Genomic DNA, 72089 nt, shown 5'->3' with positions numbered 1-72089 from the left:
AAGTGAAAAACCAATAGAGTCATCAATAGAATCTTCTATGTAACAACCTGATTCACAAAGAATACATATGTGCAACTTATGGCATTAGAAAAACTTGCAGAACATGAAAGACTGTAAAATGACAACACTCTGATAAAAAAATTGATGGTTCTAGACCAAACTTCTTATACATACATGTCATTGAAATTCTTCGATGTTTAGAACTGATGGAGTTACAAGACTTTGATAGTCAGAGTTTTTTCTTGACACCTTCAACTAAACAATGTGTTCTAAAGCCTCAACTTCGCTTTGCTATCCTATAATATGTTGGAAATTACAAACCCTTTAACCGAACTCATGTTATAATTTGCTATTGTTAGACAGGTATATGAGTGGTTGTTTTACTACACTTCAACCCAAATTGTTTCACTGAAGGCCTTCGTGGAGGTAATGCACTCTTATTTTGAGACGTGGTTCTTCTAGCATGTTTTCCTCCATTGGGGGACTTACGATGTGTCGACTCGTTCTGCAAATAGATGAAACAGAAGATTATGACCAAATAAAAATACTGAATGAGCTGAACAAGGTGATTGTTCACAACTGAATAAGAACATGGAATAAGGAGGAGAATAACCTTCTGTTTAGGGCTACTAAATGTTTCGTTGTCTACATAATAGCCTGGAGAAGACATAGATTTGAAGCAAAAGCTTTGTCTGAATTTGTTAAGTTCTGCTTTCGCTTTTTCCTGCAAGATCAACACTAGAATAAGCACCATCTGATGCAAAATAGGTGTACAAACTAACACAACGGCAAATCAACTCTTTATTATATTAAAACTCCTATTGTCTGCTATAAAAATTGACCCATTGCCTGCTATAAAAATTGACCCATTGCCTAAACCAAACCATCCCATATCCTGATCTGCTACTTGTTGTTCAGGTTTGTAAAGCTCTGATTCTGATATGCTGCTTGTTGTTCAGATTTGTAAGGCTCTGATTCTGATTTGTTGATTGTTATTCAGTTATGTAAGGCTATGATTCTGATATGCTTCTTGTTTTTTAGTTCAGTTCCGGTTAGCAGATTTGTTTTGTTCATGCAGGGGGGAGGGGGGGTTAGGTTTCTGCCCCTCATGTGCAGTTGTGTTAGCTGCTCATTTGTGTTTCTTCCCGTGTAGTTTTGTTGTGTGGTTTACAACTCTTGTTTTGCAGAATTGATCATATTATTTTATTTTAATTACAAGCATTAATTGTTCTATTATATTGACTATTATTTTTCCTTTTACAGGATGGTAATAGAAGGAGAATGGTAGATAAAAGGATGGCAGGAAGGGCATAGATTGAAGTTCTTTTGGATTGATTTTGAACAAATAAATTAAATACTAGATAGGTTTTAGATGGCTTGAACTATTAGTTCTTTTTAGAGATTCATTGGTTTTCTTAATTGATGTATTTATATTATAACAACGATTTTTGTTATTAGAATGATTGATATGGATATTTTATTTTAATCATAAGTAAAAATTAATTTGAAATAAATGTTTCTATTTGTAGTAGTTGGATATTTTGGTGTAATATTTTCATTTTAATGAGCTACTAAATAAACACGTATGAAACTGTTGCTATGAGCTCGTTAAAGTGTTATAATATTTGTATCAGAAACGTTGCTATAGACTCACATAAAAGTGTTGCAATAGTTGTATCAAGAAATGTTTCTATAGACTCATGTAAAAGTGTCGCAATAGCTGCATCAAGAAATGTTACTATAGACTACAAAAGTGTTGGACTCTTAGAGCAATAAGCGTTGCCATAGGTTGTTGATAGTACTGCTTTATATTAGATAATAAAAGTGTTAGCCTAGACACTAAAACTGTTGCTTGAAATCCTAAATAATTGTTACTAAAACTTAATAACTGTTGCCTAAGAAAACTGTTGCTAATGCTAACTATGACAGCAGTTTTATAAAGTTGTTGCCATAGAGTTATAGCAGCGCCACCTATTGACAACGCCATATAAATTGTTGCTATAGGTCTATGGCAACACTTAATTAATGGATCTTTGCCAACACATTTAGGCCGTTGCTATAGCCCTATTTTGTAGTAGTGTTCCCACTTTCTCACTTATTCTTTTCCATTTTTCCATTATTAAGGCCTTGTTCGGCAAAATTAGCGGTAGCGGGTAGCAGTTGAGTAGCGGGTAGCGGTTAGAGTAGCGGGTAGCGGTGAATAGTAGCGGGTAACGATTAGCTGTAAAAGTAGCGGCAACTGATATGTGTGTTCGGTAAAAGTAGCGGTTGATATTCTAAAATAAAATAAAAGGTAGAATATTGTTTAAAACTTTATTGTAAATTTGTCAAAAGCTACCCGCTACCTTAAAAGCTACTAATTTTAACGTTTGACAAAAGGTACCCAAACGCTACCTCTACCGCTACCTAAACCGCTACCTTGCCAAACACTTACAAATATTACAAGTGGCGACTTGAATAGGTCAAAACGCTACGCGCTACCCCAAACGCTACTGCCGAACACACCCTAAAGGTGGAGATGAGTTGAGCCGAACTGAACATTAACAGAACCCGCCTTTAATTCTGGTTCAAGCTCGGTTCGTGCTCCAATTTTAAGCTTGAGCTCGACTCGATTTCTAGATTCAAAATTTGTGTTCTCAAGTTCGACTAAAGTTGCTCGATAACCGTTCAAGTTGAGCTATTATCAAAGTATAGTAAGCTTGCCACATACTCCATGTAAGATCAACAATTTGAAACTATAAATAAAAACGTAGTTTTGTACGTGTAGATGCAGAATTATTTTAATTAACTTTGCAACCGATAAGAAGAAAAAGTTAGGTTATTATGGTATGAATTACTCCGTCTTTTAGTTAATTTACTTGCGTACCCTCTCTAAGCTGTTCCTTAAATTACGTGTCGATTTAGTGAATTGCAACTAATAACTAAAAGAGGAATTATATAGCAGATCGTAATCCGTAAGGGAAATAGCAATATAATAAACTTGAATGACGTTTGTTTCCCATCCACATCATCATCTTACCTTGATTGAAATCAACATGTTACCACCATTAGATAAACCTATACAAAGGTTTGCATGAGACTTAGCATCATTCCTCTAACTTAAAAAAAAAAAAAAAAACTGAAATTAAAATGTTTTACACACATGCCAAACACAAACCACTTGTTTTACCCTAACCTTTGATTTTATAACTTTTTCCAACAATAATGACCTCTAAAAAGTCAACACAAAACTGCAAAAACCTAAAATTGTTATTCTACATTACAAATTTTAGGGGTGAGAGCCTGAGAGGGAACGGGTACACGTCAAAATCTAAGGAACCTGTATCGGAACCGATCAGAACCGGGTCCCGAATTTCGGAACCGATCTCGGAATTCAAACCGGGTCCAAATTTTTTGGAACCAGTACCAGAACTGGTAGAACCGGTTCCGGTACCGGGTACCAGTTAGCCTTAACTTTTAATTAATGCTTGCTTAATTAACAATTAGGTTAAAGATGAATTTTATACTTATATTTTTTTCTAATAAACTATCAGCTTGACAATTTTTAAGTTGTTTTTTTCTAGAATTTGTAACCCCAAAATAACAATTAACTAGATTTTAGCCCGTGCGATGCACAACTTCTATTAAATTGTTAAGTGAAAATAAAACTCCTATATACACTAACTACTATATTTTTTATATTATATTAGATTAGTTTTTTATTTTGGATTAAATTTCATTTTAGATTTATTATTTAATTATTAGAGTGTTTGACTTCGGATGAAGTTGTATATGCGTAATATTAGTAATTAGTTAATAAAAATATATACGTGGCACCTAATTATTTATCTATAATTAGTAATTATAATAAAAATAATATCTACATGTCACCTAATTAATTATCTACGTGACACAAATATTTTTAATTATAAAATACATTAAAAATCTTATTTTTCATTGCCCAAAATCTAACGATTTCTTACGTGGCGCTGTAATAGCTGAGCTAGTATTAGATTTTTTTTTTTTTTAAAAAGTTTATAACGTGCAAATCAAAAAGTGGAATACTATATATGTGTTATCACTTCTTTTTTTTAATTTTTTAAAGTTTATAACGTAAAAAAGTAGACTCAATTTGTGCAAAGTGGAACACTAATTTTCTTATCATAACTATAAAAGAAATGAAATTTTATCATAACTATAAAAGAAGTGGAACACCATAATTAAAAGAATTGATATTTTATCATAACTATAAAAAAAGTGAAACACAATAAATAAATTATCTACGTGGCACGTAATATCTACGTGGCACCTAATTATTACGTGGTGCTCTAATATTGGATTAGTGTTTGATTTTCGGATTGAATTTGTTTTAGATTAGTGTTTAATTTTGGATGAATTTTATGTTTTAGATTAGTGTTTTTATTTTGGATGAATTTTATTTTAGATTTATTTTTTAATTATTAGAGTGTTTGATTTTGTATGGAGTTGTATATATTAATAATTAATTAATAAAAAAAACCTACGTGGCACCTAATTAATTATCTACTTGGCACTCGATTTTTTTAATTCAAAAACAAATTAAAAATCTTATTTTTCATTGGTCGAAACCAATAGTAATCCTAGGTGGCGCTCTAATATTTCAGAAAATATGCCTCCTTTATATGTATAATTATATTATTATACTAGTATAATACCCGTGCGATGCACGATTTATAATCAAAATATATTTTTCTATGAAATTTGGTAGACAATTATCATCAAAATAGAGTTTATAGATATTTTGCAAATAAAAAATAATTAATGATGGATAAATTTACCCATTCAGTGTCTTACTTATTAAAACAATTAAAGCAAATAAGGGTATGATAGATAAATTTATTTTTATTCCCATACACCAAACATAAAGTTATCTCGTCTACCCTTCACTTTTTTAGTAATACCCACTTAATACTGGCACGGTCGCCCCATCAACCCCAATTCCCGGTCACTTAACACCTACCTATACCATTTACTTTAAAGATTTTTCATGAAATGCCCCTGAGATTTGCTTTAATGCACCAAATACCCCTAAACTTTTCAGAATGCACCAAATACCCCTGAGCTTTAATATAAATACACAAAATTCCCACAAGGCTAACGGACGTTAAGTCCCCGTTAGCATATGTTTACCTTTTTACCTTGAATAAACCGTTTTCTCTATTTATCCTAACATTAACCCTTAATTACATTAATTAACCCTTAATCACATTAATTAACCCTTAATTAATTAATTAAACTCTTAAAAAATTAAATATTATTATATAAAAAAAACACCCTTGCATCTTCCACCCCTGGTTCTTCTTTCTCCTTCCCGCATTACCACCAATTCACCATAGCAACCACCCACAAAAAACACAAGACACCATTGCTCTCCTGCTGCTTGTCCGCCGACCTCGCTCCAACGTAACCACCATCTCCATCTCCTCTCTCATCTTGCACATTCCCTTCTATTTCTCTCCCCCACTGTCATGGAACCACCATTGAAGATAGTTCAAGCTTTTTCTCTCCTCCATGCATCAACCATCAAAATTACCCAATTAATATTCACAATTCTCCAATAGAATTCCTCAACTCTCCAATTAAATTCCCTAATTTTTATAAGAATTAAATAAACTCAATTCTAGAAAAATCGGGACCTAAAATACAAGATTGTTAGATTTGAGGGTGCGGTGTTGGTTGGTTGCGGCGGCTGCGGGTTCGGATGGCTGCGGGTTTGCGGGTTTCGACGGCTGCAGATTTTAGAAGGGGTTAGCTGGGGGTTTGCGGATTCACGATGATCTGGGCGGGTCCTCTCGAACACGCTGGTGTCGGTGGCGGTGTTGGGTGGTGGTGAGGAAGAGGAGGAGTTAGCGGGGTGGTGTGGAATGATGGTGAGGAAGAGAAGGGTTGTCATGGTGCTTCCAACTCAGAGAAGAGAAAGACGGGGAAGAAGGAAGGGGAGAGAAAGAAAAAAGCAAATGAAATCAAAATAAGAAATCAAAAGGAAAAGAGAAAAAATAAAAATTAAATTAAATTAAAGTTAAAGTTAACAGATAAGTTAACAGGGTTAATGGAAAATAGTCATTTTGGGCATTTTGTGTATTTATACTAAACCTCGGGGGTATTTGGTGCACTCTGAAAAGTTTAGGGGTATATGGTGCATTAAGACAAACCTCAGGGGCATTTCATGAAAAATCCGTTTACTTTATTCAATTAGAGGTGACTTTGAGGCGGGTTTGGACATGCACATCCGCACCCACCTACAATTCTCATCTTCATCCCCTCCATCCACGATAGAAACGATACCCACCATTCCCAATCCCCGTCTCGAGAGGTACATAACAAAATCTATCCCCTCTTCATCACCTCCCCTCCCGTGTGTCCACACCCATTACAAATTCCCCAACCCTAGACTTAAACTTTTTTTTTTGGTAGGAGTTTTGAATTTTAAAACTCTATTATAGAGCCTCTGAAAATTCGTTTGTCTAATTAGTATTATTGTTTTTTTTTTTTGGCAATAGCTAAAGTTCCCTATACTATGTTACTCGAAAAGGAAAACCCGTTTCTACGACAGTTGTTGGCAATGATGTAATTAGTGTTATTGAGTAAAAAAACAAAAAATTGTAATATGTATGTTAATAGTAATTTTGTATATATATTCATAATCAATCAGATGAAGGATTAACGACTTGGATATGTCACCTACGACGAATACATTTTTTAACCCTATCACCAAGTAAACTTTCCTCCATCAAGCCCACTTGGTGCGGGTGCATGGGGGATCTCCCAAAAAAAATCGTCCCACTGACAATGTGACATTTCTACATTCGATAAATGATCCACTTTTCCTTTCAATAAAATTTTAAATATATTGACGTAAGTTTATTACGAATTATTAAAATTGATTTTATTAGCTATAATCTTAATTAAATATTAAAAGTTACCTACATAATTAGGATTATGTGAGTTTTCTCAAATCCAATCAATTCAAATTCGCCCCATCACCAAGGTGGGTACATATTATCCTTATACCCATCCACCAAAAATCTCTATTTGTTAGTCAACATTAGTCAATCATCTACGTTTACCTTTGTCGTCAGCCCAATCTAAAATCCAAACTCGCTCAATCATCAAGTGCGATTCACCATTTACATATATAAATTTTATTTTGCACGAAATTTAATAGTGATTGCAGTCATTCACATTAATATATAAAAAATAATTTGTTGTTGCAAACATATTAATAATAAGAAAACTTAATCATGATCTTGATATTATGACTTTGGATATAGTCAACATGCTCTTAAAACTTCAATAATATGATTATATGAGCAAATGAATTAATATTCGTGCTCCATATAAAAATATTACGACAATGAGAATGTGGCATAAGTTATTTTTGATATTTAAGATTAAGCATAGCTTTCATACTAAAAACGTACTACTCCGTTTCAAAATGATCTTTACGGTTACTATTTGCACAAATATTAAGAGAAAATAAGAAAAGTTTGTAAAAAGGTGGGTGTATATAATAAAATATGGAGTATGGTAGATGGGTAAAAAGGTGGGTGGATGTAAGAATAAAAATGAATCAAGTAAGAGAAAGTGAGTGGAAAGTCGTACTCTTATTGTAGGGTAAGAGAGGTAAGATAGTAATTTTTCATGTCCAGAAATAGAATAAAACAAAGAAAAAATAACATTATGAATCAGAATAAAACGGAAATTGTAAACATCGTTTTGAAAAGAAGGTAGTATATGGCTATGGTGCTCATTTTGTTAGTTAACAATGGGGCCTGTAAAACGTTTGAGACAACCTTGTTAAATATATTAAATCAATAGTTAACGTTTGTTATGTATATCCGTATTCATTATATGACACAATCTCTTAAAAAGTGGATAGTATTATAAGGATTTAATTGATACTGCAAGTTCAACCATTATAAGACTTTCTATATCGGTTATCGGAAATTGTATGCAAAGATTTTTAATTGCATTACACATATCCGCATCCAGTATATGACAGAATTTCTAAACGAAACTTGATAGTACGTACTTACAATTACTCATTATTTATGTTACAAGAGAGGCAAATCAGATATCGACATTTGTCATCACTACATCAATTTTCTTCTCTTCTAGTATATTGTAGAGTACATAATTTTAAATTAAGAAATTTGTTGACATGAGTAAATAAATACTTTGTTGTATAAATCGATTATTACCATAAGTAATTAGAAAGTTTTAGATAAAATATATACAAATACGAAATTTTTTTTTTTTTTGTAAAATAGATACTCCGTAATATTAATTGTTTTTTAATCATAGGTTAGTTACTACTCTCTCGTTATCTTTTTGTTCTTCATGTCTGAAATCTTTTTGGGAGACAAAAAGTCAAACCAAGACGAACAAATAGAGACGAAAGGAGTATATTATAAGAGAGGAAAATCAGAGCGGCATTTGTCAACTCCACATCGATTTGCCTCTCTTTTAGTATAGTACTCCGTATACAGATGTTTGTTAAAAATCGACAAAAATATAAGTAAATCGGTTTTCTTGTTTACTACTGATGTGGGCCCAAATATCTCCACCTTAAGGCCCAAAGAAGCCACAATGACCAATCGAGCCAGCCCAGATGGTTCATTGGCCCAAGCCTAGGAAGTAGGCTCAGGCCTTGGTACTCAAACGAGATAAAGGGCAAAACCTTATTTTGCAAAGCCCACTTTCTCCTGCCCAATTTGCGAAAGGCTCATCATTGCTGGCCAAATGACACGTGTCCTAAATCCCCAAAGGGCACGTGTCCCCTAGCGAGGGTTGAGGGATCAATTCCCAAGAAACCCTAGCCCTATAAAAGGCTCAGATCCCAAGGTAAGAGCATTCAATTCATGCTCACCAACTTAAAACTATCTTTGCTCTTCCTTCTCTCTACAAATTACTTCTCTGTCTAGCTTATACTTACTTAAGCATCGGGAGGGAATATTTCTACGGGAATATTCTTCTTTTTCAGGTTGCCAGAAGTTCGTGCCAGCTCATACTTGATACCTCCTAGGAACGCGTGACACGTCATCATCGTAAAAGATCCCACAACATTTGGCGCCGTCTGTGGGGAGGTACAGTGTCATGGCCGAACTGCAATCTGAGGGCGAAGAGCACAATGACGGATCAGGGGAACAAGCAAGGTTTCCTACCAATGGAAGGCAACTCTCTGTTAAAAATAAGACCAGCAATCATTGTGACGCAGCAACCAGCCGGCCTGCCTCTGCGAGGTCCCAGCAGTACTTGTTAAACAATCTTCATCAGAATATTGCGGATGAATGGCAAGAGGGGTTTCAGCACGTCCTCCAAGAAGAAATCACTAGATCCTTCAGCAAAGCCAACCCTGAGCAGGATGACGGCAGAGTAGTGGAACCATTATCAGATGACCTTGATCCACCCCGGAAGGGACAACGCTCGGAGAAGGAAAGTCATCATGTAAGAGAGGAACGTCCAGGAAGGCGGATGAGTCTAGCTTCACGGCAGATGGCTTGTGAATCCCAGGGTTATCACTCCCCCAGGATTTCTAGAAGGCGGCATGAGAACGTCATCCTGGAAAAAAGTGGTCGAGGCACTAAATTAAAAATGAAACGAAGGAAGTCGTCGGCAAAAAGCTCCTTTATATTCAACACGGCTCTTGAAGACATTCTCTTGACTGAGGGGCGGCATCTCGGAATAGAACAACGGTCCCCCCGACGACCAGCTACCTCGAAACAACAGGCCCTATTCTGTGCTTTTCACAAAGAAGAGGGGCACGACACTCAAAACTGTCGGATGTTGAGAAAGATACTAAATGACTACGCGGCTAAAGGGCACTTACGTCAGTACGTCCGTCCGACAGACACAAGCGAAGAATCGAGTCTCCCCACCAATAGCAACAGTTTTTCATGAAGGAAATAATGCCCTTGGTCCAAGTATGCATTTAATGTTAAGTCTAATAAATGCGGTTCAGTATTAATTAACAAGTTAATAATTCAGTGAGATCAAGTGAGCTGAATGCCTAGCTAGAGGCCGCTTCAGTTCAAGTGGAATTAATTATATTAATCCACAGCTTACTCTTGACTGAACCCGTAGGGTCACACAAATAGTACGTAAATGGATCAAGTATTTAATGGAATTAAATACTCCACCTATGGATATTCGGAATCGACGGATCTTGGTTTCAGTGGGAGCTGAGATCGTCAAAGGCAAGAAATGAATACTCCGGAAACGATGATATTGCCGGAAACGGAAATATGGATCGTATCGGAAATATAAATATTATCCAAGTCGTAGATGTTGCCGAAAACGGAAACATGGTACGTATCGGAAAATATTATTGGAAATGGAAATATTGCCGGAATCGGAAATATTGCCGGAAACGGAAATATTGTCAGAATCGGAAATATTATCGAAATCGGAAAATAATTCCGGAAACGGAAACATTAAATATTTGTTCGAAACGGAAATTAATTCCGGAATCGGAAATATTAAATATTGTTCGTATCGGAAATGAATTCCGGAATCGGGAATTTAATTGGAAGCGCGTCGTACGAATTAGCATCGGACGAGACTTGCTAGACGAAGGCCCAGCACGAAGCCAGGCCTACGCCCAGCAAGCCGAGCGCCCAAACACACGCTGCCTAGCCACGCCAGGCCCAACGCAAGGCCAGGCCCAGCAATGGCCTTGGCGCGCGCTCGCGGGCTGATGCTCGTGGGCTGCGAGCAGCGCCAGCTCGTGTGGGTCGCAAGGCCTGCGCGGGTTTGTGCAATGCTCGTTCTCGTGCAACGTTTGTGTTTCAATACAAATCCTAAAGCTAATGGAATTTGTTCTATGATTAAATCCTAATCCTAATAAAGATAGAATTTGTTTAATAGAGTTTTAATAAGATTCTAATTAAATAAATTAGTATCCTAATAGGATTCCAAGTCCTTTTCCATAACTCTATAAATAGGTGCCTAGGGTCACATATTTAAATCGAGAATTGAAGTATTCAAAGGTAAGATTTTCAAGAAAAATCAGTCACTCTCTTGCCCCATAATAGCCGAATTTCATACTACCTTAAGGGTGATTCTAGTTGGTCAAGCTTAAGGTTGATACGGACGTGCTGTGGACTATCTACGGAGGGACGACACTTGGAGTCCTAAAAGACTTGTTCTTGTTCGGTTCGGGCGCAGCTAGGGAGGGAACGCTACAAAGTGTATGCATCTGAATTATGCTAAATGATTATGTGTAAATAATATGTTTCCTGGCTTTATGGTTTTTCCGCATGATTTATGTTTATTCATATGTATCATAACCTAACAGTGGTATCACGAGCCTCTTATTATTTCCATAATCTAAATTGCATGAACATGGTTAAATTTTACAAATTTGCAAGGAATTAAAGGGGTGATTAGTTTTCGTAATTAATTGCAAATTGCGTTTATTTAATTATGTGTATGCAGTTTTTCGGCAGAATATTCGTTACTCAACCAAATCGAGTGATTTTTGTGTCAATTTCGCATGTAAAAGGCATTCTAAAATTTTGACAAAAATACTCTTTTTCGGCCGAACCCAGAATTCCCAAATTCGAAGCCTAACTATGACTTTTCGGAGGTTTAAGTTTTTCGAACGCAAAAGTTTATAAATTTAAGATGTTAAATTAAGTATATTTGCGATTCTTGTTGATAAATCTTGAGTTTTTGATTGACCTACAGTATATGTTTAACAATTATAAATGCCTAGACTTATTAATTATACAACCTAATTTGTAATTATGATTAATTTGTTGAAATTCGAATAATTTAGAATTGGTTTGTTTTTCATAATTAATTAATAATTAGGTATCCATGATTAAAATCCACCATAAAAAATTTTAATTTATGTTCAATTTTAAATTTTTATGACCTAGATTTGAATCCATGTTAATCGGAAATTAATTGATTAATAAAATTTCGATTTTTCGCCCTAAAATTATGAAATTAATATGATTTATTAATTTGTCATTAATTTTGAATTAAAAATTTCAAATTTTTATAAAGCACGCACATAAATCTTGCACGCACAAAGCAATGGACGCTACGTGTTACCCTTAAGGGGTGTTGTATAGTGCGGGCACGCGACGACGAGCAAGGGAGCTCGTCGCCCGTGCGGTACAATGCAGCGAGCAAGGGACATGGCGCACGAGCACAAGGCAGCACGCTGCCCTTGTGTCGAGTGCCGTGTGTAGCGTGGGCGAAGGGGCAAGGGCGAAGGCATTGGCGCAAAGCCAGGCGAGCAGTCGCGTGTGGGCAGCGAGCATGCTGCAGCGCCCAGCGAAGCATCCAGACGCGTCGAAGTGAGAGGGCTGCGCGTAGCGTGGCCTGGGCTTGCTGCGTTGCGTGTGGCCTGCTCGCGTATGCCATACGATTAGTCGTGTGGGGCGATGCGTCCTCGTAGCTCGATGGGGCTTGGGCGCAAGCCCAAGTGCCTCGTCTTGAGACGATTGATACGTTTTGATATTAATTTAGGAATTTCAGTTCGGAAATAATTTTAATTAATTTTAAAATTAATAATTTAAATTATTTTCTCGGATTTTAATTTTGAATATTATAATTATTATAAATTTTATTTATACTAATTATTTTACTAAAATTAAACCTTTAATTAATTTAAATTCATTTAATTCAACTGAAATATAAAATAAATAAAATGGATTCAATTATAAATTTATATGAGCTTTAAATTTTAATTAAATTTTTATGTTTCCGGTTAGACTAGAAATATATTTTTATGTTTAAAATTAGTAAAGCATATGAATTTATTGGTTTAAGTGGGAGCAATTTTAGTCATAAAATCTTGATTAGGTCTACAAATCCTTTAAGGTTAAACAACTTGATTAGAATTAATAAGGACTGAATAATTGGTAGATTATTGGTGCCCTTGATTAATTGCTGCAAATATTTATGTGATGCATACAATATTTTTTACTAACCAATTATGTGGGCCATTCATGATAATGAATGGGTGAATGGTATATATTCTATATGTACTGTTTTGCAGGTTATGAAGTGACTAGTATGGCCCAAATAGGATAGAAAATATGGTATGCGTACCATTAATTTGAATGTAATTGGTCTAAATCACCAAATTTGTTTTTCAATTCAAATATGGTCTGCGTACCATCAAATAGTTGTAATTAGTTTAATTATAGCTTATCCTATTTGAAGAAAATGGCGCCTCCCACGGTGAAATTCAAGACGGAGTTTCCAATTCATTTTCAAGACGGACTTTGAAGTTGAAGCTTCAAGATGAAGTCGGGTCATACTAGATCACAATTATCTTATGCATGCTTTAAGTTTTTTATTGCTTTTAAATATGTCTTAAATATGCATGAGTGTAACACCCCGACAATTCTCTCTTTTCTAAAATAACCTTTTAATATAAAATATAGAGAATTATCAAGGCATTATCGCCCGTGTGAAAACGTAACGGCTTATTCAGAATTTTGCAGCGGAAAACATAAAACTAATTTGAGGTTTATAAGTAATTGATTACAGGTTTAATCCCAAAAACCAATAAACGAAAATAAGGAAATACGAATAGTACGACAAGTTTCAAATCCAAGTTAACAAATTGAATCACTTAACTAAACAAATAGAACTACAAGCTCTCTAATCCCGATCCCAATGATGCATCATCTTCAAACCTGTAGATGGGCAACGCTTATTGATCCTTAGAGACTGCTCACCAAAGATGGGTCATCACAGGATCAATAAGGCATAGCCATGATCAACACACACAAACAAAGCACGTAATCAGCAAAGCTGAGTACTACATACTAAAACAACAACAATCCTAGCATGATACTATCAAACCAACAACCCTAACATGATACTCCTAAGTATAAGTAAGGACAGACAAAACATAATAAATTGACGATTATACTTGACTAGACTAAGCTAGGCTTAATAACCATAACATTATTTTAGTTGAAATAGACAATGGACCGAGTTGACCATCCAGAAGTCTTCACTAAGGAAGACGAGGTACGGGCGCGACTCCGTGACCTCAGTGACCTGCGATATCGAGGAACGTTTAAATAAAAATAGGACACGGTGATCAATCCGGTCCCAGAAAAGGCCATGGGCTACCACCATGAACCCCAACTCCTGTTTGTCCGTCACTTCAGACGTGCACAGTCTAAAGCTATTGCTATTCAGTTTCACTTTACATGATTTACAAATTGGGATTCCGTTATGACTCGACCATTACATAAGCCAGACAATTCACATTTGTTCACAACTGTTTTTATCTTGGAATTAAGTAAGTGATCATAAAAGCATCAATCAAGACTCATTCCAACTTAACCCAACCTTTCCTTTAACCATGAGCAACCCTGTATATGGGCATAAAGTTTCAACCTACTAAACAAGGTCCTCCGCCCTTATAAAGTAGTGAAAAGATAGAAAGGGAACAACAACCAATTGATCCAACCCAATCATATAGAATAATCTAGTGTTCCCAACCAACATGTTTGTATCAAACATCCATACTAACATGTCACAGTTCTTATAGTGCAAAATAAGTTCAATAAGTTTGTCCAACAGTATTAAACATGCACATTCAATATAACCCAGTTCGTCCATAATATCAACATCACCAAGTTCCACAATAATATTAACATAACCAAGTTCAACAACAAGATTCAACATGGTTTCAACAATTAGCACACATTCCAGGCACACAGGTATGTACGTACCTTGTGTAAACAAACTGATAGGCCACCTTAACACTTTCAAAAGTCGCCTAAAGAGAATTCTCCGCCTAAAACAACCAACGAGTAATACCAATCAATTTCTAATCATTGGTAACCATAATAAAGCATTCTAAATGCATCCTAAACATATTTAGAACTTTTCTCCAATAACAAAACTTGAATATTTGATTTCCTAGCATAACAATTATTGAATTAAAGATTGAAATTCGTTGAAAACTCTTTGCAAATATCATACTTAAATTTTCAGCAATATAAATTCGTTTACAAACTTCCCAAAACCAACTTATCATGCTTAGAACATAAAAATAATAGTTTCAATAATTCATACTCATTCTACCATGATTTAAAACCATTAAAACATTAAAATTCATGCCTTAAATAATTCAAATTCTTGTTTCAATCGAATTATGTAATCTGAAATTTGATGATTTAATTATGCAAACAAGTAAGTCTTAAATTCGTAATTAAATCATAAAATCATAAACTTAACTCAAGAAAAATATAAATTGAATTAATAAAACGTAATTAACTAATTAAATTAGCTTAGGGTTTAAAAGGAATTAACCAAAAGAAGAGGAAGAGTGGGCGGCCGGCGGTCCGGGGACGGCGGCGCGGCAGCGGCTGGGTTGATGGTTGTCGTCGACGCGGCTGGGTCGTGCGATGGCTGTGCAACAGCAGGAACACAATTGAGGAGAGCAAGAAATACAGAGAAAAAGAACGAACGAAGGAAGGACAAGAGAGGCGGTTACCGGGAAATATAATGCGATAGACCGGCGGCGCGAGTAGGTGGCGGCTAGGAACAGGCGACAGGGCTGGTTGTTGCGTGCACTGGTGGTGCTTCGCAAGAAAAACAAAGAGTTAGTGAGTGAGGAGAGAAAGACGACGAAAGAGAGAAAGAAACACGAGGGGGAGAGAAAGAGAGTTACCGGCGGTGATGGTTGTCCGGTGGCTGGGCAGAAGCGGCGGACGAAGGGAGGAGAGAAAACTGCAGGGAGGATGCTGTACGTGGAGTTGAAGGAGGGAGAGGAGGCTTGATTTTTCTTTTTACGTGAATTTGTTTTGGGTGAGGGTTTGAGTTCTTTTGGGTTTTAATGGTTGGGCTTTTCAAGTGGGCTAGGAGTAGAATTAAGAATTTAGGATTTGCTTTCTAGTTCCAATAGAACGTGATTCCAAAATCCTAATTCGTTTTAACGTAAAAGTCAAAATCAATTTGATTTCATAAATCATTTAAAATATTCAAAATGTAATAACATAATTATATTTTAATTACATATTCATTTCTAAAATTCGTAAATTACATTTAAATATATTAAATATACGTTAAAATATATAAATAGAATATAATAAAATTACGGGGGATTACAATCTACCCCTCTTAAAAGAAGTTTCGTCCCGAAACTTGGCACGAAAATTCACATATTTTTCCAAACTTTTCAACTTATTCTAATTGTAGAAGTACTTTGTGCCACTCTTGTGCACTCTTTTGCCAACTAAGAGTTACTTGCAATACCCAAGAACACAATTTTCTTATGCGGAGAATCTATTTACTTGCATCAACATGTAAAGGTTGCTAAAATAAGCATGAAATGCATAAAATATCATAAAAATAGGTAAAAAGCGCGAATTTCTATCGCATTCTACCCCCCTTAAAGAAAACGAGTTACGCCCTCGTAACTCACCTCAGAAAATAACTCCGGATACTTGATCTTCATTTCAGCTTCGGCTTCCCACGTGGCCTCTTCGTACTCGTGGTTCGACCAAAGCACTTTCACTATGCTGACGTCCTTATTGCGTGTACTACGCACTTTTCTATCAAGGATTTTCACAGGCCTTTCTTCGTATGTGAGGCTACTATCAATCTGAATTCTCTCAGGCTCTAAGATATGACGCTCATCAGGGATATAGCGCTTTAGTTGGGAAATGTGAAACACGTCGTGCATCTTTTCGAACTCCATTGGCAAGGCTAACTTGTATGCTACTTTCCCTATTCGTTGCAGAATTTCATATGGGCCTACATACTTGGCACTTAGCTTGCCCTTCTTCCCAAATCTCATCACACCCTTGGTTGGTGATACTTTCAAGAACACTTTATCACCTACTGCAAATTCATCATCTCTTCTTTTCAAATCAGCATAACTCTTTTGCCTATCCTGGGCAGCTTGAATTCTAGCCTGAATTATTTTCACATTCTTGACAGTTTCTTCAATGAATTCCGTTCCCAAGACTATATTTTCACTGAAATCATTCCAGCAGGTGGGACTTCTACATTTTCTCCCATATAGTGCCTCAAAAGGTGCCATCTTAATGCTTGCGTGGTAGCTATTGTTGTATGAAAATTCGATCAAGTCTAGATGGTCTTCCCAACTACCCTTAAAGTCAATTGCACAAGCCCTCAACATATCTTCCATAGTTTGGTTAGTTCTCTCAGTCTGACCATCGGTTGCAGGGTGGAAAGCAGTGCTCATTTTCAAAGTTGTCCCAAGGTTCAACTGGACTTTTTGCCAAAATTTCGAGAGGAATCTTGAGTCACGGTCTGAGATAATATCGGTTGGGACCCCATGCAACCTCACTACATGCTTAATGTATGTCCTTGCAAGCTGTTTCTTTTTCCAAGTCTCTTTAATCGGAATAAACACGGCTGATTTTGTTAGACGATCCACAATCACCCAAATGGTATCATTTCCGTTCTTTGATCTAGGCAAGGCAGTAACAAAATCCATAGAAATGGAATCCCACTTCCATCCAGGCACTTCTAAAGGTTGAACTTTCCCCATGGGTCTTTTGTGGTCTATTTTGACTTTCTGACAGGTTAGGCATCTAGACACAAACTCAGCAACTTCCCGTTTCATATTAGGCCACCAATAGATTTGTTTCAGGTCTTTGTACAACTTGTCACCCCCAGGGTGCACAGAATATGGAGTATTATGCCCCTCGTCCATAAGACGTCTCTTGAGTTCTTCACACTTTTGTGGTACGCACCATCTCCCTTTGAACCTCAAACTACCATCTTCATGAATCTTGAAATCCACTTCTTTCCCTTGACCCATCTTTTCTTTGATTCTCTCTAGGCACTCATCCCCAGCTTGACTTTCTCTAATCTCCTCGAATATAGGCAACCCCAATGATAATGCGCTCAGTTTTGCTTTGGTTTCCCCAGGGTTTACTATTTCCAGGCTAAGTCTCTGCATGTCTCGACACAACTCTTCAGGCACTACCAAGACATTCATACTATGGCTAGATTTTCTACTCAATGCATCGGCGACTACGTTTGCTTTCCCCTCATGGTACTGGATGTTCAAATCATAGTCCTTGATCAACTCTAACCATCTTCTTTGTCTCATGTTGAGATCTTTCTGGGTGAAAATGTATTTTAGGCTTTTGTGGTCTGTGAAGATCTTACATGTTGCCCCATAGAGGTAATGTCTCCAAATTTTCAAAGCGAAAACAATCGCAGCTAGCTCTAGATCGTGGGTAGGGTAATTAGCCTCATATGGTTTTAATTGACGCGACGCATACGCAATCACCTTCCCATTTTGCTGTAATACACACCCCAACCCATTCTTCGACGCATCACTATATACCTCAAACCCTTCATTCCCATCAGGCAAGGTTAAAACAGGTGCTGAGGTTAAACGTTCTTTGAGAATTTGGAAGGCTTCCTCACATTTTTCGCTCCACTCAAATTTTGATTCTTTCTTCATCAAGTTGGTCATGGGTCTTGCTATCTTTGAGAAATCTCTCACAAATCTTCTATAATACCCAGCTAGACCTAAGAAACTCCGAATATCAGACACATTCTTCGGGGTAGGCCACTCACTCACGGCTTGAATCTTGGCAGGATCCACAGAGACTCCTTCCTTTGACACATAATGTCCCAAAAATGCTACCTTTTCCAGGCGGAATTCACACTTAGAGAACTTTGCATACAACTGGTTCTTCCTAAGCGTCTCCAAGATAACCCTCAAATGATCATCGTGTTCCTTTTCATTCCTCGAATAGATCAGAATATCATCAATGAATACCACCACAAACTTATCTAGGAACTCATGGAAAATCCTATTCATCAGATCCATAAATATGGCGGGTGCATTGGTTAACCCAAAAGGCATTACTGTAAACTCATAATGGCCATAACGAGTCCTAAATGCAGTCTTAGGAATGTCTTTTTCAGCTACCCTCAATTGGTGATATCCCGAACGCAAATCAATCTTTGAGAATACACTTGCCCCGCTCAACTGGTCAAACAGGTCATCTATCCTAGGCAAAGGATATTTGTTTTTGATTGTTACGTTGTTCAACTCCCTATAATCAATACATAGCCGCATACTCCCATCTTTCTTTTTGACGAACAATACTGGAGCTCCCCACGGTGATGCACTAGGCCTAATGTACCCCTTGTCGAACAAGTCCTGCAATTGTGTCTTTAACTCACTCATTTCTGGGGGTGCCATCCTATAAGGTGCTTTGGATATAGGTGCGGTTCCGGGATTTAACTCTATGGTAAATTCAAGGGTTCTAGCCGGTGGCATACCCGGAATCTCATCCGGAAATACATCTACAAATTCTCTTACGATTGGGACATCCTCTATCTTTACCCCGACTTTCTTACTTACATCTTGGACGCTACAGAAAAATAGTTCACACCCTTTATTTACCAGTTTCCTCACTTGTAATGCGGAGATCACCCCAAAGTTCCCAGACTTCCCAAAACGTCTATATGATATTGATTTCCCAGTAGGGTTCTTTAGGCTTACTTTCTGAATCTCGCAATCTATCCTGGCCTTGTATAAGCTTAGCCAATCCATCCCCAGAATCACATCTAGGTCCCCCAAACTAAATTCTATCAAATTAGATGGAAAAGTGCAATCTTTTATCTTCAAAGGCAAGTTCTTAAATAATTTCGTACACCTTATTGTTGCACCATTAGGCATACTAACAGGTAAATCAATTGCCTCAAAATCTACTAACTTCAAATTTTTAACAATAGAGGTCGAAATAAAAGAATATGTTGCCCCTGAATCAAACAATGTTTTAACAGGTAAGGAGTTGATAGAGAAAGTACCCGAAACTACGTCTGCAGAACGTTCAGCTTCATTTCTACTCATTACGAACAGCTTTCCGGGAGCCTTGATGTTATTGTTGTTTCCATTGGCAGGTTTGTTTTGGTTTCCCTGGTTGTTTGGTGCCCCAGCATGCTTCGAACTTTGGTTTCCCGAATGGTCAAAACCTGGTTTCCCTTGGTTACTACTCCCACTACCATTCTGCTCTCTCTTCTGCTTTGTGAAGCACTCAAACTCCCTATGTCCCTTCTTATGACAATAGTTGCAAATTACCAATTCCCCCTTACAATCCTTCCCAGGGTGGTTGTTGTTGCACCTCTTGCAGTGGTACACTCTGTCAGTTTGGTTTCTGTTGTTATAGTTATTCCCCTGGTTGTTTCTTCCCTGGAATTTACCATTACCATTACCATTACCATTACCATTTCCATTTCTATTCCTTTTGAAGTTCCCCTGACTTCCCCCAGCATTAAACTCTTTCCTTTTATCCCCAACAACAATATTCTTTTTGTCTCTCCTGGTCTGAAGGCCATAGATATGAGAAGCTCTCCCATAAACAATGTCTAAGGACGTAAAGGTTTCCCCGCCTAATCCCAGTTGGATCTCATCGGTTAACCCTTGCTCAAACCTCTGAGCTTTTAGTTCCTCAGTAGCTACCACCTCAGGTGCAAACCTCGACAAGGCTATAAACTTACTGTAGTATTCAGCAATGGTCATATTCCCCATCCTAAGGTTGATAAATTCCTGGGCTTTCTGCTTCCTCATAAAAGGAGGATAAAACTTCCCCCTCAAAGCAACAATAAAAGAATCCCAATTGAATCCCTCAGCAGCGCTTAGTCTAGTCCCATTTTCCCTCCACCAAAGGTCGGCCTCATCTTTCAGGTAGAGGACAGCTTGGCCTACTTTCATATGCTCAGGACAGTTTACCGCCCCAAATAGTTTCTCAAATTCCCTGATCCAGTTTTCAAGGAAGGTGGGGTCTGCCTGCCCCTTAAAGTATGGTGGCTTAACTTTCGCAAGCCTTTCAAACATGTCCCCTGCAGAATCGGGACGCTCAGTTCTTTCCTGGGTTAGTTTTTCCGCCAAGAGGCGAATAGCAGCAGCTAGGTCACTATTATTGGCCATCCTAGAGCGCGACCTGAAATTTATATGCTCTAATTCAGGTTCAAAACTTTACTTACATTATCCTCTAGCAATGCAATATCACATTAACATTCAAAATGCACACGAAATGAACAATCATGCAAAACATTCAACTGAGAGACAAGGAATGACTTCAATCATCACGAATAATAAGTTAGAATAAAAAAGAAAACATTCCCCTTGCGTGCCCGTAAAACTCTGATCTTTTAGATAGTCAATCATCTAGCTTTTATTACTCAGAAGAATGTCAATAACAATCCTAAATATTAACACACACCTGTTCTCAAAATAAAGTAAAAAGGTTCTACGATATAAACATAAACTATGGTTGGGCGGATTGACCAACATTTTTCTCACACACAACTAAATATGTAAGCAAAGCTAAAGGGAAACATCATCAGACTTGTCCTTTGACTCGCTATAACCTTCTAGGGTGAATAGCTCATATTTAAGTTCATCATCGTCATCCATATCAAAATAATAAGCTTCTTTTCTTGGCCTAGAGGATCTTCGTAGACCTTGAAATTGATGATTAGCTTCCTCTGGCTCAGGCTCAGGTTCAGGTTCATGTTCGGGCTCAAACTCAAACTCAGGTTCAACCTCTAATCCATGTTCGAACTCAAACTCAAATTCTTGTTCGAACTCAAACCCAAATTCATGCTCAAACTCAGGCTCCGAATCGCTTTCAGGTCTCAAAACAGCTTGATAAATATCGACCCTAGTTTGCCCTCTAGCACGATCAAATTCACGAAGGGCTTCATCATCACTATCAGGTTCTCCTGCTCTTAAAACTCGACGCAGAACAAGTTCACGGCTGGTGTAACTGTTAATGTCAGACTCGTAATCCATCTCATTTTCATCATCGCTTAGAATAATAGGGTTAGAGTTGCTCCCTATTCTATTTCCTTGTATGCCAGACATGATTAGTGATCTATAACAATTAAACATAGTTTCTATGTTAGTAATTAGTACTCTCACTTACCGTATGATCCCACAATACACAATAAGTAAGAATATATATCAATCGCAATGCATAGGAAAGACACAACAGTTAGCAGGTAGAGAAATTACAATCATGTTGACATAATGCATGCACAATGCTTCTATTCTATATGCCCTTTCCTATACTACCCAACTCTCAAAATAATCATAGTATATGAAACATTGAAGCATAAAAGGATAAACAAGAATGATTTATACGAATTAGATTGATTAAAAGAATAATTATTAAACGATAAATAATTAATTTTTTTTTTTTTTTTTTTTTTTTTTTTTTTTTTTTTTTTTTTTTTTTCACGGTACTGTAGCAGCAGCAGCAGTAAAATTTTTTTTTTTTTTTTTTTTTTTTTTTTTTTTTTTTTTTTTTTTTTTTTTTTTTTTTTGAAATATTAATTTAAATTTCAAAAGAATCGAAATACATTTATTCGCATAAAAACGTATTTCAAAGCACGATTCAAGAGTCAATATTAAAATAAATTCAAACATTTCTAGCTAATAACTTTAAATTTATTCACTAATGTGAAATTACTTTTACATAACTAATTAGTTGGTTAGGCGCCTAAGATATAAAAGGTAGACACGAAATGTCAGTGAAACCTTTAGCTCAAAAATACCACTTTGTAACACCCCGACAATTCTCTCTTTTCTAAAATAACCTTTTAATATAAAATATAGAGAATTATCAAGGCATTATCGCCCGTGTGAAAACGTAACGGCTTATTCAGAATTTTGCAGCGGAAAACATAAAACTAATTTGAGGTTTATAAGTAATTGATTACAGGTTTAATCCCAAAAACCAATAAACGAAAATAAGGAAATACGAATAGTACGACAAGTTTCAAATCCAAGTTAACAAATTGAATCACTTAACTAAACAAATAGAACTACAAGCTCTCTAATCCCGATCCCAATGATGCATCATCTTCAAACCTGTAGATGGGCAACGCTTATTGATCCTTAGAGACTGCTCACCAAAGATGGGTCATCACAGGATCAATAAGGCATAGCCATGATCAACACACACAAACAAAGCACGTAATCAGCAAAGCTGAGTACTACATACTAAAACAACAACAATCCTAGCATGATACTATCAAACCAACAACCCTAACATGATACTCCTAAGTATAAGTAAGGACAGACAAAACATAATAAATTGACGATTATACTTGACTAGACTAAGCTAGGCTTAATAACCATAACATTATTTTAGTTGAAATAGACAATGGACCGAGTTGACCATCCAGAAGTCTTCACTAAGGAAGACGAGGTACGGGCGCGACTCCGTGACCTCAGTGACCTGCGATATCGAGGAACGTTTAAATAAAAATAGGACACGGTGATCAATCCGGTCCCAGAAAAGGCCATGGGCTACCACCATGAACCCCAACTCCTGTTTGTCCGTCACTTCAGACGTGCACAGTCTAAAGCTATTGCTATTCAGTTTCACTTTACATGATTTACAAATTGGGATTCCGTTATGACTCGACCATTACATAAGCCAGACAATTCACATTTGTTCACAACTGTTTTTATCTTGGAATTAAGTAAGTGATCATAAAAGCATCAATCAAGACTCATTCCAACTTAACCCAACCTTTCCTTTAACCATGAGCAACCCTGTATATGGGCATAAAGTTTCAACCTACTAAACAAGGTCCTCCGCCCTTATAAAGTAGTGAAAAGATAGAAAGGGAACAACAACCAATTGATCCAACCCAATCATATAGAATAATCTAGTGTTCCCAACCAACATGTTTGTATCAAACATCCATACTAACATGTCACAGTTCTTATAGTGCAAAATAAGTTCAATAAGTTTGTCCAACAGTATTAAACATGCACATTCAATATAACCCAGTTCGTCCATAATATCAACATCACCAAGTTCCACAATAATATTAACATAACCAAGTTCAACAACAAGATTCAACATGGTTTCAACAATTAGCACACATTCCAGGCACACAGGTATGTACGTACCTTGTGTAAACAAACTGATAGGCCACCTTAACACTTTCAAAAGTCGCCTAAAGAGAATTCTCCGCCTAAAACAACCAACGAGTAATACCAATCAATTTCTAATCATTGGTAACCATAATAAAGCATTCTAAATGCATCCTAAACATATTTAGAACTTTTCTCCAATAACAAAACTTGAATATTTGATTTCCTAGCATAACAATTATTGAATTAAAGATTGAAATTCGTTGAAAACTCTTTGCAAATATCATACTTAAATTTTCAGCAATATAAATTCGTTTACAAACTTCCCAAAACCAACTTATCATGCTTAGAACATAAAAATAATAGTTTCAATAATTCATACTCATTCTACCATGATTTAAAACCATTAAAACATTAAAATTCATGCCTTAAATAATTCAAATTCTTGTTTCAATCGAATTATGTAATCTGAAATTTGATGATTTAATTATGCAAACAAGTAAGTCTTAAATTCGTAATTAAATCATAAAATCATAAACTTAACTCAAGAAAAATATAAATTGAATTAATAAAACGTAATTAACTAATTAAATTAGCTTAGGGTTTAAAAGGAATTAACCAAAAGAAGAGGAAGAGTGGGCGGCCGGCGGTCCGGGGACGGCGGCGCGGCAGCGGCTGGGTTGATGGTTGTCGTCGACGCGGCTGGGTCGTGCGATGGCTGTGCAACAGCAGGAACACAATTGAGGAGAGCAAGAAATACAGAGAAAAAGAACGAACGAAGGAAGGACAAGAGAGGCGGTTACCGGGAAATATAATGCGATAGACCGGCGGCGCGAGTAGGTGGCGGCTAGGAACAGGCGACAGGGCTGGTTGTTGCGTGCACTGGTGGTGCTTCGCAAGAAAAACAAAGAGTTAGTGAGTGAGGAGAGAAAGACGACGAAAGAGAGAAAGAAACACGAGGGGGAGAGAAAGAGAGTTACCGGCGGTGATGGTTGTCCGGTGGCTGGGCAGAAGCGGCGGACGAAGGGAGGAGAGAAAACTGCAGGGAGGATGCTGTACGTGGAGTTGAAGGAGGGAGAGGAGGCTTGATTTTTCTTTTTACGTGAATTTGTTTTGGGTGAGGGTTTGAGTTCTTTTGGGTTTTAATGGTTGGGCTTTTCAAGTGGGCTAGGAGTAGAATTAAGAATTTAGGATTTGCTTTCTAGTTCCAATAGAACGTGATTCCAAAATCCTAATTCGTTTTAACGTAAAAGTCAAAATCAATTTGATTTCATAAATCATTTAAAATATTCAAAATGTAATAACATAATTATATTTTAATTACATATTCATTTCTAAAATTCGTAAATTACATTTAAATATATTAAATATACGTTAAAATATATAAATAGAATATAATAAAATTACGGGGGATTACAATGAGATTGTGGCTTGATTATGTTGCATGATTAAGGATTTTAGTTCACTTAAAATCTAACCAACCTAGTAAGAGCCTTAAGTTCCAAACCTTATAAAAAAATGAGTTAAAAGGTGTCATGCCAAAATAACACTTACTTGGATAACCTTTACATCAATCTAGTAATAGATTACGCTCAGCGAGGTGTTACTTATTGATCCTAAAGGGGTAAGGTACACAAATAATTGTGAGTACATGTTAGTTTTGGTGAAACTCAACGATATAAGTAAGGAGTCCTTTTATTTCGTGGCAAAATCGATAGGTTTACCTAATAAGTTCTTAGACGTACCTATCAACCAAGAGTAGTTTCTAGACTATTAGAAAAAGGATTTTGCTTACCTAAAAGATTTTAGAATTGAGTCTAAATACATAATGTGCTTAATTCTTCAATGGGTTTTAGGATCTTGGAATCATTTTATTCACACCTGCCGGAACACATACCTTGAATAAAATGCTTAATGAACATTAAATTATGCATGTATGCTAGAATTTAAGTTTATTAAGAGAAACTGTGAATGATTATTTATTCTTTTTCAATTGTAGTTTTAATTATGGAAAACAACAATTCATTCAACATTCGATCAATTCTCGAAAAGGAGAAGTTGAACGGGAAAAACTTCCTTGACTGGCAAAGGAACTTGCAAATAGTTCTTATGCAGGAAGAAAAGGAGTATGTCCTGGAAGAGGCGATGCCCGAAGCCGCAGGCGAAGGGGTCACTCAGGCAGCCCTCAATCGTTGGATTGATGCCAACAAGGATGTGAAATGTCTAATGCTTGCAACCATGAGTGCAGTTCTATAGAAAACGTTCATCAACTCAGATGCTTTCACGATCATCAGTGAGTTAAAGAACATGTTCCAAGATCTGGCTCAGGTCGAAATATTCGAGACTCCTAGGCAAATTCTTGAGACCAAACTTAAGAAAGTCGAGCCCGTAAGTCCACATGTTCTCAAAATGATTGGACTCATTAAGAATATGAGTCGGCTGGATCAGCAGTTCTCTCAGGAAATGGATGTAGACACCATCCTCCATTCTCCTCATAACGGGTATGATCAGTTCAAGCTGAACTACAGTATGAATAGTCTGGACAAAACGCTCACTAAGCTTCACGGTATGCTGAAGACCGCTGAAAAGACGCTCAAAAGTGATAAGAAAGATGTGCTTATGGTGCGTGGGGGCAAGTTCAAGAAATCTGGAAAGAAGAGGAATGCTAAGAAAGGTGGCAAGAAGGCCAGCCCAACTAAGCAAACTGGCGCCAAGTCTGAAAAGAGGAAGGTCAGTCAACCCACTTCTAAATCCGAATGCTTCTATTGCAAGAAGAAGGGGCATTGGAAGAGAGATTGCTTGAAGCTAAAGGAAGATCAGAAGAACGGAACAGTCGTTCCATCTTCAGGTATTTTCGTTATAGATTGTATACTTGCTAATTCAACTTCTTGGGTATTAGATACAGGTTGTGGCTCACACTTATGTTCCAATCCACAAGGACTAAGAAGAAGTAGAAGGTTAAGCAAGGGTGAAGTCGACCTACGAGTGGGAAATGGAGCACGGATTGCTGCATTAGCTGTAGGAACTTATTATTTTTCGTTGCCCTCTGGGCTAGTATTGGAACTGGAAGAGTGTTTCCATGTTTCAAGTCTTACTAAAAACATCATTTCTGTTTCTTGCTTAGATGCTAAGGGATTTTCCTTTTTAATAAAAGACTATAGTTGTTCGTTTTATTTTAAAGAGATGTTTTATGGATATGCTAGATTAGTCAATGGACTTTATTTATTAGATCACGACAAACAAGTTTATAACATAAATACCAAAAAGGCCAAAAAGGATGATTCAGATCTCACCTATCTGTGGCATTGTCGATTAGGCCATATTAACCTGAAACGCATAGAAAGACTTCAAAAGGAAGGAACTCTAGAACCATTTAACTTAGAGGATTATGGTAAGTTCGAATCATGTTTACTTGGCAAAATGACAAAGCAACCTTTCTCTAAAGTTGGAGAAAGAGCAACTGAACTATTGGGTTTAATCCATACAGATGTATGTGGACCAATGAGTACAAATGCTAGGGGTGGTTTCAGCTACTTTATCACTTTTACTGATGACTTCAGTAGATATGGTTATGTCTACCTAATAAAGCATAAGTCTGAATCCTTTGACAAATTCAAGAAATTTCAGAGTGAAGTAGAGAATCAATTAGGCAAGAAGATTAAGGCACTGCGGTCTGATAGAGGCGGTGAATATCTGAGCTATGAATTTGATGACCATCTGAAAGAATGTGGAATTCTATCGGAATTGACTCCTCCTGGAACACCTGAATGGAATGGTGTGTCGGAACGGAGGAACAGAACCTTGCTAGACATGGTTAGATCAATGATGGGTCAGGCCGAACTTCCAATAGAATTTTGGGGACATGCACTAAATACAGATGCACTCACTATATATAGAGCTCCGTCTAAAGCTGTTGAAAAGACTCCATATGAGTTATGGTTTGGAAAGCCTCCAAATGTGTCTTTTCTTAAGATTTGGGGATGTGAAGTATACGTCAAACGATTAATTTCAGACAAACTTCATCCAAAATCTGACAAATGTATCCTTGTGGGCTATCCAAAGGAAACAAAGGGGTATTACTTCTACAATACAACTGAGAACAAGGTGTTTGTTGCTCGAGATGGTATCTTTTTGGAAAAGAATCACATTTCCAAAATGACAAGTGGGAGAAAAGTAGACCTCGAAGAGATTCGAGTCGAACAACAAACTCTAGAGAATGCTCGAGATGACATTCAGGATGAAACTCAGAGATCTTTAGAAGTATCTGGTGAGAATCATGGACAATCTAGAGATGTAACCCCGCGTAGATCGCAGAGATATAGATCTCAACCGGAAAGGTACTTAGGTATTTTGACGAACGAGAGCTATGATGTTCTATTACTTGAAAGTGATGAACCTGCGACTTACAAACAAGCTATGACGAGCCCTAGCTCCAAGCAATGGCAAGAAGCCATGCAATCTGAATTAGACTCCATGTCAGAAAACCAAGTATGGGATTTGGTCGATTTGTCAGATGGCTACCAAGCCATTGGAAGCAAATGGGTTTTCAAACTGAAAAAGGACAAGGATGGAAAACTTGAAGTTCTCAAAGCTAGATTGGTTGCAAAATGTTACAGGCAAGTCCACGGTGTGGATTACGATGAAACCTTTTCACCAGTTGCAATGCTAAAGTCTATTCGGATAATGTTAGCAATCGCTGCATATTACGATTACGAAATATGGCAGATGGATGTCAAAACCTCTTTCTTAAACGGCGTTTTAACAGAAATTGTGTTTATGACACAGCCTGAGGGTTTTGAGGATCCAAAGAATGCTAAAAAGGTATGCAAGCTAAAGAAATCAATCTACGGATTGAAGCAGGCATCCAGGAGCTGGAATATACGTTTTGATGAAGCAGTCAGTGACTTTGGTTTCATCAAGAACGCAGACGAATCTTGTGTATACAAGAAGGTCAGTGGGAGCAAAATTGCTTTTCTAATACTATATGTCGACGACATATTACTTATCGGAAATGACATTCCTATGTTGAACTCTGTCAAGATTTGGCTTGGAAAATGTTTTTCGATGAAGGATCTAGGAGAAGCACAGTACATATTGGGCATCAAGATTTACAGAGATAGATCTAAAAGGATGATTGGACTTAGTCAAAGCACTTATATCAATAAGGTGCTTGAGAGGTTCAAGATGGCAGACTCCAAGCGAGGCTACCTACCCATGTCTCATGGAATGACTCTAAGCAAGACTCAGTGCCCAAAAACACTTGATGAGCGTAGACGAATGAGTGGGATTCCATATGCATCATTAATTGGTTCAATAATGTATGTTATGATATGTACACGCCCAGATGTTGCGTACGCACTCAGTGCTACGAGCAGATACCATTCAGACCCAGGAGAGGCACATTGGACTGCTGCCAAGAATATTCTGAAGTACCTGAAAAGGCACAAAGATGGCTTCTTGGTTTATGGTGGAGATGATGAATTAATTGTTAAAGACTATACGGACGCAAGTTTCCAAACCGACAAATATGATTTCAGATCACAGTCTGGGTTTGTCTTCTGCCTCAACGGAGGTGCAGTAAGCTGGAAAAGTGCTAAGCAAAGCACCATTGCGGATTCTACAACTGAAGCGGAGTACATTGTTGCACATGAAGCAGCAAAGAAAGCTATATGGCTAAGGAAGTTCATAGGTGAACTTGGTGTAGTCCCCTCCATTAAAGGACCAATAGCCCTATATTGTGATAATAACGGAGCTATTGCACAGGCAAAGGAGCCTAGACACCACCAAAGAGTCAAGCATGTACTTCGTAGATTTCACCTTCTACGAGAGTTCGTTGAAAGAAAGGAAGTCGAGATAAGCAAGATTGGAACTGATGACAACATATCAGATCCATTGACTAAACCTCTGCTGCAGACGAAGCACAACTCGCACACTGCAGCTATGGGAATCAAGCATATTGGAGAATGGCTTTGATGTCCTTGTTTGATGTTTTAAAGTTTTAGATTTTAATACTTTGTAAAACATTATTGGTTAATCATTCACAATAAATGAATATAATTCATTTTTCCATTTAATTTGTGGTTTATTAAATGACGAGTCCCTTCAATTTGAAGAAATATTCAAGATAGACTGTCAGGACCAGTCCTGTGACTAAGAAATGTCTATCAAGTGAACTTGAATGTCAAAAGTTGAAAATGGTCCCTAGTCGGAGTTTTCTATAAAATTGGACGCATAGAAAACGTTAGACGACTAGAATGCAAGATGACTAGTAGTTCTGTTTCTTGAACTATGTGGACATGGAAATGTCATAATCATTTGCATAAATACTTACTTTGGGAAGACTAGTATCGGACAGACCTATGAAACTTTACTGTAAGAGATGAAAATCTGTCATAAGTAAATTTCATTAAAATTATTAGACACTGTAAAATGCATGGCCGTGCTCAGATGAATCATAGGTTATGATTATCTGTTTATTTGATCAGTTGAACTCTGAAACCGAGAAACACCTCTGGACGTAATAAGGATGACAACTCTTACCTTATGTTCAAGAGCAAGCATCGAGCGACAAAGGAATTAGGAAATGCACACTTGTCCCTAAGGACAAGTGGGAGACTGAAGGAAATAATGCCCTTGGTCCAAGTATGCATTTAATGTTAAGTCTAATAAATGCGGTTCAGTATTAATTAACAAGTTAATAATTCAGTGAGATCAAGTGAGCTGAATGCTTAGCTAGAAGCCGCTTCAGTTCAAGTGGAATTAATTATATTAATCCACATCTTACTCTTGACTGAACCCGTAGGGTCACACAAATAGTACTTAAACGGATCAAGTATTTAATGGAATTAAATACTCCATCTATGGATATTCGGAATCGACGGATCTTGGTTTCAGTGAGCTGAGATCGTCAAAGGCAAGAAATGAATACTCCGGAAACGATGATATTGCCGGAAACGGAAATATGGATCGTATCGAAAATATAAATATTATCCAAGTCGTAGATGTTGCCGGAAACGGAAACATGGTACGTATCGGAAAATATTATTGGAAATGGAAATATTGCCGGAATCGGAAATATTGCCGGAAGCGGAAATATTGTCAGAATCGGAAATATTATCGAAATCGGAAAATAATTCCGGAAACGGAAATATTAAATATTTGTTCGAAACGGAAATTAATTCCGGAATCGGAAATATTAAATATTGTTCGTATCGGAAATGAATTCCGGAATCGGGAATTTAATCGGAAGCGCGTCGTACGAATTAGCATCAGACGAGACTTGCTAGACGAAGGCCCAGCACGAAGCCAGGCCTACACCCAGCAAGCCGAGCGCCCAAACACACGCTGCCAAGCCACGCCAGGCCCAGCGCAAGGCCAGGCCCAGCAATGGCCTTGGCGTGCGCGCGCGGGCAGTTGCTCGTGGGCTGCGAGCAGCGCCAGCTCGTGTGGGCCGCAAGGCCTGCGCGGGTTCGTGCGATGCTCGTGCAACGTTTGTGTTTCAATACAAATCCTAAAGCTAATTGAATTTGTTCTATGATTAAATCCTAATCCTAATAAAGATAGAATTTGTTTAATAGAGTTTTAATAAGATTCTAATTAAATAAATTAGTATCCTAATAGGATTCCAAGTCCTTTTCCATAACTATATAAATAGGTGCCTAGGGTCACATATTTAAATCGAGAATTGAAGTATTCAAAGGTAAGATTTTCAAGAAAAATCAGTCACTCTCTTGCCCCATAATAGCCGAATTTCATACTACCTTAAGGGAGATTCTAGTTGGTCAAGCTTAAGGCGGATTCGGACGTGCTGTGGACTATCTACGGAGGGACGACACTTGGAGTCCTAAAAAACTTATTCTTGTTCGGTTCGGGCGCAGCTAGGGAGGGCACGCTACAAAGTGTATGCATCTGAATTATGCTAAATGATTATGTGTAAATAATATGTTTCCTGGCTTTATGGTTTTTCCGCATGATTTATGTTTATTCATATGTATCATAACCTAACATTTCAGAAAAAGGATTCGTGGCGGTGATATCCGGAGAGATAGCGGCAGGAGAACCATGTAAAGAGGGACGGCAATCAGGTTCATCATATCCCTGTCCCGTGCAAATGAATTTACCTCCTGTGGAAATTTCTAAAGATGATTACCGAAAGGCGGCAGCACCATATGATGATGACCCATTGGTTCTAGAGATTAAGGTGGCTAATCTTAGAGTGAAAAGAGTGCTGGTAGACACGGGGAGCTCGTCCGACATAATCAGTCTGCATTGCCTGCAAAAGTTGAAGCACGATGCCGGAGCAATAGAGAAAGTATTCAAACCCTTAGTAGGATTTGGAGGAAGCGTCGTCCGCCCAATTGGCTCCATCTTGCTCCCAGTCTCCATTGGCTACCCTCCAGTGACCAAGGAAGGTGTCATTCGACTTACGATTGTAGCAAGCCTCACCGCATTCAATATCATACTCGGCCGTCCAGCACTCAATGACCTAAAAGCTGTGATTGTTCCCCATCTACTACTAGTTAAGTTCGTAGGAAGGAATGGACGCATCGGATCTCTCTATGGAAACCAACAGCTGGCCAGAGATTGTTACTTATCAATGTTTGAACCACCAGCATGGGGAGCCTCTCCAAAGAAAAACGAACAGTTGAAACCACTGACAAGCCAGCGTAAACTCCGAGAAACACCTACGGCACATAGTGCGGACAGACGCCCTAAGCCTGTAGGAGCACACTATGATATAGTTCTAGACCTAGCGGACCCATCCCGAACAGTCCCCATTGGAGTCCCTCTTGTCGACCCCATGGCAGCGGCACTAGTACAACTACTTCGAGAGTACAAAGAAATATTTTCCTTCACGGTAGAGGAAATGCCAGGCATTGATCCGGCGGTAGCCGTGCACAAGCTGAATGTAGATAGCACTATGAAACCAGTGCGACAGAAGAAAAGGAATCATGGGGAAGCAAGAAATTTAGCCGTTGTCGCTGAAGTACAGAAGTTAATGGACGCAGGCTTCATACGTCCATGTCAGTACCCAGACTGGGTAGCCAATGTGGTCCTGGTACCTAAGCCCAATGGGACGTGGAGGATGTGTGTCGACTATACTGATTTAAATAAAGCCTGCCCCAAAGACAGTTTCCCACTACCAAAGATAGATCGACTCGTCGACTCAACGGCAGGGCACGCCATGATGAGCTTCATGGACGCTTACTCCGGATTTCATCAGATCCCTTTGTGGCCCGAGGACCAGGAGAAGACCTCATTTGTCACAGAGCAAGGTTTGTACTGCTACAAAGCCATGTCGTTCGGTCTAAAAAATGCTCCAGCCACCTTTCAACGACTGGTGAACACGGTTTTTGCAAAGCAACAAGGGAGGAATATAGAAGCCTATATTGATGATATGATTGTAAAAAGCAAGCAAAAGATGGATCACCTCGGCGATTTGCGGGAGACCTCTGAGACCCTTCGGGCTTACCAAATGAGACTCAATCCTAAGAAATGCATTTTCGGAGTCTCTTCCGGCAAATTCCTTGGATTTTTGATTGATGAGAGTGGTATTGAGGCCAATCCTGACAAGGTGCAGGCCGTCATCACTATGACGTCGCCAAAGACGGTTAAAGATGTGCAACGCTTGACTGGTTGTCTTGCCGCCTTGGGTCGATTTTTGTCTAGAGTTGGAGATAAGTGTCATTACTTTTTCAGTACCATCAAAAAGGGTACCCAGTTTTAATGGACGCCACAGGCAGAAGCCGCCTTCCTACGTTTGAAAGAGCATCTACACACTCTGCCACGGCTAGTCAGCCCTCTCTCAGGGAAGGTTCTGTGCCTCTACCTTGCCATCTCAGACTACGCTCTAAGCGCCGTCCTACTTACAGAGAGGGATGGGATGCAACTACCTGTCTATTTCGTCAGCCAAATCTTGCAGAATGCAGAACTTAAATATCCAATTGTTGAAAAATTCTCTTCGCTCTGTTCTTGGCTAGCAAAAAGCTTCACCCTTACTTCCTGGCCCATCGGCTGATAGTGTACACGGATCAACCTCTGAAATGGCCATTTACCAACCTGGAAGCGTCCGGAAGAATGCTCAACTGGGCAATCGAGCTTAATGCATTTGATATTTCGTATGAGCCGCAGAAGGCTATAAAGGGACATGCTTTTGCTGACTTTATTGCCGGAATGACCAGGCCACTTTACTCGAAAAACGAAAAGACTCAGTGGGTGGTCCACGTGGATGGTTCTGCCACCCAAAATGGGTGTGGAGCCGGCATTATCTGTGTATAACCAGAAGGGGATGTATATGAATATGCAATGCGTTTTAACTTTCAGACGTCAAACAATGAAGCTAAATATGAAGCCTTGATATGCGGAATCCAAATGAGCAGAGCAGCAGGGGCGGCAGAGGTCCTGGTTTTATCCGAGTCACAGCTAATTGTTAGTCAAGTAAAGGGAGAATATGAAGCCAAGGACGACGCCATGATAAAATATTTGGAAAAGGTCCACCAAGAAGCTCAGCAGCGGACTAGCTTTGAAATACAACACATACCCCGGTCTGAAAACAGAAAAGCAGACGCCTTATCCAAGTTGGCAAGCTCAGCATCTTGCGACACGCCACGTCATGTATTTTGGGAGGTAAAACAGTCCAAGAGCATTGACGTCTTGAGAACAGACGTCTTGGACCGAACGGCCACCTGGATGGATGATATTGTCAATTTCAAAATGAATGGAGTGCTCCCTGATGATCCCAAGCAGGCAGAAAGGTTACAAAAGAAATGCACCTGGTTCGAAATATGGAACGGGACTCTATACAAAAAGGCTTTCTCACGGCCTCTTTTTCGCTGCGTAACCCCAGAGAAGGGGCATCAAGTATTGGAAGATCTCCATCAGGGATTATGCAGCTCGCACATAGGGGGGAGGGCCTTGGCAGAAAAAGCTCTAAGAACTGGACACTATTGGCCCACTCTCAAAGAAGACGCTCTAGACTTGGTCAAGCGGTGTGATAAATGTCAACGGTTTGCTCATCTAATTCGACGGCCAGCTCAGAAACTAACACCAATCACCAACCCAATACCATTTGCCAAATGGGGGATGGACCTATTAGGCCCTTATACGACGGCACCAGGAGGACTGCGCTATGTGATAGTTGTCGTCGACTACTTCACCAAATGGGTAGAAGCTGAAGCTCTAAAAAACACTAAGGCCCGGGACATGAGAGCTTTCATATGGAAAAACATTATTACAAGGTTCGGCGTTCCTCAGTCCATTGTCTTCGACGATGGACTACAATTCAAGACACCTAAATTAGAGAGCTGGTTGGTTGACCATGGCATCACGGCATGTTTTGCATCGGTAGGCCGCTCCCAAGCTAGCGGACAAGTAGAAGCATTCAACAAAATCATCTCTAAAGGGATGAAAAAGAAACTTGATGAAGCAAAAGGGTTGTGGGCCGACGAGTTATCCAATGTCTTATGGTCTATACGGACCACAGCAAAGAATTCTACAGGAGAAACACCATTCTTATTAGCCTATGGAGATGAGGCCGTCCTACCAATTGAAATGTGTGAACCAACCCTGCGCGTCATGTTATTTAATGAAGACACCAATTGGGAAATGATGAAAGCGGCCCTGGATTTCTTGCCAGAAGCCAGAGGGAACGCGGCTCTGCGCCAGCAACTATACAAACTCCGGATGACTAGGGAGTACAACAAAAGGGTCTCTAGAAGAATCTTAAAAGTTGGAGATTTTGTGTTAAGGAAGATGGAAGCCGTTGGACGCGCCAATGAACAAGGGAAACTCACCCCTACCTGGGAAGGTCCATATGAGATCTACGAGGAAGTTCGAGACGGAACCTACCGGATCCAAGACATGCAGGGACGTCCGATCTTGCGTACCTGGAATGCAGACAACCTGAAGAAGTACTTTTTCTAAATTAACATGTATGTTATCTTGATTGATGAATGCTTTGTAAGAATGAAGACGTCCAACTATAGACGCATCATGTAGCACGGCCTAATGAATTTTAAATAAAAAAAAAATTCCTGCAAGCCGGCCTTGCTGGAAACATTTATGTCAAAGATGTTATCAAATCTCTTGAAGAGGTGCAAACTAACATTCTCTTAAGAATTAAAGACTAGTCGTTTAAAGGCCTAAGAAGTGGCCCAGATTAGCACCCTCACTAGGCTGATCACCTAAAACACAGGGGACACACACTTTTCGGCAGTTACATGAAGTAGCTAAAGACCTTGGCAATAAAGACCAAGGCAAATATTTTTCGTCCCTATTTAGGGGCGTCAGCTATAAATGATGAATTCTATAAATGATGAATTAATCAACAAAAAAAATAGAAACGACAAATAAAGCTAAGAACAAAAACGTTCAAAAGACGCCTAGTCATTTCAATGAGTTATTCATAATTATAAATTATGCACATAGTGCCATTAAGCAGGGCGTCACCAAAACATACCCAATATAAATACAAGGCACCTAGAATGCCTCACTAATCATCATCGCTGGGAACAAACTCAGGAGGGGCGCGTCCTTCTTTCTGGGCTTTCTCCGCCTCCACCTGATAGTCGAGGAACTTCTCAAACCAGCTGAAGGGGCGCTGACTGCCAAACTCGGCATTCCAGGCAAGCTCCATGCCCCCTCGAATCGACTTCTCACCCAGCACGGCTGACTGGTTAAGCACCCCCTTTGACGTGGCCACTTCTTTGCGAGCCGCCTCCAGCTGTGTTTCCAACTCCTTAAACTGAGTGTCAAGACGAGAAAACTCAGCCTCCTCCTCCTTAATCTTCTCAGAAAGATCCTTAATCTGAGAGAAATTCTGATCAATCTGTTCAAGGCGGTGCTTATTCTCAGCACGTTGGGAGGTCAGGGACTTGGTCACCGCGTCGATCTCCTCCCTCCTGTTGAGACGAAGCTCCTCCAGTTCAGCAAAATGTTGATCGCCGCACTGACTAGCCAGAAGACGGTGTCTAGCCTCTTCATGCACCAGAGAAGTGCACCACTTCTTCAGCGAGACCAGCAGAATAAACATCTGCATAAAACAGCAAGAGTAATTATCAAAAATATAACGTTTCCCTAAAAAACAAGGATAATAAAAGCTTACATCCAACGCGGAGGACTGCATGGCGGCAAGTTGAGTCTCGGCCGCCTCAGGAAGGGTCTCAGCATACTTCAGGGGAATAGCATTGTGCATCAGACTCATTATTTGCCTCCGGTCCTGAGAAGTAAACCGGCTTGAAGAAGGGATCTGATCCAATTCAGCATCAATGGCTTTTTGAGGGTCGGGTATTTCTATTGGAAAAACAACTGCCTTATAATCCCTGGGAGAGACTATAGAACTGCTAGACGAGGAACGGCAAGTGGTTACGATGTTGGAGTAAAACTTACCACCAGAATTCCTAGCCCGCTATGCCGTCCTCAGAGGAATGTTCCGGCGGACGGCTTCCGGAATTCCCCCAAGTGGATCAGCCGCCGCCTTAGCTTTTTGAGAGCTAGGAGAAGGGAACACCCTTTGATGCGCAGTGGACGCCTTCGAAGCTGTCGACTTGAAGACGGGCTTCCCCATGCCACCAGCCTTACGCTTGGAAGAAGGAAGTGCCGTGGCCGAGGCAGCTTTCCTCGAACCCTGAAGAGACAAAGTCACGTCAATTGAAAAAAAAAAAAAAAAAAAACTGAAGAGAAATCCCACACTCTGGAAAGCTTGAGCAATACCTTCTTTTCCTCAGTGGGAGGAATAAGATCTTGAGCAGCCTGCTCCGGGACAGCCTGCTCTGGGATCGCCTGCTCAGCTGCCTTCTGACGTTGTAAGGCCTCAAAGGTGTTGGCGTCAAGCACTTCTGCCAGCCAGGTCGGCATATCTACCCGGCCCTTGGCTGCATCGTCCAGCTTCTCCATGGCCTCGTCTGAAAAACAAGGAAGACGTTAGTGAAAAACGAAGCATTAATAAAAACGACGAAAGGTCCGGGGTACAAAACATTACCCCTCGGCATATACGGACACAAGCCCACAGCCGAGAGGAAAACGAGATCGCCCAACTGATCCAAATGAGGAAACCACCCCTCGGGCATATAAGCCGTCTTGGTCCTAACTGAGAGCGGCTTGGCCTTGAACAAAGACGAGATCCGTTTCCAGATGGCGGCGGAAATTGGAGGAAAGGAACCGCTTTTCCCAACAAAGTTGGGTTGAAGCGTCCAACGTCTCATCCTGCTGCACATCTCCAAGTTGGTGGTTCTGATAACCACCCACTTCTTCCTCCAGTGATGCCACTTGGACGCCTTGCCCATCACCGTCCGATAAGTGCCCTTATAAGTATGAGCTAACCAACCTTCGGCGGAACGAGGAACCTGAGACATTGAGGCTATCCTGAGAAATGCTGGGAAGGAGGGAGTAATACCCTCAAGCTCACACCGGGCAATATAGCCAAAGACGCCGACCCAGGAGTTGGGGGACATCTGGTTCAAACCAATGTTGAAGCCGTCCAACACCTCCACCACAAAAGGGTGAGGAGGAAACCTCATGCCTAGCTTTAGAAAGGAGATGTACATGGCGAACTCCCCTTCTACTAAGCCAAAGCTAGTACAGTCTATGCCGGCTGGCATGCAAAACTTGTACTCAGAACCTAAGTTTAGAGACGCCCCATAATCCGCCCCCTTGGCGGTTAGAAAGTTCAGCCACGTCTGAAGAGGGAAAATCTCACAGGGGTGAAGGTGGCCTTCTTCTCCACCTGAAGGGCCCGCTGGCGCACCGTCGGCGCGCTCGTTTGTGGGGGCGTCCTCCTCTATGGGGGAAGAAGATTCCCCTTCGAAATGTGGCTCGTCTTCTATTTGCACCATGATATCCTGCACAGGCTGAAGAATTGGCTCAAGACGAGGGGCATAACTTGAGAAATGAAGACGTCAAAATATCAGGTCGCCGCCCTCAGTTTAGACGAGGCCCTCACATCATAGATAAGAAAAGGGAACAAGGAATGAACAAAATTAACAAACAAGTTTTTCCAAATTAAATGTTACCTGACAGATCGAAGAGAAGATTTCCAAATAAATTCGATGAAGAACTGCAAGAACAAGACTTTAAAGATTGTGGCGGTGCTACAATGTCTACTGGTGGATGCTGGACGCCGAAAATTGCCTTCTCCTGTGGCTGTCAAATGATTACTAGAAATGAGGGGGGAAATCACTCAAACTTGCCACTTATTTATAGAGGGGTAAGAAATGATTACCCCTGCCACGCGTCGTCGCCTTACTGGATAACCCAAGAGTAGTGAAAACTAACGTCTGTTTTCACCCCTCATGAGGGGCAAATGATGTGGGCCCAAATATCTCCACCTTAAGGCCCAAAGAAGACACAATGACCAATCGAGCCACCCAGATGGTTCATGGGCCCAAGCCTAGGAAGTAGGCTCAGGCCTTGGTACTCAAACGAGATAAAGGGAAAAACCTTATTTTGCAAAGCCCACTTTCTCCATCCCAATTTGCGAAAGGCTCATCATTATTGGCCAAATGACATGTGTCCTAAATCCCCAAGGGGCACGTGTCCCCTAGCTAGGGTTGAGGGATCAATTCCCAAGAAACCCTAGCCCTATAAAAGGCTCAGATCCCAAGGTAAGAGCATTCAATTCATGCTCACCAACTCAAAACTATCTTTGCTCTGCCTTCTCTCTACAAATTACTTCTCTGTCTAGCTTATACTTACTTAAGCATCAGAGGGAATATTCCTACGGGAATATTCTTGTTTTGCAGGTTGCCAGAAGTTCGTGCCAGCTCATACTTGATACCTCCGAGGAACGCGTGACACATCATCACCGTAAAAGATCCCACAACAACTACTACTTCCATTTTTCTCGATAAACTACTTTTATTTTCATGGTTGTTAACAACTTTAACTATTAATATTTTAAATTATCAATTAGTATAAATTATTAAAAAAAATAGTAGTATTATGTAAGTATCTAGACAAATCCAACAAAATACTACGGAGTACATGACTATATATGTTCATCATAAAGTGTTAATAATCACCAAAAAAAAAAAAAAAACGGAGCAATGTGTGAATATAATAGCTAGGGTAAAAATAAAATAGTTGCATCTAAAAAAATCAGGAATTATGTAGTATATAGATTAGATTACGCAAGTTCTTTTCATGTTTAAATAAGTTCATAATTTATTTAAAGTATTAAAATATTACTATCAATGGCGTTGACAATTATCGGATTTAGTTGCTAAATATACTACGTATAAAATACTCCGTAGTACAATCAATGACGGTTATAATTATCGCATTTAGTTGTTAAAATATGATCGAGTATATAGTATAGTAATTTTTTTATACACTCTTATTCATACTTGATTGATTTCTAATTTATTTGTATTCGTATTATGTAAGTACAAAATTTAAATCAGTAGACCACTCTTAAAGTTTTATAAAAATTCTATTACGTACTCCGTATAATCGGCAACTTTTGTGAAAGACCGCCTTACGGGAAAGACCACCTTTATTGCTTAACTAATTGGTTCTATTGCTTAACTAATTATTTTTAGTGCTTAACTAATTAGTTTCATTGTTTAACTAATTAGTTTCGGTGCTTAACTAATTAATCTCATTGCTTAACTTATATGACACCAAGACAGTCTTTTGTGTAAGACCGCCTTATATAAAAGTTTCTACCGTATAGTAGATCAATTTTTTTTATATATAAAAGATAGTTTTAGAAAAAAAAAAGATAGTTGTTATAATACCCTTATTTGGTTATAGTTGTTATCAAATATAGAAAAGATAGTTTCAAAAAATATTCCAAATGTATAAAATGAATTTTTTTTTTATTTCCAGGAAAAGAGAATCAAATATTTGTATGAGGTGAAAGTTAACAAAATTGTAGGATTAGATGCTAATAGCGGAATTGCAGAAAACACTTTTCTCACATCTAACAGGATCGCAAGCATACATTAATACGAATCATAAAATAGGAGTTAAATATACCTTTGATGCGTGATTCCCGAGTATACGAACAAGGACCAATTCGGAGACAGAACCCCAAGCGTGATTCCTCTATTTAGTCCACACGAGCACGGATCAAGATCTCCTTGCGTCGTTTGCTAGAACGGATGGAGAAGATGGAAATCTCTCTCTCACTTTCACAAGGAAGGGACGGATTTGGAGTATTGAATAAGGTTAATGATTTATTCAACTTGTGTTTAATCATATGGTCATCACGTCTATTTATAACGTTCATAATAGCTTGATAACCAATCCTAGTAGAACTAGAAAACCTAGTAATCCTAGTAAACCTTAACTACTCCAAAATGCTATCCAACACCAAAGACCATCATGGGCCTTGGGTCATATTGATCATATCCAATACTCTATTGTGTGTGACCTTATAGGACCCGGTTATATTAGTAGTAGCCCAATAATAATTAGCCCACAGTTCATAATTGGTTTCTAGCAAAACATTATGACCACCTAAATAACCGGATTATTAATCTCCATTATTAATCCTAATCTATATTTAGTGATTGCCATCTTGATTAAAGGACATATTCCTTCAATCTCCCACTTGTCCTTAAACAAGTGTGCAATATTAAATTCCTTCGTCACTTAATGTCCAATTTGATAATATGATGACATCTTATGTAATCCATATTAATATTCAAATTATTTCTTGAACTTCGAGCTCGAACTGTCAAAACAAATGATTAACTTTAATCCATTTGAGCACGGCCATGCATTTTCAGTTCTTACTCTTCAAGAGGCCTAAGACACCATTCCTATTGACATAGGAGGACTTCTTCATTCTTGTACAGCTATAACTCCAACTCAATTTTTAGCAATCCCGAGCACTGCCTTTATAACCTCCTTTTACGGCAATGCGTTTGACAATGTCAAAGACATACTAATCACTGAGTGTGAAAATACCATACTCATGTATGAGGAACCAACTATAATAGTTTAACCACAAAATTCTATAACATGTTTAAAGAATTTTCAGGTAGGTCAGTCCAACATATATTCATAACATATATCCATGTAAATGATTAGACATCCTTATGTCCCTATAACCCATGAAACCAGGTGTTATCAATCGACTTATAAACCAGTCTTTTAGTTAGTCGTTTATGTCCAATTTAACGACTTAGACTAGGGACAGTTCATAATTTATAATCTCAATTCACTTAGTAGGGTTTCATTCAATAAAACTTTTATGATGATCCTATTTGATAATTATAAATTATTTGGACATTTTATTTAATTCTAAACCAAAATTAAATAATGAAACTTCATTTCAAATAAACAAAACATGATAAAGAGTTTTACACTTATGAAAACAATGTTCATAATCTAAAACAAATCAATCTCAAAGCCATTCGATCTCCAATGTGTTTGATTCCCTTGGCCCTAGTGTGGCTGTCATGCTTGGGCATAGGTAAGGGTTTAGTCAACGGATCTGCTATGTTGTCATCTGTATGAACTTTGCAAAGCTTCACATCTCCTCTTTCGACATAATCTCGAATGACATGGAATTTGCCAAGTACATGTTTGGATCTAGGTTCTGAACTTGGTTCCTTTGATTGAGCTATTGCACCATTGTTGTCACAATAGATGTCAATTGCTTTAGCACAATTAGGAACAACGCCAAGTTCAGTAATAAATTTCTTAATCCAAATTGCCTCCTTTGCAGCCTCTACTGCAGCAATGTACTCAGCTTCTGTTGTAGAATCAGCCACCGTGCTTTGCTTTGAACTCTTCCAGCTTACAACTCCTCCATTTAGGATGAAGACATATCCCGACTGGGATCGAAAGTCATCTCTATCCGTTTGGAAGCTCGCATCAGTATAGCCTTCAACAATCAACTCATCATCTCCTCCATACACTAAGAAATCATCTTTTGTCCTTCTCAAGTACTTTAAGATGTTCTTAGCTGCATTCCAGTGTGCTTCTCCTGGATTAAATTGGAATCTGCTGCACATACTCAAGGCATATGCAACATCTGGGCGAGTAGAGATCATGGCATACATGATGGATCCTATTCCAGATGCGTAAGGAATCCTACTCATTTTATCTAGCTCAACTTGTGTAACTGGACACTGTGTCTTGCTTAGATGTACGCCATGTTGCATGGGTAGGAATCCTTTCTTTGATTCCTTCATATTGAACCTGTCAAGAATCCTATCCACATAAGTTCCTTGACTTAGTCCAATAAGCTTTTTAGATCTATCTCTATGGATCTTTATACCCAAAATGTACTCTGCCTCTCCTAAGTCTTTCATTGAAAAGCATTTCCCCAGCCATTCCTTGACGGACTCTAGCATAGGGATGTCGTTTCCTATGAGTAGTATGTCATCCACATACAAGACTAAGAAGACTACCTTACTCCCACTAAACTTCTTGTACATACAAGCCTCTTCTTGACATCTGATGAAATCAAACCTTTTGATAGCTTCATCAAATCTAAGATTCCAACTCCTTGATGCATGCTTTAGCCCATAAATGGACTTCTTAAGCTTGCATACTTTCCTAGGATTTTCTGGATCCTCAAAACCTTCTGGTTGTGTCATGTACACATCATCTTTCAAATAACCATTAAGAAAGGCGGTTTTGACATCCATTTGCCAACTCTCATAGTCATAATGAGCTGCAATCGCTAGGATTATCCGAATGGATTTAAGCATAGCCACTGGTGAAAAGGTTTCGTCATAGTCAATACCACGAACTTGTTTGAATCCTTTTGCAACCAATCTAGCTTTGAAAACTGTTATGTTTCCATCCTTGTCCTTTTTCAATTTGAAAACCCACTTGCACCCTATGGGTATTACCCCATCTGGCAAGTCTATCAAGTCTCATACTTGATTTTCGGACATGGAATCCATTTCAGATGTCATGGCTTCATGCCATTTTTCGGAGTCTGGACTCGTCACAGCTTGCTTGTAAGTAATAGGCTCTTTGCTTTCCAGAAGCAAGATGTCCAAATTTCCAGTCAATATGAAATCAGTATATTTCTTTGATGGGATTCTGGGCCTTTCAGATCTACGTGTGGGTTGAACAACAGGAGGAGTTTCCACAACTGTTAGTGGTACTCCGCGCGAATTAGATTCGAGTGGGACGTTAGGAGGAGGATCATTGAATGGTTCTTCCTCCGGCGTAGGGGTAGTTACCCTATAAAGGGTTGCGTCGCCCCAAGCCGTCGTCTCTAACATAGGTTGATCTATGTCCATTTGTTGCTCTTCTCGGACTTCTTCGAGATGAATATTTCTCCCACTTGTCTTTTTTGGAAAAAAAAAAAAATTCAGAAAGACACTATCCCGAGAAACAAATACTTTGTGCTCACTTGGATTGTAGAAATAGTATCCTTTTGTTTCCTTAAGATACCCTACGAAAAAGCATTTATCTAATTTGGGTGTGAGCTTGTCTGAGATTAAACGTTTTACATAAGCCTCACAACCCCAGATTTTTAGAAAAGAAAGTTTTTGAACTTTTCCGGTCCATAACTCGTATGGAGTCTTTTCAACAGCCTTAGACGGAGTCCTGTTTAGTGTAAATGCGGCAGTTGTTAGAGCATGTCCCCAGAAAGATATTGGAAGTTCAGCAAAACTCATCATAGATCGAACCATATCAAGTAGAGTTCGATTCCTCCTTTCAGAAACACCATTCAATTGTGGAGTTCCTGGTGGAGTGAGTTGTAAAACAATTCCACATCTCTTTAGATGGTTATCAAATTCTTGACTCAAATATTCGTCACCACGATCAGATCGTAATGCTTTGATTTTCTTGCCAAGTTGATTTTGCACTTCATTTTGAAACTCTTTGAACTTTTCAAAAGATTCAAATTTATGTTTCATCAAGTAAATATACCCATATCTACTTAAATCATCCGTAAAGGTAATGAAGTATCGAAAACCACTTCTAGCTTCTGAACTCATTGGTCCACAAACATCTGTATGGATGAGGCCCAAGAGATCACTAGCTCTTTCACCTTGTCCAGTAAAAGGTGATCTTGTCATTTTTCCCATTAGGCATGATTCACATGTATCAAAAGATTCACAATCAAATGATTTTAGAAGTCCATCCTTTTGGAGTTTCTTGATGCGTTGCAAGCTAATGTGACCTAAATGACAATGCCATAGGTAAGTGGTGTTCAAATCATTTGATTTTTGCTTTTTAGTATTTATGTTATAGACATGGGTTTATAAATCTAGCATATAAAGCCCATTCAACAATTTAGCATTGGCATAAAACATATCATCCTTATAAATAGAACAACAATTATTCTTTATAACGAATGTAAAACCTTCAGAATCCAAAACGGAAGTTGAAATGATGTTTTTGGTAATTGCAGGAACAAAATAACAATTATTTAATTCTAACACTAAACCAGATGGTAAAGATAGACTATAATCTCCTATTGCGAGGGCTGCAACCTTTGCACCATTTCCAACTCGTAGGTCTACCTCTCCCTTAGCCAAGCTCCTACTTCTTCTTAATTAGTCCTTGCACATTCGAAATAATGTGAGAACCACAACCGGTATCAAATACCCATGAAGTAGTATTTGCTGCAAGAATATCTATAACATATATACCTGAAGTGGAAACTACAGTTCCATTTTTCTTGTTTTCCAGGTACTTTGGGAAGTTCCTTTTCCAATGCCCTTTTGCATTGCAGTAGAAACAATTGCTGTCAGTAGCTACTCTAGCCTTTTCATAAGTTTTTGCCTTAGGATGAGAAACTCCTTTGCCCTTCCCTTGAACATGCTTCTTCTTCTTTCCAGTGGCCCCTTTCTTGAACCCTTTTCCCTTGTTGACCATGAGAACTTCCTTCTTAGGTTCAACAATTATGTTTTTCTCAGCAGTTTTAAGCATTCCATGTAATTCTTCAAGAGTTTTTGAATCTCCATTCATATTGAAGTTTAGCCTAAACTGAGAAAAGCCATCATGTAAAGAGTGCAGAATGATGTCAGTGGCCAACTCTTGACCATATGGGAATCCAAGTCTTTCCATGTTCTCAAAATGTCCAATCATATTGAACACATGAGGACCGACTGGCTTACCCATCTCGAGTTTGGACTCAAGAATTGCCTTATGGGTATCATACCTCTCCACCCTTGCTTGCTCCACAAACATACTTTTAAGAGTAGCAATGATGATGTAAGCATCCATTAAATCAAACCTCTTTTGAAGCTTTGATTCCATTGAATCTAGCTTAAGGCAAGTGACAACTACTGACTTCTCTTTTATAGCTTTCTGATTAGCCTTTTCAGCATCAGTTGCCGTGGCGCTCAGAGTTGGGATAGGGGTCTCAAGGACATCCTCTCTTCCTTCGGATCTAAGAACGATCCTTAGATTCCTTTCCCAATCAAGGAAGTTGTTTTCGTTCAACTTGTCCTTCTCAAGGAGCGAACGAAGATTGATGATAGGTTGGTTGTTAGTCATTATGTCTACAATAGAAAATTTGCAAAATTTAAAATCATGTTTGTCATACAAAAGCTTAAGAAAATTTAAACATGCTTTAAACATACATAAGCTAATGTGCATTTTATTCAAATTATTTTGTCCCTTGTGAATAAAATGATTCCAAGACCCCATTCCACAAGGTTTTAAGCGTACTTTAGCACTTCCCTAAAATTCATTGTGGTCAAGGTAAGTAAACCCCTTTACTAATTATACCATTTATAACTCTTGGTTAATAGGTTAAATTTTATGTCAAACCTATTTCTATGCCTCAAAATCCAAAACTTTATCTTTTGATGATTTTGTTGAGTGCAACCAAATCAAGGCTATAAACCCCTTATATAGATTTACCCGTACTATCCTAAGGTCAATGAAAAGACACCCCGCTTTAGCAGAAACTATCCTCCATATTCCCCAAGGCCTCATAGGTTATGATTTGGAAAGACATTACCTCGATTTTCTTTTAAGGGACCTAGTATTACTATGTTGGTTCGTTTACTAGTAAACTAATGACAAAAACTAGCAACATACAAACTTAGATAAGCATTTTAAGGCAATATAAAATGCATAAAATTAAATGTGATCCTAGTATGGCCCCTAAAATATTAAGATCAAATCTTCAAAAGTTCCTGTTCATCGTTCTTGGATCTCCATCCTTGAATCTTGATTGGACCTTCTTGCTCCATTGTGCTTACAATAGTGTATTTATAATCTAAATTAAACTCTTAAATGACAATAATACAAACGATGCGCAGATCGTATTTAAAATTTACAAGAATACAAAACGATACGCATATCGTATTTTCTATCCTATTTTGGGCCATACTAGTCACGTACCTGTACCAAAATATCATATATTCCATACACACATATCATATAATATTAAAATATTATCATTCATTCATTTACCTAGTTAAAGTAAATGATCCTAATATCTATTAATCACATTAATATTAATCTTAATTTTAATTAATTACTCCGTAGCTTACTAATTTAGATTAATTAAGTGAAACAAGGTTCTTTCTATTTTGATTCAATTCAAAAAATTGTATACGGAATTAAAGTCAACTAAATTGTTTTGGACCACTGCCACAACAAAACGTCAAAAAAACAAATTGCAAATCAAATCCCCATTCTCGAATATCATTGTCGGTGAGCATTAAAATCAAAATTTCGAAGACCAGTGCTTTAAGCCGGAAACCGCAACAACCAAACACCAGGCTGGTCGTCGCAGCCACCGAAGCAGCCCGCGAAGGCTCCACGCAACAGTTGCGCAAGCATCGGAGCAGCCCTGTTCGCGTCGCAGTCTCCAGCAGCCACCACCACACAACAATTTCGGGCGGTGCTGCTTGCCTCGACAACTCGCCGTCCCCGACAACCCACAACCTCTGCCTTGCACAATCCCCGTATCTCCCACTCGATTCGTGCAACAATTTGCGTGAATTTGGTAAGATTTCAAGCAACGATTTGATTGAATTTGGGGTGTGTAATTTTCATAAAATTAGGGTTCATAGAAGAAATTGGGCATAAAACCGATTTTGTGCCCAATTATTAATGTTGTTGGGCATAATTAGGCACGAAATTGAAATTAAATAGGCTAAATAATCAGATTATTTACATATAAATTTCGAATTGTTCTTGATAATTTTCAGATTTATATTTACATGAAAATCGAATATTTTCAATGTCTTTATAAATTTGTACAATTAATCATAATTAGTTGCATAAATTTAAGAAATAAATCAAAATTTTGTTGTGAAGCTCAAGTTTTGGGTATGGCAGATGTGTTTTGACGAGAGTACTTTTGTATAAGATCAATACTAGATTTGAAACCCGTGCGATGCACGGGTTAACTTAATTGTTTTTTCTTTCTGTTTTATTAGCTGATTTATAGCCTAATATTATTCAACCATAAGGTTTTTGTATTTAGAAAATGTCAAATTAAATGGTACGGGGATGGTTTCTTTTTATGTATTCAGTGACAATAAGAAGTATAACATGATATAGACTACTTAAGGTAGACATCAAATTAAATTTTATATCATGATCCTATCTTTTAATTTTTATACATATTTATCTTTGATTTTTTTAGAGGGCGATTAGGATAGAGGATATTTATCTTTGATCACGTTAACTTTGAACCACAAATACGCTTCATGAAAATTATTATGTAGTTTTTGTGATTGGATGATATAAAACTTGATGCAATAGATAAATATAAATTTTATCTTATCTAACAAAATTTTGTTGAGTAGAATTTACTAACTTTATCTTTAGTTTAATCTTGATCAGATGAATAATAAACGATAGAGTCTATTTTATAGGATTCCATTTAAAAAACTCCATAGACTTTAAAAAATCAATAGATTTTTGAGTTGAATTCTCATATTTTAAAAAAACATAATACATATTATAGAAAAAGATATTTAAGCACAACAGAACAATTAACATTTTAAAAGAGTCTTATTTTTTACCCTCCTTCCACAACACCTCAAACTTCTTCAACATGCATGCATGTTACCAAATTTGTTTTTGGGTGAGTCGTCAACCATGTCTATCTAAAAGAGGAGAGTTCATCTTTGCAGCAAGAGTATTATAACTGCTATCAATTGAAACTATGCGGTCGATAAACTATCCATTGCTTCCTGCTTCAGCTGCCTTATCTATTGGCATGACTGAACCTTCAATCTCCTTAGCTCAACTTCAAGTTCTGTATTTGCAATTTGCGCTCTTATATGCTAATCTCATATAACATGTATCTGATCACCAAAAAAAAAAAATTATATAAACATGTATCTGATCACCAAAAAATAATAATTATATAAACATGTATCTGATCATCAAAGAAAATGTATATAAATAATGTATCTTAATGAACTAATGAACAACACTTTAAGCTTTGTTATATATTGAAAGATTGACACATACTAAATACTCCGTACTAAACCTAGAGTATGATAGTTTGTTACAAACTTAAACCTTGATTTATATGGAGAATTATTCATGTACATAATTATAAGAATCAATAAACAAAATGCTTAGTACTAAAATTTTAAAGTTGTTAAAAAAGAAAGCATAATTGGTGGCGGCAAATATCACTCCCTTCGAGTCTTTGGCTACGACTCTCAAACAACGACCACAATACCCTGCATAATGAACAATAATATTAAGTATGTACAAATAAACGTAATATTAACTCTAAATACTTACATCAAAACACATTCATTCAACAAAAGATGAAATACAAAGCAAAAAACAAAGAAGATAAAATTTAAACAAAACCGAAATAAACATAGGGTTGCGGGAGGTATGATTGACATTTGAAACTAATTCTCATGGCTTTATATAATTGAAATTTATGAATTTTTTACCGTTCATCTTTTATTTATTTTCCAAATTTTATCCTTTTGTTTATTTTATAAATTTTTATCTGTTTATATTGGACTCATCAGAATTTTTTTTTTTTTTTTGGATAAACTTTATTTTAGAACTCTAAACATTCGTGGTCAACTTTGGTTCTTTTTGGAGTATTTGTAGTTACTTTGATTTATTTAATATAAAATTAAAGTGGCTAAGAATTGTTTATCTGGGATGTTGCGGGAGTCCCAACATTGATAACAACTCTTACATTTGAATCTCAAAGTTATCGGAATGTAGTTTTTTTCCCGTTTTATTTATATCTAATATTTACTTTAAATTACATTTAATGACATGGCGATCCTATGTGGCACTCTAAAATCTCTCCAAAAAACTCCCCTTTAAATATATATATATTAGATTTTATGCAACCCAAACAATTAAAATCAATATTTTAATTAATCCATATATAATTTTCTGTCGTAATTGAATTAAAATAATCAAGAATATGCATCAAAATTAAAACTTTAATCATGATCAAAATTAAAACTTTAATCATGATCAAAATTAACGTATGCAAGGAGCTCTGATACCACTGTAGGATTAGATGCTAATAGCGGAATTGCAGAAAACACTTTTCTCACATCTAACAGGATCGCAAGCATACATTAATATGAATCATAAAATAGGAGTTAAATATACCTTTGATGCGTGATTCCTGAGTATACGAACAAGGACCAATTCGGAGACAAAACCCCAAGCGTGATTCCTCTATTTAGTCCACACGAGCACGGATCAAGATCTCCTTGCGTCGTTTGCTAGAACGGATGGAGAAGATGGAAATCTCTCTCTCACTTTCACTAGGAAGGGACGGATTTGGAGTATTGAATAAGGTTAATGATTTATTCAACTTGTGTTTAATGATATGGTCATCACGTCTATTTATAACGTTTATAATAGCTTGATAACCAGTCCTAGTAGAACTAGAAAACCTAGTAATCCTAGTAAACCTTAACTACTCCAAAATCCTATCCAACACCAAAGACCATCATGGGCCTTGGGTCATATTGATCATATCCAATACTCTATTGTGTGTGACCTTATAGGACCCGGTAATATTAGTAGTAGCCCAATAATAATTAGCCCACAGATCATAATTGGTTTCTAGCAAAACATTATGACCACCTAAATAACCGGATTATTAATCTCCATTATTAATCCTAATCTATATTTAGTGATTGCCATCTTGATTAAAGGACATATTCCTTCAAAAATAATTATAGAATCAAGTATTTTATTTTTGTAATACTTTTTTTATATCCTTAAGAAAGGCGAATCAATGAGTGATATTTGTCATCACCACATTGATTTCCTCTCTTTTAGTATAATATATAGATAGATAGATTTTGGAACTATTTGTCTCTGTTTGGTACCGGGTACCTGATCTCGGAACCGATCCCACTGAGTACTTGATATCGGATCCGGTACCGAGTATCCACTGGGTCCTAGAGATCTTGATCCGGAACTGGAACCGGTTATAACCGATTCCAAAAATTTGGAACCGGAACCGGCCCCAATGGTACAGGCTCCAGCTTCAGACCCACCGGATCCTTTGCGGTTCCGGTACCCAGTATTTCTGCTCACCCTAACAGATTTCCTAAAACCCTAACCCCTGAAAAAACTCACAAATTTCAGATGCAAATGGCAATTTTTCGATCACGAACATGGCTTTCAAGAGCCTTCAGTTCTCTCCCCTCTAATCTTCTTCGGGTCTGTGTCGTCGGCAGCGGACCTGCTGGCTTTTACACTGCCGAGAAGGTAATTACTTAATTAGTTAGTTTTTTCTGCTACCGTTGAAATTTTCTACAATTAAATGGGAATTTCATATATTTTTTTGTTTAATTTCGTGAATTTAGATGTTGAAAGCTCATCCGAAAGCTGAAGTTGATATCTTGGATCGATTGCCAACCCCATTCGGATTAGTTCGTTCTGGTGTTGCTCCTGATCATCCTGAAACTAAGGTTTGTTTGGTCTTTTTCATCTCTTTTAATGATTTCTTTTATTGACGTTTTAATGTGCAATTACAGAATCATTTTTAAAAAATGCTTGCAATTGTTAATTTAAATGTGGCATACTAGTGAAGGAGTTAATTTGTAGACTGATGTTATATTTTTGCTTTTGATTGAGAATCCTGTATGGATACAAGGTGTACATGTGGTAAAATAATTTCTTTCAATTGCTTATTTACCAGAAAATTGCAACAGATTGTGATAAACCAGTTTACCCGGGTTGCGAAAAATGATCGGTGCATGTTCCTTGGAAATGTGAATCTTGGGTTGTCTGTTTCACTAAAAGAGCTTCGAGATTTATATCATGTGGTGAGCTATGTGCTACATTGTGCTTTCTCATTTTAGTTCATCAACTTCATCTTCTATTTAACTTGTGTATTTTTTTTTGGTTTTTGTGTTATGGGTTTGGTTGGATAGGTAGTGCTTGCATATGGTGCTGAAAGTGACCGGGTTCTTGGTGTTCCTGGAGAGGTAGGTCTTCTCTTTTCGTCTGGAGGAGGGGTAGGTCTTCACTTTATTATTGACCTTAAGGGCATGCTTGGATTGGGTGTAATGGATTATGGGGGTAATAAAAGTCAAACCACCTTAATAAAAGGACGATTAAGGTGAATTGAGGTGGCTGCAAGGAGAGTGTTGTGGTGGTATTGTGATGAGAAGTTGTGGTAGTGGTGGTGTTGTGAGGACAAGGGAGGAAGGGGGGAGTTATTACCCCCAATATGAGGTTAATAATCACCCTAGTGGGATGGTGGGTAACTATTCCCCATAATGAGGGTATTTGTTCCCCCTTTCCTTTTATTTTCTTCTTGGCACCACTAGCTTGTTCACTTTGCCACCACTTCATCCCTTCATCATCACCTTCAATTACCTTATTTTTTTTAGTTCGACTTTTATTAACCCCTTAATGCATTACCTAAATCCAAGCATGCCCTAAATGTAACTTTTGGTGTATTTATGTATTAGGATCTGGAAGGTATACACTCAGCTAGGGAGTTTGTTTGGTGGTATAATGGACATCCAGATTGCAGGAACTTGGCTCCTGACTTGCAGACTACAGATACAGCTGTTATTCTTGGCCAGGTATATCCTGTCCTGATAGGCGTCTGTCTTTAAAGTTTATAATTTTTGGGGGGACTCGTGTTGTCAATATTATGGTGAAGTTATATTGCAAAATATCACTGCTATGATTCCTTGTGTTCTTGACAACTTAATTCGTATTTCTTTTCCTCTCTAGAGCTGGATGTCACTGCGAGTACCCAGACTACCCATTATATTTATACAACTGCGTCATTTGACTGTTTCTATTTGTCTTTGTTATTTAAACACGTATGGAGGGATGGTTTTGTTAAATGACCATAGAAGCTAAATATTTATGTCATTATTTGGAATTTGCAATAAGAGTAGTATGCTGTACGCCTGTACTGCTGGGTAGTCAGGGCACAAAAGTTGGGAGTAGTCTTGGCGCATAGCCTATCTTGGAAGTATCACATACCTGTAAAAGAAGGTGGATTACCTGAAGAATACAGAATTAATTGGGGGCTTATTGCAACATTAGTTTGTTGACTTATTAAGACAGCTGTTTCTAAATGATACGAGTAGCTTTTCTTATTTTTAAGTTGGTAACTTCTTGGTCAAAATTTCTTAGGCTAAGAGCCTCGCTGCTGTTACTATTGGGATTTCACCCGGTGAATAGTAGCCAAGCTCTTGATGTCAGTTTACATTGTTTTCTCCTTGTTTATTTGTTTATGGAAATGTAGAGATACTACGAGTTCTCCATTGCTGTAACATGACCTAGACCTAGTTGTTTAGGTTTCCTTCAACTTAAGTGATCTCATCTGGAGATTGGACAATGAGATTATGATTAATAATGTGGCCGTATTAATATTAATGAAATGTTTTACAGGGAAATGTAGCTCTTGATGTTGCGAGAATCCTTTTAAGATCCACTGCTGAACTGGCAACCACTGATATTGCTAGTCACGCATTAGGTGCTTTGGAGAAGAGCTCAATAAGGTTTATTCATTTCTATATTGCTAGTTGACAGCAAGATTGTGGCACATTTTTCTCTCTAGTCACTGGTTTAAATAAAATTGCAGGAAAGTGTATTTAGTTGGAAGGCGTGGTCCAGTACAGGCAGCTTGTACCGCAAAAGAATTACGTGAAATACTTGGTATTTTTTGCATCTTGCTTATCCTACATAGAGATTGCCGATTGGTCTATATCTTTATATCTATGAGCTTTTTGTAGTACTTTTGGACTCTTGCCTAAATAATTATTTTTAAATCCTGGAAAAAAAGTACTCTCTTCGCCCTAGAACTAGTGTCTCTATATTTTGACATGTCCAGAAATTTTGTCCACTTCTAAATTTAAATGGTAAAAAATATCGTAAACTTGTTTAACTTTAGTCATTGCATCAAAAGGACAAATTTGATAATTATTTGTTACAAATTTACAATGAGGCTCATTTATCAATGTTCCTTTGAAATACTTCTTTTTCTGTTAGGGACAGAAACATTACTCCTCCAACTTCCATTTTTAATTCCATGGCACATGAATTAATACTTTAAGAAAGTCAGTAGATTACCCCTTTTTTTATTGGAATAAGAGATCCCAGGTTTAAGGGTAAGATGCAATAGGAAGCTTTAAATTCTTGCACACTATGCTTTGCAATTTAGAAATCCATTTCAGAGTGAGTGTCCTCCTTGCTTGCTTTGATCTTTCAGTTTGATTGCCCTAATTCTTCTTCTCTTTGTAATTTTGTTCACATTTTCTGCTAGAATTCCATCTTATTGGTTCTTTCCACTTCTGTCTTATTGAGAATGAGAAATCATCTATAGTTAACATTATGATTATATGATATAGAGAGAGGATATAATAGATTCTAGAGTGATGCTTATTTCAGAAATGGATTGAGTAGGCCGTCCACTTGGGGTGCTGACTGCTGAGGCATGAAAACATCCGTAACATTTATGATATTTTATTGTGAAGCTGTATTAATGAATAAAGAGAGCTGTGATAATAAGCTTCTGGATCTCTTAGTTGGATTGATGATGACAAGGAAAGGTCATTTTAAGTGTCCTTTGCCTAGATGTGATTCTGATGTTATGAGGTCTGTGTTGATGTTTTAATTTTCTTTCATGTTTTTCTCCTGCCATTCTAGTTTTGGAACAAGTTGGCTGATAAATATATAAACATCGATTGCAGGGATTAAAGATTTGTACATCAACATTCAAGACGTTGATCTTCAGAAAAGCCCAATGGATGAGGTACAGGTCTAGATGTTCATATCCCAGTTTATTGTACCAACAATAAAACGCTCCTCTGATGTTGCCGATCTATTGTTATATGGCTTCTTTTTTTATGAGCCTTTATTTCATGTTCTTGTTTTCCATGCACAACTCTGGTGCAGGAAGAAATGAGGACCAGTCGAATTCAGAAAAGGGTGTATGAATTACTATCTAAGGCAGCCACTTCAAGTCCTGTGAGTCCCACTACTGGTCAGCGGGAGCTCCACTTTGTTTTCTTCCGGAAGCCAGACAGATTTCTGGAATCAGAGAAGAGAAATGGCAAAGTTGCTGCTGTTCACTTTGAAAAGACAACTCTTAAAGGTAGTTTCTTTTTGTACTCCCCTTCTATTTCCATGTTGATAATGCTAACGTTAAGTTTTCTTGCTCATCCCTTTTGTGCAATTAGGCACAATATATTCATTGTCTTTAATTACTGTGTATTATAAATAGGAACATAATGTAAACTTGAGTTCACTATAGTTTTGCACCTCCCTAATGCATATTCTACACTAATTTTGCAAAAGAAAAACTGGTTGCATATTCTTGTGGTTATAAATATCAGATCTGAAACGTGTCCTGACTTGCTTCAGTCATTATGCAGTGGATTCAGGAAGACAGGTTGCAGTTGGGACCGGAGAATATGAAGACATTGAAAGTGGGTATGTATCGTAGTTATTCGGGATCTAGAAAGCTTTTGCCCTTTTTTTAGGATGATTTACTTAGTTTATGTAAAATCCGCATGCATGTTTTGAGGTAGCTGCTTGTCAAGCGCTTTTACATCTTTCGCAAACCGTCTCAAGGCTTTGTACATCTTATCCTCCTGGATGTCTAGTGCTTACGAAGATTTTTTGGTACTTGTTCCTTGTTTGCCATAAGCTATGATATACAGACGTTAATGATATGTTAGATATCCCTTAAAATTCAGCTCTTGCAACTTGTTCCCTAATCTTCTTCTTCTTCTTGGAAACACGTCCTTATTAGAATCAATACTACATAAAGCAATTTGCTTCAATATGAGTTTATTCTTAATTATTCTCGCATTTGATGAATCAGTCAAAGAATTAGACATGGAAATTCTTCCATGTAATGTTTGGTTGTTTTTTTTTCCAAACCTTGGGTCCTTGCTACTGTTCACCAGTCTGTAATTGGTTTGTTTTCCTTTGATATCATTTAGTTAGATTCAGATTTCTCGTAAGCCATACCATGTGGAAGTAGTATTGGATTGCATGATCTTTTAGTCCTAGACAGTGCACGCTTGTCTAGGAATCCTTGATGTTTGTCTGAAACCAAGAAGGATTAGACATAGAAAATTCAGTTATCTGATGTCCCATCTGTTTCAGCTGGCTCATAATCTTGCAATGCCTTATTTTGCAGGCTGGTGCTAAAGAGCATTGGCTACAAATCTATTCCAGTTGACGGTTTGCCCTTTGATCAGCACAGAGGTGAGCTGAGACCTCTAATTGTTGTTTTATGTCAAGAAGAGTGGGAGACTACATGAATATATGTTTTGGCCGGAACTGGATGGCATTTTCTTAGGCATGTGACTTTCACTTCCCTTGTGTTGGATGTACCTCTTGTAAAGATTTAAAGATATTGATTAGTCCAATCGGCAGATTTCTGTTGAGTGTTGAATATAAAGTTCTGATTTAAAGTTTAACTAAGCTTATCGGTTCCTGTTCAATCAAGGTGAGATTTTTTTTTTGGTAAATTTTCTAGTTGAAGGATAAATTGTACTCCCTCCGTATTTTATTAGGAGTCACACTTACCATTTTCGGCCGTATTTGATTAGGAGTCACCCTTCCATTTTTAGTAACTTTTCTACCCCACCATCTAATTAAATAATATATCTAATTTACCCTATGACCCACCATCACATTAAACGATTAATTTCAGAAACCCCCCACCTCTCCAAAATTTAGTGGTCCCCACTTGTTATACTTGATTAAAATATTTACCCAAATCCCACTTGCTTTATTATTTTATTTCATTCAACTATTCTTTCGTAACACCCGTGCCCCGGCCATATGTGACTCCTATTTAAATACGGAGGGAGTAGATACTATTGTGTAAAAGTTGCATTAACAACTTCATCATTCTTTTAGAATATGCTTCAGAGCCGCTAGAATTTTGGTGATTAACGGCTTAAACATACATCTTACAGCTGATTCTTTATGTTAGGTGTTGTTCCAAATTCAAGAGGGCGGGTGTTGCAAACTACTTCAGGTGATCTTCTGCTGCTTGAGGAAGGTTTATATGTTTGTGGGTGGTTGAAGAGGGGACCAACTGGAATCGTTGCAACAAATCTGTATTGTGCAGAGGAAACTGTGAGTGCCACCCTGCTGTCTGGAAATAGTTGCTTGATTGTCCCAATTTCTTATAATTATGAATGTCCTGGTTTTTGTATTTGCCACGATAACTTCCCCACCTCGATTGTGTTTTTATTGGAGCTTGATTTGAAAGTAATCAATGAATAGTTTCCTTCCGAACCCTCCCTCCACCTAAAAAAAAAAGACAAAAAGAATGCCTTGGTTTTATTGAAAGACACTCTGTAATACTGTAGCTGGTCTTTTTCCGCTTGCTCATCACTGTAGCTGGTCTTTGAGTAGGGGCAGCTTCGGAGGCCTAATCATAGATCTTTACTATTTTAGTTCATTCCTACCCCACACTACACATATCTAAGATTCTGGAAGGAGGGAGAGTATAACTTGATCTCTTGATACTTGCTTCGTATATTATTGCTTGCTGTTAATCTGTAAAGCTGCATTGGTTAAATCATGTTTTTGATAAAAATTTAAATACGGCAGGTTGTCAGCATCATGGAGGACCTTACTCAAGGACCATTAGTGTCAACTTCAACCTTATCAAAACCAGGCAGGGAAGGGCTTCTCGAGTTGTTAGATAATCGCAAAGTCACAGTGTTTCCATTCAGTACCTGGGAAAAGATAGATGCTGAAGAAAAGCAGCAAGGAAGTTTGAAACACAAACCCAGAGAAAAATTATCCTCCTGGCAAGAGCTACTGAAAGTTGGATCAGAATGAATTGACTCCCATCTCAAAGATTTCCAATTTTACGGTGGAAGGAAAAGTTCAGAACATTTTGAGTTCGTTTGACACCATTAATACTGTTGTATAGACTATAGAGCACCATTTTTAAAGTACTTAGCTGTGAGATATCTAGTACACCAAACTAGTTGTTATCTCATATTTTTGATGTATTGTTCTGCTCAAGCAGCTTGTAGAATGTGCCATCTCTTTTATTCACTCAATAAGTCAAGATTTGGTTATCACTTACCAATCCATAGTGCATAACATTTTAGAGACCGAACCCTTGAAAAGGCGTCTGATCTAGGACAAAAAACACTATTGTCTTTCTTTAGCAATTCACCATTTTCTGGGTTTTGACGAATTCATCTATGAATGGATTCTGCTTTTGGCAGGATAACTGTTGCTATTTTTAGAATTGCCATACTTGCATAAGGTACATACAAGTATACATCTATATCTCCTTCAGGTTGAAGTATTCTTTGATACGACTCAAGTTATTTGAGACTTTTGAACTGAAAGTACATAAAATAATAACCTGATTATGCATCTGAATTCTACAATAACATATGCATACATGTTTGCAGAAACTTGTACAGGTTCAGCTACTGCTAAATAATTTTGCATCCCTGCCATCAAGTATGATACGAATGCAGTCTAAATTTGCGGTGAAGGCATTTTATTATACGAAGACTATTCTGCCGAAGGATGTTTTGGGAGTTTGACAATGTTCACCTCTGGTGGATTATTCTGATGAGGGTGGGGATCTTCTGTGGAACATGGTATGTTTTCTTTTCCTAAGAAAGGGACCACACCTTGAATGAAGTTGCACTCTCTTCCGTAGACTTGACTGATTGCACTATTTCATGACATGCTTTGCCTCCCTCTCAAAAAAAAAAGAATGACTTGATTGTGCAGCATTTAGTTGTCATACTTGCAATACCCTTGGTTCAGAATGTGTGTATGATCTGCAGTATCAGCTAATTACTTGGTTTTTTGCTGTTTGTGAAAAAGTCAAAATGGCGTAATATTATTCATTTGAAAGATCCAAACAGATTGCAACGGCTATGAATGAAACACTATTTTATTTATGCTATTGTCTAGAAGTTGAGAATTTCAGGGTGGCAATTGCCGACTCATTGGTGTCTATTTAGCTAATTTCTATTACTTGTGGCAAAAATAATCATCAGTTGGGGAAACTAAGGATGACTAATTTTGTGCCAGGAGTTGGAAAAAACTTCAGAATCAAAAAGATTACAGGGATATTTGCGGATTTGAGAAAAAGACTTCATTTTTGCCGTCTTCAAACAGTAAGAGTCAATTCTACTCCAACTGTTGTATGTTTTCTGCTTGGACCTTGTCTAGACTGGAATAACTCTTTATTTTGTCAAGGTAGCAATACACATGTATGTAGATTGTGTGTGTGATTCATGATTGTGACAACTGCAGCCCTCTTTTTTTGTTTGTTTGGGTGGGTGGGTAACTGTGATTAGGACCTTAACTTGGGTCATTTTTCGAGTTGAATTTTAATAATAATATTCTTATGTGCTTGATTACCAAACTCTCTGACAGCAGGTGCATGTCCCAAATTGCTGTTTTGTGGTTTAATTGTTTCATCTTCCTTGTAAGGAAGGAAACTCGCATGAAAGTCGTTGGAATAAGACTAAATGGTTTGTTCTTGTCAACCCAGATTGTCTTTTAATTATTCTCTCACCTGTTCGAAAATTAATGATAATTACTAGCACAAATAGCATCTCAACTCTCGAGTTTGATAAAACCTTTGATGTGAATAAATTAGTCGCTGTATCTTTCTTTCCTCTGAAATGGTATCTCCCTTTTCGGCTGAAGTGACCTAACCAGGTGAAGTCCATTTACCATCTTAAGCAAAAGTGAATGGGTTTTCAAAAGTTGAACTCCAGCTTCTGTATTTGAAGCACTTACAGACTTGTAGTTGTAAGAGCTTCAATCTGCAGAGGGATAAGCACAGCTGCACAGGGGTCGTCCACTATCTTATTCTGACTTCTTCACGATTATCATTGGTTCTCGGAATTTGTTAAACACAATCAGCTCTTCTTTGTCCCAAATCCAACACAACACTTTCAGCACTTGAAGGATTTCTGTTAAAGTTCTTTTTAGTTGACTCGTGAGTTGACCTTAATCTCCTTAAGTTGCTAGGGCCTAGCTTTGGATTAAGCTCCAAGAGATAATTTCATCGTCTGTTCTTCTGTGGTCATCGTGTTATGCCTGAGTTTGCTGTTGATTGACTGCTTACATTTTCATGGATAACTATGCTGGTTTCAATTTTTGAATACATCTGTAGTCTGAATTCTGATTATTAGTATGATTTCTCATTTTGGTTTAATACTTAGAGCATAATTATGCGCCTGCCCGGGCTAATCTTAGACTGTTAGCTATCTGAAGGAGCTTCTTTGGTGATTTGTATCTTGAATCAGAAGATGAATTTCCGTGAAATTTAAGCGGTTATTTCCTGGTTGCATTCACGAACTATAATCAAATTGATGGAGACAGGATTCACGGTTTCACTTACATAAGATGTTACATTTTATACATAAGTTGGTCCCTTGTTTTTTCCCCTGATAACATGGCTTTGTTTTCTGTGATGTTGCTAATAATACAAGGAATTCGACTGCCATGCTTCCAAAAAAACGTCTATGTCTAACGATTCTATAATGAAGTGGGATCATTGCTATTGCTAGTTGTTAACCCTGTCCCCTCATCTACCTATTGTTGTTTGTCCTATCGACAATTATCAGCACTTGCTTCACTCTTAATCTGATGCCCAACGACCGCAAATACTGTTTTTCCAAGATTGATTAATACTTCACTGATTTTGAAATGTACTATTTCTGCAGTCATTTTACACAGGTTATATCAGACGCCGACAATTCTCTAGCCATCATTTCAGGTGAGAAACTATCAGGTTAGATTCGGAAATGAGTTTGACAGACCAAAAACTGTGCTCTACTCACACAGAGTCGTGTTAAATCATCTGGTCCTGTTAAATTGATATGTCTTCTTTACCTTCAATTATTAAAGCGGTCTTTGGAGGGACCCAATAAAAGATTGAAGTCGACGTACGGATGGAAAAGAATTGGTAAATAATTCAGATATGCGCGCCCGTGCTAATAGAGGGCATGAGTTCTTGTCTTTTCATCTGTGTGTGTACTTCATGAGGGACGATTGTAATTTGTAAGCAGCAGACAATTGAAGTTATGGCTAGGCTGTTATAAATACACTTGAATTATTATTTGTGTAGTACTGTACTTGACAAGTAGTGTATTTTGTACTGCTTTTTTTAACTGATGTTGATATATCAAACACATTATTACTCTTTTCTTTTCATGGGACATTGCTATAATGGCTGTACTCTCTGCTTTTCCTACACTATCTATTTATGCTCCTATTGATGATTGAATTGTGCCCAACTTTTTTTTTTTTTTTTTTTTTGACAAGGAGTTCATTCAAAGAAGGACAAATTACAACCTATTACTAGGAAAGCTTAAAACAAACATCATACAACCCACAAACTGAAATAACATTACATGAAATAAGAACTCAACCACCGGATTGTAAGACCGAAACCGAAAGACGTTGTAGCTCTTAACACGAATTCGAACTCGAACCCTGCAAAACAAAAAACTTACCAAAGCTCCTCCTAAGTATTCCAAAGGGTGTATACCAGGGGGCACTTGCAAACGAGCAAAGAAGGGACATTGATGCTGGAACCGGGCTTTATACCAAGCGACAACAACATAACTACATTTTAATGGAGGATGTCGAGAGATTGCACTGGAATGCCGCACCATGAGAGAAACACACTGGACAATTTTTTGTCCACTCCCAGGGACCGAAAATTACCTGCTCTTCCTGGAAGTCTTGAGACCAGATCGACCCTGATCTTCTACAAAAGAGATTGGCGGTGAGAAGCACCAGATCCCCGATGTCGATTGAAAACCACCGCACAAAATCAAACCGGCCGCCGCTAACGGAAGGTGAAACCGGGCCTAAGAACCTTCGAGAGCACCGATCGGCCGACAAAAGCAAACAAAAAACTAAGAAAACAAGGGAAACGAGCTAAACACAGGTCACTCGCCGGCGATGGCGATGTGAATCACCGATCACCGGCGAGGAAGGATGCAGAATATTAGGCGGTGGAAGTAGAGAGAGGAGAGAGGAAACTGAGGAGAGAGAAAATTAGGCGGTCTCAAACTGTGCCCAACTTAAACGGGCGCTTATGTCGGTTCGGATTATTCTATAATTCCAAAACATGCCCAAACGATTGTAAAAGAGAAAAAAAAGACACATTAGTGCGATAAAAAAATTTATGAACATAGTTGATCTAAGAAATGGACCGATCATTATTACTTTCAGGTAATAAAAAGGATCTCGACTTCATACATACATTCACAACCCGTGATTTCACCATCTTGGAATAAGTTACCCATCCATATACCGTAGTAGAAGCTAGTCCCCTAATTCCTAAATAAGGCTTTGAGAATTTGAGGTAGAACATGGCTTTTGAAAAAGACGACAATCCGATTTTGAGTGGAAGGAGGGGGGGGGGGGGGGGGGGGGGGAGGGGGGATGCACCTTTTCTTTCAAGGGTGTTGACTAAATAGATCATTCATAACGTTATGAGCGAACACGATGAGTAATTCAGATTAGGCTGGTATTTGTTTTTCTGCTTCTCGCTAATGTTGCTTTTTTCGTATAAGAATAAATATGTCACATCATTATTTTTCGGATAGTTAGAATTATTTCGAAAGTTTTTTAAAATAAATTTTGCTAATAAGAAAAATAGGCAATGATGTTAGTTGAGTGACTTGATTGGTATCTATCATGATGAGTGTAAAATCTATCCTTTTACATGAGATGAAGGGGCCGAGGGTGGTGTGTAAAAGATTCAAGTTGTCCCCTCATCACTCATCTACAATTTGTGCATAAATTGGTGTTTGTTGTTATCCACCACACACACACACACACTCATGCTATCACTTGCTAGCTTAGAGCATTCTTTTCTCGGGTAGTTTTCATTTCTTATCTTACCAATTCAAATATTCCTTGCACATTCTTTTTCTGTAACTTGCATTTTTTTGGGTGTTAAGGGATTCTTGTCTTACTCTCTTCTACCCATGTTGCTTGTCCATTACATTTAAAATTAAACTAAATTTATTGCCTATATGTTCAAGCGTTGTCGTCTAAATATAGGATACCAATATCTTTAATAATTATTGCAACGTGAAAGGTGGCAAAAGATCTTAGGATCAGAAGTTGTATGATGAACAAAGCTAAGAGATAAAAGGAGGAATACATGTAATGAAGAGAGAGATAGAGACAATCAATAAACTAATTAGTGTTGTAGTTAGTTTCAAACAGATTATGTGTTCGGCAGTAGCGTTTGAGGTAGCGGGTAGCGTTTTGACCTAATTAAGACGCTACTTGTAAAATTTGTAAGCGTTCGGCAAGGTAGCGTTTTAGGTAGAGGTTAGCGGTAGAGGTAGCGTTTGGGTAGCTTTTGTCAAACGTTAAAATTAGTAGCTTTTAAGTTAGCGAGTAGCTTTTGACAAATTTATAATAAAGTTTAAAACAATATTCTACCTTTTATTTTATTTTAGAATATCAACCGCTACTTTTACCGAACACACATATCAGTCAGCCGCTACTTTGACAGCTAACCGTTATCCGCTACCATCCACCGCTACCCGCTACTCAACCGCTAACCGCTACCCGCTACCGCTAATTTTGCCGAACATAGCCTAATTCAATGCTTTCTTTTAATTTTTTAATCAAATTATATGTTTGTTGATATATGATGATCATTAGTTCATTACCTTACCATGGCGAAATATATTTACAATTAGATAAGTATAGTGTAACAAAACATCAAGAATCACATTTAAATGATTAATAAAGAAAAGTGATATAGTTCTCTCATCACAAATTTGGAGATAAGAATTCCTCAAGAATGACTTCTTGTCATTCGAATGAACAAATTAAAATTCAAACCTCAATGAATTTATTCAAATAATTTAATTTTATTCTTTCTCTTTTTGTTTTTACTTTTAAGTCTTAATTTTGTACTCCCTCCGTCTCTTTTTGTTTTTTACGTTTTCCTTTTTGGGTATTTAAAAATGTTCTTTACATTTCCTTTTATAATATCACATAAATGACTTAATATTCTATTAAAATTTGTGTCCAATTATTATTTTAACCAATTAAATTCATTAGGTCATTTAATATCTCAAACTTTTCCATTGGGACATTAAAATTTTCTCATTTCCCAATATCAGAATTTTGATAAAAGTGAAAACATTATAATAAACGTAAATTATCTTGTTTAAATAAAAAAAATTGAGGAATCTCGATGCAAATTAATTAATCGTTAAAACGCGTAAAAAATGTCAAACGTAAAAAACAAAAAGAGACGGAGGGAGTAATACATATATTGATAGTGGATCGAGTGGCCAAAACAAAGTTGATTATAATGGTGGAATCATTTCCCATCAATTCCAATCAACTGAAACTAACTGACTTTTTACCTTTTTCATACCTTATAGTAACAAACTTTTTACTCAAGGAGAAAAAAAACTTCAATTCAACCATTCAATTCTATTTATGCCACAAAGATTTGGTAACAATTTACATAATCAATCGAAAGTTGCTGTGTGGCTAGTGGTTACAAAGTGTTTGTCTAAAAAGAATAGTCACATATCATCTTAACTAATACGATGTTTTTGTTGGTCTTTCTAGTAAAATGATAGTAAGACCATCAATCTCATGCATACCTTATTCAACAATATTAAGATTATGACAAATTATTTTTTACCACCTACAAAAATCGAGAATTAGTTTTTTACCACTTAAAAAAATAAAAATTATATTTTAACTATCAATTTTTTTTTTTTTTTATACTTTTAACTATCAACTTTTTATTTTATTTTTTATTTTATTTTTACTAATATTTAATTACATATAATTACGGTCAAACTAGTGTCTTATCATGTATGTCAGTCAAACTGTTGCAACTATTTGGAAACAGAGAGAATAATAGAGATAAAATTGCTATCCATTTCTTATAGATATGTATAATTTATAAAAGGCATATTCTTAATTCAAGTGGAGTGTCCACTTAAAAAAATGTGAATCATACAACTATACATGTAAGAGTTACAATGTTATTTTGAACATACATTAACGACGTGGTAGAGTTATAATTTATACAATTTTTGTAGAAAAATTTACGGTTTTTTTGTGTTACATGTCATGCCATCTTACCAAACTTCTACACATTTGTCATGCTGCATAGTATTAGATATGATTTGAGAGTTAAGTAAGTATTAGACTTGATAAGAGAATAACTATAATTCTGTAAAACTTATTTACATTTAAAATTGATCAATCTAGTGGTTTTACTTTTAAATTTGATAAATTAAATAAGACGAATTAATAAAAGTTAAACAAAGCTATCAAATTAACTTCCCAACATAACAAAAAGCTTAAATAAATTCCTAAGCAAGTTAAGAAATTCAAATAAATTTAAACAAATTTATATAAGGAGTAAACTACTCCGTATGTTTTTTTTTGGACAAAACAACTACTCCGTATTATGTGAAAAGAATTCAACTTTATTTATTCATCCACTAAAATATGCCTTTATTTTTTAGCTTTCAGCAAAAGTTTTATGAGGTGAGATCGATGTGAAATAGCCAAATAGGGACAAAACCCAACCCATTGGCAAAGCCCTAAATTTCATTGTCATTCTTTTTTTCTTTTTTTTAATAATAATTTTGTCGTGGGAGTTTTTCCAATAGTCGGTGACGAGGAGGTATTCGGTTCAACGCAGAGCTTAGTCCGAGTCACGACCGCTTACGTCACCTGCAAAACAAGAATATTGCCTTAGGAATATTCCCTCCGATGCTTAAGTAAGATTTGGGTTTGTAGAGAGAGAGAGAATATTAAATTCAGAGAGAAGAAAGACCAAAATGTCATGAATAATGATGTATTCCTAGTATTGAAACTCGTGTCCTTGTCATAACATTTCAAGGGAAAAGGGTATTTATACTGTTGTCCTCTTAGAGAAAACCCTAAGGAGGAGGCTCGTGATTGGCTAATTGATGGTAAGAGGACACGTGTCCTTGTCATAACATTCCTTTCTTGGGCCTTGTGCTAGAAACTGAAATGAGAATATTACTTAGTACCTAACCCAATATAGAAAAGTAGAGTGAAGTAATATAATGTCCTAGGTGAAGGAAATAATGCCCTTGGTCCAAGTATGCATTCTATGTTAAGTCTAATAAATGCGGTTCAGTATTAATTAACAAGTTAATAATTCAGTGAGATCAAGTGAGCTGAATGCCTAGCTAGAGGCCGCTTTAGTTCAAGTGGAATTAATGATATTAATCCACAGCTTACTCTTGACTGAACCCGTAGGGTCACACAAATAGTACGTAAACGGATCAAGTATTTAATAGCATTAAATACTCCATCTATGAATATTCGGAACCGACGGATCTTGGTTTCAGTGAGAGCTAAGATCGTCACAGGCAAGGAATGAATACTCCGGAAACGATGATATTGCCGGAAACGGAAATATGGATCGTATCGGAAATATAAATATTATCCAAGTCGTAGATGTTGCCGGAAACGGAAACATGGTACGTGTCGGAAAATATTATCGGAAATGGAAATATTGCCAGAATCGGAAATATTGCCGGAAACGGAAATATTGTCAGAATCGGAAATATTACCGGAATCGGAAAATAATTCCGGAAACGGAAATATTAAATATTTGTTCGAAACGGAAATTAATTCCGGAATCGGAAATATTAAATATTGTTCGTATCGGAAATGAATTCCGGAATCGGAAAATTTAATCGGAAGCGCATCGTACGAATAAGCATCGGACGAGGCCTGCCGGTCGAGGCCCAGCACGAAGCCAGGCCATCGCCCAGCAAGCCAAGCGCACCGCACAAACAGCCACGCCAGGCCCAGCGCAAGGCCAGGCCCAGCAGGCTGCGCGCAGCGCGCACAGCGCGCACAGCACGCGCAGCGCACAGCGCGCACAGCGCACACAGCACGCGCAGCGCGCAGCGCGCGCGGGCGCTGAGTGGGCTGCTGCTCGCGCGCACGCATGGGGCCCATCGTGGCTGCCGTGCGTGTGAGTGCAAGTGTTTGTGTTCGTGCACGTTTCCTAAAACATACAGAGTTCGGTTAATGATTAAATTCCTAATTCTATTTGATAAATTAATTAAATTAGAGTTCTTGTAGGATTCTAGGTTTAATTAATTTGTATCTGAATAGGATTTCGATTCCCTTTCCATACCGCTATAAATATGAGGCTAGGGCTCACAATTTATAACACAAGTTTCAAAGTATTCAAAGTGAGTTTTTGAGAAAAAAAAATTCAGTCACACATTTGCCTATAAAGTGCCGAAAATAATAGTACCTTAAGGGCGATTCTAGTTGGTCAATCTTAAGGCGGATCCGGACGTGCTGTGGACTATCTACGGAGGGACGACACTTGGAGTCCTAAAGACTTGTTCTTGTTCGGTTCGGGCGCAGCTAGGGAAGGCACGCAACAAAGAGTATGCATCTAATCTATGCTAAATGATTATGTGTAAATAATATGTTTTCCTGGGTTTATGGTTTTTCCGCATGATTTATGAATTGTCATATGTATCATAACCTAACAGTGGTATCACGAGCCCCTTATTATTTTCATAATCTAAATTTCATGAACATGGTTAAATATTACAAATTTGCAAGAATTAAAAGGGGTGATTAATTTTCGTAATTGTTAATTAATTGCAAATTGCGTTTATTTAATTATACGTACGCAGTTTTTCGGCAGTTTCTTCGTTACTCATCCGAATTGAGTGATTTTTGTGTCAATTCCGCATGTAAAAGGCATTCTAAAATTTTGACAAAAATAGTGTTTTTCTGCCGAACCCAGAATTCTCAAATTCGAAGCCTAACTATGACTTTTCGAAGGTTTTAGTTTTTCGAATGCAAAATTTCGTAAACTTAAGATGTTAAATTAAATATTTGCGATTCTTGTTGATAAATCTTGAATTTTTGATTGACCTACTGCATATGTTTAACAAGTTTGAATGCCTAGTCTTGTTAATTATGCAATCTAATTTGTAATTATGATTAATTTGTTGAAAATTAGAATAATTTAGAATTAATTTGATTTTCATAATTAATTATAATTTAATTAGAAACCTATGATTAAAAACCACCATAAAAATTGTAAATTTACGATAAATTTTAAATTTTTATGACCTAGACTTGAATCCATAACAATCGGAAATCAATTGGATAATAAATTTTCGATTTTTCGCCCTAAAATTATGAAATTAATATTATTTATTAATTTGTCATTAATTTTAAATATAAATTTTAAATTTTTATGCGATTCGTTCATATAACTTGCACGCACGAAGCAATGGACGCTTCGTGTTACCCTTAAGGGGTGTTGTATAATGCGGGCATGCGACGACGAGCAAGGGAGCTCGTCGCCCATGCGGCACAAATGCAATGAGCAAGGGCGTAGTGCACGAGCACAAGGCAGCAGCCCTGCCTTGTGTCGTGTGCCACGACCAATGGACGAATGGGCATGGGCGTAGGGCGAGCCAAGGCAGTCGCGTGTGGGCAGCAAGCGAGCTGCGCCACAACGCGCGCTGCCTCGCACAAGAGCGCGCAGCCTCGCGCGCAGCGAGCGCAAGCTCGCGTGCCACGAGCGCTGCGCCTAGCATTGCTCGCGCGCACAGCGAGCGATGTCGCCCGCCCAGCGAGCGATGGCTCGCGCGCCCAGCGAGCGATGTCGCGCGCCCAGCGAGCGATGGCTCGCGCGCCCAGCGAGCGATGTCGCGCGCGCACTGCGAGCGATAGCCCGCGTGCGATGAGCGCTGGCGCGCGCAGCGAGCACCAATGCGTGCGGAGGCTTGCGATAGGGATGCAGCAGCTATGCGACGAGCGCATGGGCTGCGCGCACATGGCCAGCAATGGCTGTGTGCGTGCGGCCCATGGGCGTGCTACGCGTAGGGTGTTTGCGTTACGATTAGATCGTTTTGAATGTTTAATTTGAAAATTTCAGTTCACGTAATTTTAATTAATTTTAAAATTAATAATTTAAATTATTTTCTTGGATTTTAAATTTTGAATATTATAATTATAATAAATGTTATTTATTCTAATTATTTTACTAAAATTAAAATCATGAATTAATTTAAATGCGACTGAAATTAAATTAAACTTTTTGGATTCAATTATAAATTTATATGAGCTTTAAATTTTAATTAAATTTGTATGTTTCCGGTTAGACTAGAAATACATTTTTATGTTTAAAATTGGTAAAGCATATGAATTTATTGGTTTAAGTGGGAGCGCTTTTTAGTCATAAACTCTTGATTAGGTCTACAAATCCTTAAGGTTAAAACAACTTGATTAGAATTAATAAGGACTGAATAATTGGTAGATTATTGGTGCCCTTGATTAATTGCTGCAAATGTTTACGTGATGCATAATGTGTTTTACTAACCAGCTATGTGGGCCATTCATGATAATGAATGGGTGAATGGTATATATTGTATATGTACTGTTTTGCAGGTTATTGAAATTAAGTGACTAGTATGGCCCAAATAGGATAGAAAATATGGTCTGCGTACCATTAATTTGAATGTAATTGGTCTAAAGTACCAAAGTTATTTTTCAATTCAAATATGGTCTGCGAACCATCAAATAGTTGTAATTAGTTATAGCTTATCCTATTTGAAGAAAATGGTGCCTCCCACGGAGATTTTCAAGACGGACTTTGAAGTCAAAGCTTCAAGATGAAGTCGGGCCATACTAGATCACAAATATCTTATGCATGTTTTAAGTTATTTATTGTTTTAAATATGTCTTAAAATGCATGAGATCAAAAGCTTGATTATGTTGCATGATTAAGGATTTTAGTTCACTTAAAATCTAACCAACATAGTAAGAGCCTTAAGTTCCAAACTTAAAAATTGAGTTAAAAGGTGCCATGCCAAAATATACACTTGCTTGGATATCCTTTACATCAATCTAGTAATAGTTTTCGCTCAGCGAGGTGTTACTTATTGGTCCTAAAGGGGCAAGGTACAAAAATAATTGTGAGTACATGTTAGTTTTGGTGAAACTCAACGATATAAGTAAGGAGTCCTTTTATGTCGTGGCAAATTCGATAGGTTTACCTAATAAGTTCTTAGACGTACCTATCAACCAAGAATAGTTTCTAGACTATTAGCAAAAGGCTTTTGCTTACCTAAGATGTTCTAGGATTAAGTCGACAAACTGTGCTTAGTTCTTCAATGATTTTAGGATCTTGGAATCATTTTATTCACACCTGCCGGAACACATAATTTGAATAAAATGCTTAATAAACATTGAATTATGCATGTATGCTAGAATTTAAGTTTATTAAGAGAAACTGTGAATGGTTATTTATTTGTTTATTCTTTTCAATTGTAGTTTTTAATATGGCAAACAACAATTCATTCAACATTCGATCAATTCTCGAAAAGGAGAAGTTGAACGGGAAAAACTTCCTTGACTGGCAAAGGAACTTGCAAATAGTTCTTATGCAGGAAGAAAAGGAGTATGTCCTAGATGAGGCGATGCCCGAAGCTGCAGGCGACGGGGTCACTCAGGCAGCCCTCAATCGTTGGATTGATGCCAACAAGGATGTGAAATGTCTAATGCTCGCCACCATGAGTGCGGATCTGCAGAAAACGTTCATCAACTCAGATGCTTTCACAATCATCAGTGAGTTGAAGAACATGTTCCAAGATCTGGCTCGAGTCGAAAGATTCGAGACTCATAGGCAAATTCTTGAGACCAAGCTTAAGAAAGGCGAGCCCGTAAGTCCACATGTTCTCAAAATGATTGGACTCATTGAGAATATGAGTCGGCTGGATCAGCAATTTTCTCAGGAAATGGCTATAGACACCATCCTCCATTCTCTTCATAGCGGGTATGATCAGTTCAAACTGAACTACAGTATGAATAGTCTGGACAAAACGCTCACTGAGCTTCACGGTATGCTGAAGACCGCTGAAAAGACGCTCAAAAGTGATAAGCAGGATGTGCTTATGGTGCGTGGGGGCAAGTTCAAGAAATCTGGAAAGAAGAGGAATGCTAAGAAAGGTGGCAACAAAGCCAGCCCAACTAAGCAAACTGGCGCCAAATCTGCAAAGAGAAAGGTCAGTCAACCCACTTCTGAATCCGAATGCTTCTACTGCAAGAAGAAGGGGCATTGGAAGAGAGATTGCTTGAAGCTAAAGGAAGATCAGAAGAACGGAACAGTCGTTCCATCTTCAGGTATTTTCGTTATAGACTGTATACTTGCTAATTCAACTTCTTGGGTATTAGATACAGGTTGTGGCTCACACTTATGTTCCAATCCACAGGGACTAAGAAGAAGTAGAAAGTTAAGCAAGGGTGAAGTCGACCTACGAGTGGGAAATGGAGCACGGATTGCTGCATTAGCTGTAAGAACTTACTATTTGTCGTTGCCCTCCGGGCTAGTTTTGGAACTGGAAGAATGTTTCCATGTTCCAAGTCTTACTAAAAACATCATTTCAGTTTCTTGCTTAGATGCTAAGGGATTTTCCTTTATAATAAAAGACAATAGTTGTTCGTTTTATTTTAAAGAGATGTTTTATGGATCTGCTAGATTAGTCAATGGACTTTATTAGATCACGACAAACAAGTATATAACATAAATACCAAAAAGGCCAAAAAGGATGATTCAGATCTCACCTATCTGTGGCATTGTCGATTAGGCCATATAAACTTGAAACGCTTAGAAAGACTTCAAAGAGAAGGAATTCTAGAACCATTTGACTTGGAGGATTATGGTAAATGCGAATCATGTTTACTTGGCAAAATGACAAAGCAACCTTTCTCTAAAGTTGGAGAAAGAGCAAATGAACTATTGGGTTTAATCCATACAGATGTATGT

At 37.7% G+C, this 72089-nt stretch overlaps 2 protein-coding genes and 3 long non-coding RNA genes across 9 annotated transcripts in view; 3 read left to right on the top strand and 2 right to left on the bottom strand.

Annotated features, from left to right (window-relative positions):
- The window catches only part of LOC110799352 (uncharacterized), a 3498-nt gene extending 1984 nt beyond the window's left edge, over positions 1-1514 (top strand). The window contains exons 3-4 of one of the 2 annotated variants that reach the window (XR_002536375.2): positions 360-426; positions 1264-1514. This is a non-coding gene — a long non-coding RNA (uncharacterized lncRNA). The remainder of the gene's footprint in view (positions 1-359; positions 427-1263) is intronic. The other variant, XR_002536374.2, reaches the window with a different exon arrangement.
- An 11894-nt stretch (positions 1515-13408) lies between these two features.
- On the bottom strand, positions 13409-15933 carry LOC130466990 (uncharacterized). Its single transcript, XR_008927148.1, has 5 exons — positions 15674-15933; positions 15497-15584; positions 15313-15411; positions 14730-14794; positions 13409-13710 (listed from the first exon to the last, which is right to left on the bottom strand). It is a non-coding gene; the product is annotated as an uncharacterized lncRNA (long non-coding RNA).
- Positions 15934-22321: 6388 nt separating this feature from the next.
- On the bottom strand, positions 22322-25134 carry LOC130466989 (uncharacterized). The gene is made up of 5 exons (XR_008927147.1): positions 24874-25134; positions 24697-24784; positions 24513-24611; positions 23930-23994; positions 22322-22910 (listed from the first exon to the last, which is right to left on the bottom strand). It is a non-coding gene; the product is annotated as an uncharacterized lncRNA (long non-coding RNA).
- Positions 25135-32003: 6869 nt separating this feature from the next.
- Positions 32004-33829, top strand: LOC130467521 (uncharacterized). The gene is made up of 3 exons (XM_056836048.1): positions 32004-33242; positions 33309-33467; positions 33593-33829. Exons 1-3 carry the CDS (start codon positions 32004-32006, stop codon positions 33827-33829), a joined length of 1635 nt encoding a protein of 544 aa, XP_056692026.1.
- Positions 33830-47429: 13600 nt separating this feature from the next.
- LOC110799347 (NADPH:adrenodoxin oxidoreductase, mitochondrial) lies at positions 47430-61444 on the top strand. Of its 4 annotated transcripts, none has more exons than XM_056836993.1 (16): positions 47439-47777; positions 51383-51505; positions 51604-51708; positions 51952-52065; positions 52174-52257; positions 52717-52833; positions 53657-53766; positions 53850-53923; positions 54958-55019; positions 55163-55361; positions 55642-55699; positions 56415-56482; positions 57219-57364; positions 57845-58863; positions 59306-59391; positions 60955-61444. In XM_056836993.1, the coding sequence occupies exons 2-14, from the start codon at positions 51383-51385 to the stop codon at positions 58076-58078; spliced, it is 1494 nt and encodes a 497-aa protein (XP_056692971.1). In that variant the 5' UTR covers positions 47439-47777; the 3' UTR covers positions 58079-58863; positions 59306-59391; positions 60955-61444. The 4 variants fall into 4 exon arrangements, with proteins under 4 accessions (XP_056692974.1, XP_056692971.1, XP_021860291.2 ...); XM_022004599.2 differs by having other exon boundaries at positions 47442-47777; positions 52174-52227; XM_056836994.1 differs by lacking the exon at positions 47439-47777 and having other exon boundaries at positions 51471-51505; positions 51939-52065.
- Positions 61445-72089: the final 10645 nt, after the last annotated feature.

The sequence above is a fragment of the Spinacia oleracea genome, chromosome 2 (assembly GCF_020520425.1).
Source record: "Spinacia oleracea cultivar Varoflay chromosome 2, BTI_SOV_V1, whole genome shotgun sequence".
Taxonomy (NCBI): Eukaryota; Viridiplantae; Streptophyta; class Magnoliopsida; order Caryophyllales; family Amaranthaceae; genus Spinacia; species Spinacia oleracea.
This window is presented reverse-complemented; position numbering and strand designations above follow the sequence as displayed.

Coding starts and splice junctions, on each gene's coding strand:
- LOC130467521 (XM_056836048.1), top strand. CDS start 32,004: ATGAATTTACCTCCTGTGGAAATTTCTAAAGATGATTACCGAAAGGCG. Junction 33,243..33,308: donor TTCAACGACTGGTGAACACG/GTTTTTGCAAAG, acceptor GTAAAAAGCAAG/CAAAAGATGGATCACCTCGG. Junction 33,468..33,592: donor TTGAGGCCAATCCTGACAAG/GTGCAGGCCGTC, acceptor TTACTTTTTCAG/TACCATCAAAAAGGGTACCC.
- LOC110799347 (XM_056836993.1), top strand. CDS start 51,383: ATGCAAATGGCAATTTTTCGATCACGAACATGGCTTTCAAGAGCCTTC. Junction 55,700..56,414: donor TATGAAGACATTGAAAGTGG/GTATGTATCGTA, acceptor CTTATTTTGCAG/GCTGGTGCTAAAGAGCATTG. Junction 57,365..57,844: donor TGTATTGTGCAGAGGAAACT/GTGAGTGCCACC, acceptor TAAATACGGCAG/GTTGTCAGCATCATGGAGGA.